At 42.8% G+C, this 59,952-nt stretch overlaps 3 protein-coding genes and 1 long non-coding RNA gene across 5 annotated transcripts in view; 3 read left to right on the top strand and 1 right to left on the bottom strand.

The window, feature by feature from the left end:
• Positions 1 to 9,408: 9,408 nt before the first annotated feature.
• On the top strand, positions 9,409 to 24,688 carry LOC134809964 (uncharacterized). The gene is made up of 2 exons (XR_010156928.1): positions 9,409 to 9,491; positions 23,824 to 24,688. It is a non-coding gene; the product is annotated as an uncharacterized LOC134809964 (long non-coding RNA).
• Positions 24,689 to 29,406: 4,718 nt separating this feature from the next.
• ANXA2R (annexin A2 receptor) lies at positions 29,407 to 30,082 on the bottom strand. Its single transcript, XM_054684393.2, has one exon. It carries the CDS (start codon positions 30,080 to 30,082, stop codon positions 29,501 to 29,503), a length of 582 nt encoding a protein of 193 aa, XP_054540368.1. The 3' UTR covers positions 29,407 to 29,500.
• A 1,631-nt stretch (positions 30,083 to 31,713) lies between these two features.
• On the top strand, positions 31,714 to 36,278 carry LOC134809963 (uncharacterized). Of its 2 annotated transcripts, none has more exons than XM_063810500.1 (2): positions 31,714 to 33,603; positions 35,326 to 36,278. In XM_063810500.1, the coding sequence occupies exon 1, from the start codon at positions 32,352 to 32,354 to the stop codon at positions 32,787 to 32,789; it is 438 nt and encodes a 145-aa protein (XP_063666570.1). In that variant the 5' UTR covers positions 31,714 to 32,351; the 3' UTR covers positions 32,790 to 33,603; positions 35,326 to 36,278. The 2 variants fall into 2 exon arrangements, with proteins under 2 accessions (XP_063666570.1, XP_063666568.1); XM_063810498.1 differs by having other exon boundaries at positions 31,856 to 33,603; positions 35,276 to 36,278.
• Positions 36,279 to 56,227: 19,949 nt separating this feature from the next.
• LOC104006461 (uncharacterized) overlaps positions 56,228 to 59,952 on the top strand; it is a 3,765-nt gene continuing 40 nt past the window's right edge. Inside the window, exons 1-3 of the mRNA XM_063811808.1 lie at positions 56,228 to 56,239; positions 57,037 to 58,503; positions 58,687 to 59,952. The exon at positions 58,687 to 59,952 is cut by the window's right edge and continues 40 nt beyond it. Coding sequence (XP_063667878.1) covers positions 56,228 to 56,239; positions 57,037 to 57,663 — 639 coding nt within the window. The 3' untranslated portion in view covers positions 57,664 to 58,503; positions 58,687 to 59,952. The remainder of the gene's footprint in view (positions 56,240 to 57,036; positions 58,504 to 58,686) is intronic.

Below are 59,952 nucleotides of genomic sequence, written 5' to 3'. Positions count from 1 at the left end.
TGCTTACCATGCTTCAGTCACCTCTATGTTGCAAGAAGTAACCTGCATGGACTGCACTGGAGAGCTACTTTTGCTCCCAGGCTTCTGATTGAGTTTAGGCACTGAAAGACACCAGCTGTTCAGAGATATGGAGTAGACCTTGCTTTGTTCCCCCTGGGCCTCAGTATATTGAATTATTTTACCTGAAGTCAAAATTAGGCTGCACTGCGGCTCCAACAGTTCCAGCAGACACAGGGAGGGCAGCACTGAAAGGGCAACACTTCGTCCTGGACATCTCAAAGTCCAGCCCCCGGTGATCCCGGCAGCCATCCGCCAGACCCTCTGAGGCCACATCTGCCTCACTTCTCTATTGAGCCATCTTCCCAGCATAAACAGCCGCTGCCTCCTCCTCCTCCGCCCTCTCCTCACATCCCCTGTGAATCTGAAGCCTGCACGCAGGAAAAAGCAGCCCTTTTTCCCTCCAACATCCCCACCCTCAACTCTCAGGAGGAGAGTGTGCTTAGTGCGCCCCCAGCCCTGTCAGTTCTTCCGACTCTTATTCCAACTCGGGAGCCCTCACAGGCGCCTATCCTAACTGGACCCTAGGGACCTTGAGTCTGCTGAAGCCAGGAAGCCCACCCCTTGAAAACCTCCAGTGACTTCACAAGGATACCCAGCCCCTAGTCGGGCAAGAGACCATTCTCTGGGGAAAGAAAGTTCTCTGGTGGCTTGTAGGTTCTTCTTTCTTTTCTCTGACCTCTTTTCTCAGTTCTGCTCATTTCACTCCTCTAGTGGGAAGACCTCAACCCTCCTCTCCCTTCCTCTACCCACTGTCAAGGTACACACACACACACACACACACACACACACACACACACACAGAGACACATCCACCTGGGGCTGCTCGACGTTTTCCTCCTCTGTCTTCCCTGGAGTCTTCCCTCGTCTTTCCTGTGCAGCAGAAGGTGGATGGTGATTCTCATCCACCTTCAATGCCCTATACTCCCCACACGGAGGAGACACATTGGTGAAATAGGATTGATTTTTGTCCCCTGGTGGACCAGCAGATGCCCTGGTTTCTGCCTCACACACCAAAGGAAGTGCTTGACTGCTTTTTTCAGCTTGGGTTAACCTGCTGATCCATCAGCATAGCTTGTTACAGATATAATCCAGGTTATCTACGTGTGCTGGAGACAGCCACATGCCACCCTGGAAGTCCCTCACGGCCCTTCCTGGTCTTCTTTTCTCAGCGAGGAGATAGAGGAAAAGCGTCAGTGGGGCTGGGAAATCAATGACTGCCTGAGTTTCCTAACTTCCACATCACTTCTGGAGCCATGCCAGTTAGGGATCTCACCAGTCCTTTAATGTGCCCTGGGGGAGACCATTGTAATAGCACTTGAAATCCCAGAGACAGCAAGGGTCCCACTGAAAGCACCTGGCACAGTATTCTCCGGTAGAATTTGGAATCCAGTTTTCCATTGACTGTTGTCAATTTTGAAAGCCAAAGAAATCAGCACATGTGCTGCTGCTCTTCTGGGAGGTCCAGCAGACATAGGGTCAAATTCTGTAAAATAGTTGATGAGATTTATTGTGAACCAAATGTGAGTGACCACTAGCCCATGAAACAGCCATCAGGAGATCCTGAGAACATGTGCTTCAGGTGGTCAGTGCACAACTTGGTTTATATATATTTTAGGAAGTCGAGATCAATACATTTAAGGTGTTGTACATTGGGTCAGTCCAGAAAGGCAGTATAACTGGAAGCATGATCTTTCAAGTTGGAGAGGTTCAAAAATTTTATGATTGGCAATTTGTTGCAATAACTATTATCTCTAGAAAGGAATGCCTGGGTTGCCATAAGGTGTTCCAGAGACAAAGGTGTCGCAGATGAAGCCTCCAGGTGGAAGACTTCAGAGAGATAGATTGTAAATATTTCTAACCAGACTTAAAGAGTCTGTTCTATCAATAATTTTAAAAGAGAGGAGAATATAATGAGGCATGTCTGACTCCCCCTTCCCAGCATGGCTTGAAACTACTTTTTCAGGCTAACTTTGGAATGCCCTTGGCTGAGAAGAGGGGTCCATTCAGATGTTGGTGGCGGGGGGCTTCAAATTTTATTTTTGGTTTACAATAGCAATGAAGTAATAACCACATTCAAGTTTAGTAAATGAATGAGCCCTCATCTACTCTGGTTATGTTTGTGTCCTGGTCTGAAAACCAATTTTTTTTTAATTGTTTTCTGGAATTATTCCTGGACATGAGGACACTACCTGTCAGAGTTCAGTTAGGAAAAGAAACCAAAGCAGCCCACACTGTGAGAGCCAAGCTAATGTGCTGCCATCCCACTGCCAAGCCATAACCAGAATGACTGTTCATCTTTTTATTGCCTCATGTCCCACTAAGCCTGCCTACCATTGTGACCCTGTTGGTAAGGCAAATTTAGAAATGGAGGTTTTAGGAGTCCAGGCCCACAACTCAAGGGAGGAAACAAAAAGGCATAAATGTGCCTGACCACGAAGAATAAACACAGTAAAATAAAGACTAAATGTGTTTTAAAAGCTACATTTTAAAAATGATTTTTTTGGTGGGGGGAGATGGAGTCTTGCTTTGTTGCCCAGGCTGGGGTGCAGTGGCGGGATCTCAGCTCACTGCAACCTCCGCCTCCCAGGTTCACACCTTTCTCCTGCCTCAGCCTCCCAAGTAGCTGGGACTACAGGCGCCGCCACCACGCCTGGCTAATTTTTTTGTATTTTTAATAGAGATGGGGTTTCACCATGTTGGCCAGGATGGTCTCGATCTCCTGACCTTGTGATCTGCTCACCTCGGCCTCCCAAAGTGCTGGGATTACAGGCGTGAGCCACCGCACCCAGCCTTTTGTTTTTTTTGTTTTTTTTTTGTTTTTTTTTTTTTGAGACAGAGTTTTGCTCTTGTTGCCCAAGCTGGACTGCAGTGGCGCAATTTTGGCTCACTGCAATCGCTGCCTCCCGATTCAAGCGATTCTCCTGCCTCAGCCTCCCGAGTAGCTGGGATTACAGGCATGCGCCACCATGCCTGGCTAATTCAGTAGAGATGGGGTTTCATCATGTTGGTCAGGCTGGTCTTGAACTCCTGACCTCAGGTAATCTGCCTGCCTCGGCCTCCCAAAGTGCTGGGATAACAAATGACTTCTTTTAACACAAAAACCCAATGTACTATCACTGTACTAACTACAAGATTAGACAACAAAAAAACCATTTTATTACATGACACTATGCCATAGGCAATGAGTTCCTCTAATTGAGCACAGTTTAAAAGTTGAGACATGACCATTTTCATTCGCATCCATGAAGCTCTGTGGCTGTATGTATAATCTCAATTGGAGGAAAAATCTAACATCTGCATTTGAGGCTCATGAGTCTGAGGCCTTGCTCGATTGGCCCTCCTGTGGATATCCCCTCACCCCACTGGCCCCAAGCCTACATATCTTATTAGATTTGAGCTTAGTCCTCTGAGTGGGGTCTTGGAACCAGGAGCCTGGCTCTTGGAATATCTCCATTAATGTTTGCTGAGTTTTTAAATATATTTTTTCTTTTTTTTTTTTTTTCTGCGACGGAGTCTCGCTCTGTCGCCCAGGCTGGAGTGCAGTGGCGCGATCTCGGCTCACTACAAGCTCTGCCTCCTGGGTTCACGCCATTCTCCTGCCTCAGCCTCCCGAGTAGCTAGGACTACAGGCGCCCACCACAACGCCCGGCTAATTTTTTGTATTTTTAGTAGAGACGGGGTTTCACCATTTTAGCCAGGATGGTCTCGATCTCCTTACCTCGTGATCCACCCACTTCGGCCTTCCAAAGTGCTGGGATTACAGGCGTGAGCCACCACGCCCAGCCTTAAATACATTTTTTCAAAAGTAGGTATTAGAGGATAGCAGTTAGGGTCTAATGAGAGAAAAGAGATTGGAAATGTGTACAGGGGTTTCCAAATGCTGCTCCACTTATTTTTTAGATATCAGACTCTGCAATCCCCTTCCTACATTTATCCCTGCACGGCAATTTTTACCAAGTGCTTCCATAATATAATCCAACTTACAAATATTTATAATATTCACCTGAATTCAATATTGTGAACTTAAGAGCCATATGTCTTCAATAACCCCTTAATAGCCATCTGATTATGATTCAAATCCAGGAATTCTAAATCATTCTGGAAGCAGATACCTCTCAGATCCAATCTGAGTATACTCAAGTCCCCCACAGCTTTACTCTAAAGGAGGCAAAAGTTATAGCTGCACTAGAAACATCTGAGCCATTCCAGATTCTTCAGCCTAGCAAGGTTAAAGTCAGACCTTGAAAACAATTGAGTTCACTGGAGTCCAGTATCTGGACCTTTTATGCCATATATTCGTATATCCACTTTCCTATTTTGAAATACAAAGCAACACCAAATTCATACAAATCTTTTCTTTCCCCACCTTCAGACAGAGTCTCCCTCTGTGGACCAGGCAGGAGTGCAGTGCCACAAACAGGGCTCACTGCAGTCTTGACATCCTGGACTTAAACAATCCTCTCACCTCAGCCTCCACAGTAGCTGGCAGCAAGGTGCATGCCACCACCTTGGGTTAATATTTTTTATTTTTTTGTAGAGATGGGGTCTCCCCATGTTGCCCAGGGTGGTCTCAGACTCCTGAGCTCAAGCAGTCCTCAACTTCAGCCTCCCAAAGTGCTGGGATTACAGACCTGAGCCACCATGCCCAAATTCACACAAACCTATGTCCCCAGCTCAGACTCTGGTGCTGCAGGCTTGTATTCTTTCTTATTTACTGAATGGCTCTTTTGAAAGCCCCCAGACAATTCTAAATCCAGCCTTACTCAACTTGAAGATTCCTTATCTTGGCTAATGACAGCAAAAATAAATAAATTAATTAAATTAAATAAATAAATATATATATATATAGTTTAGCAAAATTCACAAATTTTATCTTAGAATAAATTTTATCTTTTCTTGCTTCCTTTCTTCCTCTTCTGCCTTTTTTCCTTCCTTCTTCCTTAACCATAACTCTAACTCTAAATCTAACCAGGTGACTGAATCCTTCATGGCATATTACTTGTCACCCTCTACATCAGCATCCCCCCTTCCCAGGAGAAATTGCATCTTCCCTTTCTCTTTCCTTAGCAGAGGATTCCTGGTAACTCCATACAGAAAGATTCTCCTGGTGTTCTTCAGACTTGAGGAAAAGCAGATTCCTCTCACAAGGGTGCTTATTGGTTCAAATTAGCAACATGACATTCATGAATTCCATTATACTGTTAAATCAGAATTCTGCTTTCAGAAGCCCAAATTCACAATATCCTGAAGCACCACTGATTTCCTCCTACAGGAAAGACAAACACACACACATAATTGTTAGTCAAGAGTTTATCGGTCACCAAAATTGGGTAAACTTTTGGAACTTGTCAGTGAATACAGCCCCAAATTACTATAGCAAATGGAACCAGGAAGAAGAAATTCTGTGGAGGAACTAGAAGGAAGAACATGTGTGGAGGTGCATTGGAGTGGTAGTCACAGGGCTCCCCTGCACCTTGCAGGGTCTAGTGGATCCTGCGGTTTATAATCTATCAAACATTTGTAGAGAGTGTTTTACAAAACAAACAGACAAAACAAACAAAAAAACAGACACAAAACCCTCTAAGTTACAGGTAAGCTTAGGACAGGCAGGAAATTGGGAGGGTGAATCTTCAATCCCAGAGACCAACAGCAAATAGTTCATTTTTTGTAGGTGAACCAGAGGCATGGTGGAGCCCTCCGTTGGCACCAAGCAGAATTCTTCACTTTCTTACTCTAGATTACTTACCCTGGGACATTTTTGCCTTTTACTTTCTGTCTAGACTCCTGCATGATCTTTGTTTTTACCTGCTCTACTACAGTTATAACTGTTACCATCTTTTCTGAGCCTAAAATCAAGAACCAATACCTGACAAAGAAGTAGATTGTTAAAACCAAGAGTTTCTCTGTATCAGGAAAGTATTCATATGAATTCCTGCCTCCTAATTTATTAGTTGCCCAGCTTTCTGCAACATACCAACTGACCAGAAGATTCACCTGTACACACCACCTGAGTGTTGGGGACTTTTTCTTTCTTGGCCCTCCCACCTCCCACCGTTTTTCTGTTTTGTGTCACTTTCATTTGGTTAATAATATTCTAACAAGATTTGCCATTATAGTTATCTTAGTTTGATGAGATTTTTCTTCATGAAATTGAACGAAAATATCAGTCTTTGTTAATTCTTTATTATTTATTCTTTCGGATGACACACCAGGAAGGGAAATAGGAAAGGCTCTACATCATTTGTCGTATGTGCTCCACAATTTGCCCTCAAGTTTGAATCCTAGGTCCTACCACCCACACAAAACTGCCATTGCCAGCCTGCTCAATTCTACCCAATCTCTAGCCATTTTCATACTGCAAAGTTCCTATGACCTCCTCCCAAGGAGCTCAATTCTGTACTTTACCTCTTCCTGACCTCCCTGGAATCCACCCCGCCTCCAACCACACTGTAATTAGAATCTGAATTCTGCAACTACCTTGATGTCAGTCTCTGTAGGGGAGCAGCCTGCAGCCTCCTATGGACTCCCATTAAGACAGGATATTCCTTCCGTCTAGGGGGTGCTGAGTGCAACTTTTTTGCTAAGATGAAAAGCTGGAGTCGAGAAGAGAGGAGTTGTGGCAGGTATTTTGTTTTGCAATGGCTCCAGACTGCTCTTCTGTTTGATAAAGTGGCTGTAACTATGTGGGTGGGAACAGTGCAGTTTTTTCTTTATTCTCCCACCCACAAAACCAGGAGGAAATTGGAAGAGCCTCAAATACCAGGGAATGTTTTGGCTAGCTGAAGACGGGGTAAGGTGGGAAGGAGATATTGAGGCAAACATCTTGGGAGAGGGTGAGAATTACAAGGCCAAAATGGATTTCCTTACCAGGCAGGGCATATCTCTGCCTTTGTCCTGGCATGGCCTCTACCTAGGATGCCCCAGGGAAAGGATAGTTTGGTTTGCACAGGAGCAGCAGTGATGAAAATCGGAAATAATGAGTGTGGTTGGAGATACTTGTGGCAGGGTTTGTAGGTCTCTTTGAGGGGGCTCAACTCACAAAGTGCAGATTTTTATTAAAATATAAATGCTTGTGGGAAAGGACATTTTCCTACTGAGCAGTGGCAGTCCCATATTTCTTCTCAGATTAAAAAAAAAAAAAAAGGCCTCAGTCTGAAAAGTGAGGAGATGGAGGATTTGAGCACTTACAAATTCACCTGCATTGCATTTCCCAGAAGATAGAAAGAAATCAATGATGCATTTTGAAGATCATGCTGCTAGAGACAGAGAACCACAACTTGAGCTTTTCTCTGGGTTTAGAGAGGAGGTGTATGTCTCGCTGTCAATTCTACATCCAGCGCTGGAGTCTTTCAGCCCATTTTCCTCCCTGGCTGTTTTTGAACTACTATCCCCAAATATCGAGGATATCTGACACAGTGAACCATCAGAATAAGGAGCGATTGCCACAGAGTTCCATCCAGTAGGGGAGGGACTTGATGTGCGGGGCAAGCCTGATGCCTGGGTCAGGGGACTGTGCCTTTCATTCTCCACGGAGATCTTGAACCTAGAGTTTCCAAGTTCCGAAGAGATGCGGTTGTCGACAGCTCTCCTAGAATCTCTGATGGCTCTGAACGGGGACAAAGGTCTAGGGCAGAGGGATGGTGTGGAAGGATCCAGCCACGGCCATTGGAAGAGCAGTTTCCTGCAATGTAATGCTGTTTGCGACCCGCATAAGCTTTAGCTCTCTCCCAGGACGAGCCACATCCGCCCCATTCACGGTCCTTATTCCAGCTCCTTTCCCTCTGCGAATCCCACTGGGTGGGTCGCTGGGGGCCTCGGTAATTACGGATTATGGCACAGCCAAGAAAAATACAGGTTTTCTTAAGCCTGAAGCCACTGACTTGAGGGGGGAGAGTAGGAGTAATGCCAGCAGCAGTTTTGTATTTGGTTTTTGTTTTTATATTCTAGTCTCTAGGCCACAAGAGAATGTTGCACCCAGTGCCAGTCGATCCGTCACGGCGCCGCAAACTTTCCCTGAACGGAGGGTTTGTGGCTGACATCTCTAGTTTCTCAGAGCCTGGGAGTGATCGCTGGCTGCACCATTGATGGCGCCCAAAAGAACGCGCGTTTGTCTTTGGCAACAGCGCTGGGTTTCGCCTCGTGCCCGCGCCTGAAGGGTCCTAGCGCCGCCAGATTCTCACACCCGCGGGTCCAGCGCCCAGCGCTGCTCCTCCCACCAATCATCGGTTTCTCATACGCACTTCATTGGCAGCACTGGCGAGTCAGTTTTCCGGTGGCGGCGGCGCTAGTTGGTCTGCACGAAACGTTTCCCTTCTCGCTCCGTGTGTCCCATTCTCCATCCCACGTCCTCCAGTGCCGGGGTCATGGTCGCAGCACCCGGCGTTCCCGTTGGCTCTTTTGCCAGCTGCGCGGAGCCGGCGGTTTTTCTGTCACAGCACTTGTACGGAGTTTCTCGGCGGCCGAACGTCTCTTTTTTTCTCAGAGACGGCGGTTTCTTGGTGACAGTACCATTGGTTGCGCCGTAACGAATGTTCTCCTTGACAGCCCCACCAGCTGGCGTCACTCGCAGGCTCCAGACGCCGCCATTTCGCCGAGTCGAGGTCTCTTGGTTGCGGCACTGCTCCTGGCTCGGTGCCTGTATTTTCTCGGTGCCTACAGCGCCCAGGTCGCCGATCTGAGGGCTTCGGAGTACCGGCCGGGCGCGGTGGCTCACGCCTGTAATCCCAGCACTTTGGGAGGCCGAGGCGGGCGGATCAGGAGGTCAGGAGATCGAGACCATCCTGGCTAACACGGTGAAACCCCGTCTCTACTAAAAATACAAAAAAATTAGCCGGGCGTGGTGGCGGGTCCCTGTAGTCCCAGCTCCTCGGGAGGCTGAGGCAGGAGAATGGCGTGAATCCGGGAGGCGGAGCTTGCAGTGAGCCGAGATCGCGCCACTGCACTCCAGCTTGGGCGACAGAGCGAGACTCTAACTCAAAAAAAAAAAAAAAAAAGAAAGAAAAAGAAATCTGGGTACCCGCGAATGCGATTTTTTTTAGGTTTACCGATGATCAGTTTAGCAGTGCCTGGGAGCTCTTATACCAAGTTTGTTTTCGCAATATTGAGTCCCACCTTAGCTAAGCTTGTGTGTATTTTAAACTCCCATGGAAGTCAGGAAATGTCGGCAAACGCGATTTCTGGTTACCAAGCTCCGTTTGGCAATAGCAAGTCCTGCCGAACGCGACTTTTTCCTCTTGTGGACCAAGTCTGAATAGACCAGCTACTGCGATTTTTAAGTCGTAGTCAAAAAGGTTTAACCGTGACTGCTTTTTTTTTGTTGGTGTTGTTTGTTTTTGTTTTTGTTTTCGTAGGAAATGTAGACTTAGGTGTAACATGTACCGGTTTAGATCTGACAGAGATATCACAATTGTAGGATTGCATCTTTTAGCAAGGTTTGTAATTTCTTCTTTCTATGATTGGTTCTCTGTAATTTTTGCTTATTTTTAAATTCTCTCTTTGTCTTTTGCTCTGAGAACGATGTTACCGATGTGTTTGCTTTCCATGTTTACTTGCATTTTAGCCTTTATTTTTTTAATTTTAATTTTATTTAAATGTTATGTATTTTTTTCTACTAATTTTGAGCGTCTCAGCTTCCTGCTTCTTCACTTACCTTCTCTCAGGATCCGGGGAGCCGAGCTCGGTCTCAGTCTCCCTGCTGTCAGGTGCTAGGTTGTGTCTGGTGGCTCTCCTTCGTATGCGGAGCTGATGGTTTTGCATCAGCGCTTTTGCCAGTAGAGCCGACTAGCGTTTTCTCAGTTACGGCACCGTTCTTAGAGCCCAGTGTGACGTTTCCCATTCGCCAGGTCCTTATATTCTCTGTGCTGTCACTTTCTTGGTTCTCGCACAGCTAATATCTGCTAAAGAACTTCCTAAACCATGTTTTACTGTGCAGAACGGTGACTGCACGGAGCCGCTGTACGCACTAGTAATTTCATAGCACCGTTAGCTGGCGCTTTTTCTGTCACAACACATTAAAACGGGTTAAAATACTGTAAGCGGATTAAACACATTAAGAGGATTAAAACATTAAAATGTCTCAACACATTTTTCTGACACAACACATTTAAACAGAGTGGGTTCATTCCTCCGAAGAGGATGTTTAGGCGTGGAAGCACCGCTGTTTCCCAAGAGCACGGTTTCTCTCTGGCAGCACCACTTATGGCACCAAAACAAGTATTTTTTGGCAACACCAGCACTATTCGCTAGCTGCCGGCGCTTGCTGAGTCCCAGCGCCGCCAGTTTCTCTTTCGGTAGTAAGTAGCTCAGAGCCCTAGCGGACAGTTTTCAGGTGGCAGTAATGCTCATTTCCTGGAACAGATGGTTCGTGGCCCTTGAAGCGCTGCGATCTGTAAAGCTAGCTCTCTGCAAGGTTTGCTTAGTGTCTGTTTTATTTCGGTTTCTTTTCTCGCTATGTTTATCTGTCGGAATTAGTTTGTTTTGGTTCTATGTAATCTCTAAAATGTTATCGTTTTTCTTTTGTCTACTAATTTTTGTGCATTCATTACTATTGAGTTTCATAATACCTGGCTTGCCTCCGCCCACGGCCTCCGGAAAGCATAAATATCCAGGCTAATGGGAGTGCTGAAGGCTCTGCCTCGTTGATCAGCACAAACGCTTGTGTCCTGCTCTAAGGCTTAAGCGTGGAGCAACGTTTTCTTGGCTGTGCGAAGGGGGCTTGGGATTCCGCAGAGGTGGCGCCAAAGCCCCAGCCTCCATCTGCTCTGGGTTCAGAAGGTTGTGGGCAGTGGCCTCTCCCTTTTTATCCAGTACTGGGAGAGTACTCATTGGACAGCTGTAATATGGGACTGCTTTCCAGCCCTTGTTGGTGGCTTCAATTAAATACTTTATCAGAAAAATAGAAACTTTAAGCCCAAATGATTTTTCAGGTTCACTTGATTTAAGTAAATCTTTGACAAATAAGCTGCATTTAAAATTATCAGTAAAATAAAATTAGAAATGTCTTCAGAATTGTCAATATACATTATTGTTTAGATTTATTGGTCAGCGGTTTCTGATTTATCTCTGCTAGATATTATAAGGCGTGAAAATTTGGCATGAAGGTTATAAATCTATAAATGCAACCCCAAACAGAATTATCTTTGTTCATGTAATTTTGGTAAATAAGGCATTTAATATCATTGGTTTAAAGAAAACAGCTAAATCCTGGGTTACTGACAGAAGAGAAAAATCCATTTATTTAGCCTTAAGGTTCTTACTTAGGTAAACACCTGATATTCACAGTCTATAATAATGGTTGACAGGGACATAACTGTAACTGGCCCATATGTTCATTTTGCCTGTTGCCCAGATAGAGTTGATTTGTCAAGACAGCGAATTGCAATAAAGAGTTTAATATGTGCAGAGTTGGCTAAATTGGAGACCTGAATTTTATTATTACTCAAATCAGCCTCCCAGAAAATTCAGAAGCCAAGGTTTTTCAAGGATAGTTTGGCAGAAGGGTGCTGCTGCTCAGCTGAGGAACAATCACAGGGGTGTGGAAAACAGTCCTCCTGCACTCAGTCCATTTCTTGAGTGGCGGCCACAGAGGAGTGGCTGATGTTGTTGGGGCCATCAAAGTCTGAAAAGTCATCTCAAAAAGCCAAACCTAGGTTCTAGTAATTAGGGAAGTTGCAAATCTTGTGACCTCTGGAATAATGGCTGGTAATCCTTTAACTATGCCCACATCTTAGCAGAAATCAGGCCCTTCTCATCCTCCTAAACTGGTAGGCTTTCATCAGCTTTACAAAGATGGTTTAGTTTTGGGAAGGGCTATTATCATATAAACTATAAACTAAATTTCTCCCTAAGTTAGGTTGGCCCATGCCCAGATCAAGGGCTGTTTGGAGGTTAAAGGCAAGATGGAGTTCGTTAGGTCAGGTCTCTGTCACTGTCAATATTTTCTCACTGTTAAAATTTTGCAAAGCTGGTTTCATGATTTAAATGATAGCTAGCTTTGTCTAATATCACAGATTTTATAAGTAATCTAGGTAAACTATTTTAAAAAATAAATTAATTAGGTAAATGTAATGGAATAAATGCTTATAAGTAAACATACAATTTAGAATCTTAAAGTTAAATAATAGTCATTAAATGTCCAGGTCATGTCCAATTTTTAAAAAATTGTAGGAAAACATTTTTCCAAAAAAAAGTGTTCTTATTAAAAGGAAAATAGTTTTGTCTAATTCACAGATTATTTGTGAAACAAGATAAAAGAAACCCGAAAAAAGAGAGAGAGATAGGCCAGGTGTGGTGGTCTGCAATCCCAGCATTTTGGGATGCTAAGGGGGGCAGATCACTTGAGATCAGGAGTTCAAGACCAGTCTGGCTAATATGGTGAAACCCCGTCTCTGACAAAAATACAAAAATTAGGCCAGGCACAGTGGCTTACGCCTGTAATCCCAGCACTTTGGGAGGCCGAGCGGATGGATCACGAGATCAGGAGATCGAGACCATTCCAGCTAACATGGTGAAACCCCGTCTCTACTAAAAACACAAAAATTAGCAGGGCGTGGTAGTGGGCACCTGTAGTCCCAGCTACTTGGGAGGCTGAGGCAGGAGAATGGCGTGAACCTGGGAGGTGGAGCTTGCAATGAGCTGATATCGCACCACTGCACTCCAGCCTGGGCAACAGAGCAAGACTCCATCTCAAAAAAAAAATATATATGTTATCTAGTTGGCTATAAATAAAAGGAAATTACAACAGTCTTTCTAGAGATTGGGCTTTGATACAAAAAAATACATTAATACTCAAAAGACTTGGTTAGAACAACATTTTTGTAAAATATTATTTACTCTTAATAAGTTATATTTTAATTTACCCAAATTTTCAACTTTTATTGCATCTCAATGTTTTCAGCTTTCTCTCTATTATTTATTTATTATTATTAATATTATTTTCTGTCTTTTTTTTAAGATGGAGTCTTGCTCTGTCACCATGCTGGAGTGCAGTGGCGAGATCTAGGCTCACTGCAACCTCCACCTCCCAGGTTCAAGCGATTCTCCTGCCTCAGCCTCCCAAGTAGCTGGGACTACAGGTGCACACCACCACGCCCAGCTAATTTTTGTATTTTTAGTAAAGATGGGGTTTCACCATGTTGGTCAGGGTGGTCTCCATCTTTTAACTTCGTGATCTGCCTGCCTCAGCCTCCCAAAGTGCCGGGATTACAGGCTTAAGCCACTGCGCCAGGCCTCTCTCCTTTTTAAGGCCTGAGATAATAACTTTCCCTTCAACTTTTCTGTCAGCTCCTTTAACTTTTTTCCTTAGGTTTTAACTGTTGTGGTCTGATGCTAAAAAACACTTCATCTTTAGGATCAAAACGAAATGTATTCTTCCAATATAACATTCTGTGCTCTTGACTTTTTAAAATATATCTAAATTGTTCTATGAAACCAAAAAACTTCACTTATGTCCTGGGACACACTCTTCCTATGTCTAATTAATTCAAGTGCCCTTTTCATTAGTTTTGACTTGAAGGTTGTCTAAATGGAATCCCATATGGAAAAGCACATCCTTTTATGCCTTTTGGTAGCCAGCCTGAGAATAACATATTTTACATTTTATCAAAATAATTCCTATGTCATTACTAGGTTTTTATTTGCTCAGAAAAACTGAGATTTAAGGAGGCTGAGGCAGGCAGATCACGAGGTCAGGAGTTCAAGACCAGCCTGGCCAACACAGTGAAACCCAGCTCTACTAAAAATACAAAAAATTAGCCAGAAGTGGTGGCGGGTGCCTGTAATCCTAGCTACTAGGGAGGCTGAGGCAAGAATCACTTGAACCTGGGAGGCGAAGGTTGCAGTAAGCCAAGATCGAGCCACTGCATACCAGCCTGGGTGACAGTGTGAGACTCTGTCTCAAAAAAAAAAAAAAAAGAAAAAGAAAAGAAAACTGAGATTTAAAAAAATTAAGGTTAATTAAGGTTATTATATCCATGTAACTTTCTGTATTTCTTTTAAAGTTCTTGTGCTACTAATTTTCAGGGCTTTGACTCCTGAGTCTAAAAAGGTCACTAACTCCCGCTAAATTGAGAGCAATTGAAGCCTCATCTTCAGATCTAGGAGAAGATGAAAATCAGAATAAGCTGCAGTCATGAGACATGGCGCCAGAAATTAAGACTATTCAAACCCTCTAGTCCCAGGGACTATTGAAGAAGAAGTGGGTGTGTAAGCTTGTAAGGACCTATTTTAACAGATAAAATTAGTTCAGTTTCTGTATAATTTATAGATAATTTAATTTAAAGAGTTTTTTTTTTTTTTCCAGATAAGGTCTAGATCTGTCACCCAGGCTGGAGTACAGTGGCATAGTCCTAGCTCACTGCAACCTCCACCTCCCAGGCTCAAGCGATCCTACCACCTCAGCCTCCTAAGTAGCTGGGACTATAGATGTGCACAAACATGCATGGCTAATTTTTGTATTTTTTGTAGACACCGTGTTTCGCCATGTTGCCCAGGCTGGTCTCAAACTCCTGAGCTCAAGCAGTCTGCCTGCCTAGACCGCCCAAAGTGCTGAGTTTACAGGTGCGAGCCACCACAGCCAGCCTATAAAGTAAACGTTAATATCTAAGGAACACTGATGCAAGACCAGCATGTGGGACCCCATGTCAGATTAACAATGTTTTCATGGATCATTAACCCATTCTTATTAAAAAATTATGAAAGATTATGAAAAGGTTTACAAAAGTTGTATCTTATGGTCAAGATGATTAAAATTTATTAGATTTGTCTATAATATCTGAGAAAGATTTGATTGGCTTCATGCTGTCTTTATTAGCTCTTATTGTTTGGGAAAGCAAGTCTCAAAGAGTGAAAGGTTTTGGCTTTTAGTTTTTGAAAACTTTGAGTTACTGCTTAACTAAATGAATGACTTATTTTTTACAATGACCTGTTGTGGGAAGTCAGGTACCCCAAACGGAGGGACCGGCTGAAACCATGAAAGAAGAACGTGGATTATGAAGATTTTATGGACATTTATTAGCTCTCCAAATTAATACTTTTGTAATTTCTTATGCCTGTCTTTACTGCAATCTCTAAACATAAATTGTAAAGATTTCATGGACACTTATCACTTCCCCAATCAATACCCCTGTGATTTCCTATGCCTGTCTTTACTTTAATCTCTTAATCCTGTCAGTTGAGGAGGATGTATATCATCTCAGGACCCTGTAATAATTGCGTTAAGTACACAAATTGTACAGCATGTGTGTTTGAGCAATACGAAATGTGGGCACCCTGAAAAAAGAACAGGGTAACAGCAATTGTTCAGGGAATAAGAGAGATAACCTTAAACTCTGACCGCCGGTGAGCCAGGCAGAACAGAGCCATATTTCTCTTCTTGCAAAAGCAAATGGGAGAAATATCGCTGAATTCCGTCCCTGAGAAAGAGAATGCGCACCTAGGGGTAGGTCTCTGAACTGGCGCCCCCGGGGCGTACCTGTCTCTTATGGTCGAGATTGCAGAGGTGAAATAAACTCCAGTTTCCCATAGTGCTCCCAGGCTTATTAGGAAGAGGAAATTCCCGCCTAATAAACTTTGGTCAGACCAATTGATCTCAAAACCCTGTCTCCTGATAAGATAATATCAGTGACAATGGTGCCAAAACTTCATTAGCAATTTTAATTTCGTTTCGGTCCTGTGGTCCTGTGATCTCGCCCTGCCTCCACTTGCCTTGTGATATTCTATTACCATGTTAAGTATTTGATGTCTGTCACCCACACCTATTCGCACACTCCCTCCCCTTTTGAAAATCCCTAAAAAAACCTGCTGGTTTCGGTGGCTTGTGGGGCATCACAGATCCTACCAATGTGTGATGTCTCCCCAGGACGCCCAGCTTTAAAATTTCTCTCTTTTGTACTCTGTCCTTTTATTTCTCAAGCCAGTCGACGCTTAGGAAAATAGAAAAGAACCTACGTGATTATCGGCGCAGGTCCCCCGATAACCTGTGATCCTGTTTTGTGATATCAAGTGTTTTAAGTCTTTGATGTTTGACAAACTTTCCAAAATCCAATTCTAAATTCAGTCATTTTCATCTCATTAATTTTTTTGACATTGAGTCCCCTGAAATCCAAAGAGACATATTTGGCTTAGTTGGTATAATCACACAAGAAGTATTATCAAATATAAAATGATATGTAACCATCTTTGCATTGTATTTATGTAAATGTGTTATTAGTGTTTTAAAATTGTATGAGATTCTTCTGATTGTGATATGTCTTAGTATATGTTTTCAGAACTAATTATGATTATTATATTCAAATGTTATATATCATAGATATAACCACATTTCTTTGTCAGTTGTGTCTTAAACCATGGCTATCGTAAGACTTTTGTCATCTACAATTATTGTTTTACTTTGATCCTTTCGTAGAGTGGTTTATAATCAGTTATAGAGCTCTGAGACTACCCTTTTTGTTGTTGTTGTTGTTGATGTTTGCTTTTTGAGACAGGGTCTCAATCTGTCACCTATACTGCAGTGTGGTGGCATAATCACTGCTCACTTCAGCCTTAATCTCCTAGACTCAAGCAATCCTCCCACCTAAGCCTACCAAGTAGCTGAGGCTACAGGCATGCACCATACACTCAGAGAATTTTAAAAATTTTGTAGAGATAGAGTCTCCCTCTGCTGCCCAGGCTGATCTCAAACTCTTGGGCTCAAGCAATCCTCCCACCTCAGCCTCCCAAAGTGCTGGGATTACAGGCATAAGCCACCACACCCAAGATTTTAATACATTTATCATGTCTTCATTAACAAATACCAAGTGTCTATATTGTACTACATAGTGAACAAGGTCCCAGAGATAAGTAATCAACAAGCAGACATGGACTTGGCCATAAAGTGTTTGACACCTTCATGGATTGTAAAAAAAAAAAAAAAAAAAAAAAAGCATGACAACAAATCAATAAATAAAACAGTATTTATATGATAAATGTTATCAAGAAACTTAATGCAACTTAGTTGAAAAGGTAACTAGGAGGATGCTATATTAGCTACTATAGTAAGGATAGAATTGTCACAGATACTTCCACTTCGATATGAGTAATGCAATGAACAACACCAAAAAACAAACAAACAAACCTAGGCTGGGTGCAGTGGCTCGCACTTGTACTCCTAGCACTTTGGGAGGCCAAGGCAGGCGGATCACTTGAGGCAAGGAGTTCAAGACCATCCTGGCCAACATGGTGAAATGCCATCTCTACTAAAAATATAAAAAAATTTGCTGGGCGTGGTGGCCAACACCTGTAATCTCAAGTTACTCAGTAGGCTGAGGCGAGAGAATCATTTGTACCCGGGAGGCAGAGCTTGCAGTGAGCTGAGAACACACCACTGTACTCCAGCCTGGGCAACAGAGCAAGACCCTGTCTCAAAAAAAAAAAAAAGGTGGAGTTACCATCATGAGAGAATATAAAGTACAAAGATTCTAAGACTAGAAAACTTTATTATGGGCCGGGCATAGTGGCTCATGCCTGTAATCCCAGCACTATGGGAGGCTGAGGCAGGAGGATCACTTGAGGCCACAAACTCAAAACTAGCCCAGGCAACATAGTAAAATACCATCTCTAGTAAAAAAAAAAAAAAACAAAACAAAAAAAAAAAAAATTAGCTGGATGTGTTGGTGTCTGCTTGTAGTCCCAGCCACACAGGAGGCTGAGGCAACATAATTGTTTGAGCCCAGGAGTTCAAGGCTGAAGTGAGCTGTGATGATACCACTGCATTCTAGCCTGAGCTACAGAGTGAAACCTTGCCTCCAAAATAAAAATAAACGTTTGTTACAGCCATGGACAAAGAGAAAGCAATTAATGGCTTTCAGTGAACTAAATGGGAGGTATCTAGACCAAAAAAATCTTGTAGTCTTCTGCCCAAGATGGCCTGCTGGCCTCTAGGCAAACATGATACATGATTAGATAAAGGTGGAAGTTTTGATTTAGTTTTGATTGAATTGTTAAACTACTGATGATACAGTGCCCACGTATGTGATATTGACTCCATAAATTATCAGGTTGGCCAAAGATGTAGCAAAGGCATTTGTAAGAAAGCTGTAACTGATAACGCTTGATGGTATATTTCTACATTTTCTTCCTAAGTTTATCAGATTAGTTGACCCCTATATCAGCTGAGATCTTTATTCTCTAAGTTATGACACGCTAATTCTTGCAGGATGTAACATAATATAAATAACATGTAAAAGCAAAATACTATAGGCAATCATTTAACCCATTTCCCATTTGTCCTGAGAATACTTGCAAGTGGGGCTTGCAGCTGCAGCATTTACCCTCAGATCACTTGCAGATTTCTTTTTTTTCAGATAATATTATAATTGCAGTTTGTGTAAATCAACATTCCCTGAGAAAGTATCACCTGCCTTAACAGTTTTTGTCTGGGGAAGTTGAAAAGAAATAGTACATTCCTTTGCACATGTTGGAGGGAGAAGCATGTCTGCATAAGAGTCTGGACAGCAGGTCTCTGCCTGTGTGACATGGGTCTCCTTTGGGAATGGTCACTACTCTGTGTGTTATACCCATGCAGAGCACTGCCAACTCTCCACAATGCAAGGTTCCATCCACTGTTCACATCTGGAGAGACACATCCAGGCTACATGCTCAAAGAAATGCTAAAGAGGCCGGCCGCGGTGGCTCACGCCTGTAATCCCAGCACTTTGGGAGGCCGAGGCAGGCGGATCACGAGTTCAGGAGATCGAGACCATCCTGGCTAACACGGTGAAACCCCGTCTCTACTAAAAATACAGAAAATTAGCCGGGTGTAGTGGCGGGTGCCTGTAGTCCCAGCTACTTGGGAGGCTGAGGCAGGAGAATGGCATGAACCCGGGAGGCGGAGCTTGCAGTGAGCCAAGATCGCGCCACTGCACTCCAGCCTGGGCAACAGAGGGAGACTCCGTCTCAAAAAAAAAAAAAAAAAATGCTAAAGCTAGTTTTCTGGGATCACCACTGGTACTTCTCGAGTAATACTGGCATGTAGGAGTTGCTCCTGCTCTCAGGATTCATTCTCCAGACACCTAGAGTCCATAAACCTTTCACCTAACAAGAGCTTTCAATCTTCTGCCTTCTGTATCTATTCTGTCATTCTCATTCTGTTTCATTTTTTTCACTTCCTGTTGTATAGTTGCATATTTTCCTTTTTTCTAGTAAAAAGAAGCATGGCTTTGAAGGGAAGCTTCAATTCAGACCTTTTCTTTCTGGTCTTCAAATCAGCTCCTGGAATAAACACAGAGTTAGCTGTGTTCTGAATGATCTCCTGACAGAGTCTTTATTCTCTCATTAGTAAGAGTTGTGAAAACTGCAGCCAATTCCTCATCTTTGTATTTGTGGCTCCCTTTATAGCCCCTGGAACACAGAAGGGTATCAAAACATGCTTGCTAAATGTTGGGATCAATCAGATTTTACAATAGTAAACAATAATGTTTAATTAGGTAATTCTATAATTGTATCCATTGATGCTTTGCAAATAGCATGTTTAACTCAGACAAATTCCAGTTTCACAGAGGATATGAGAAGGAAAAAAAATCCACAGCAAGAATACAACAAAGAAGGATTCATTTTACATTCGTTCTGATTAAGAATATCTTTCAGTTTATGATAAAATCAACGATAATATTGTTAAAAACTGACCTAATTACTTTCAACCAGATACTGTCCAAACATTAACTTTTTCCATCAAAAGTATCCCTGATAGTTACTTTGTAAAATGAAAGCACATTTGGCTTCCATTTCTGAGGTGGTTAAAATAAAGGCTACCGGGTTGGATAACTTACAGAGGTTCACACATCTAGAATGGCATGTAACCTCTCTGTAACCGAGCCAGTGGGGCCTGAGACTTCTTACTATTACACACAAGCAGAAGTGTTGAAATCTTTTTTCTTTCTTTCTTTTTTTTAGATGGCATTTTGCTCTTGTTGCCCAGGCTGGAGTGCAATGTGGCGATCTCAGCTCACCGCAACCTCGGCCTCCCAGGTTCAAGCAATTCTCCTGCCTCAGCCTCCCGAGTAGCTGGGATTACAGGCATGAGCCACCATGCCCAGCTAATTTTGTATTTTTATTAAAGACGGGGTTTCTCCATGTTGGTCAGGCTGGTCTCGAACTCCTAACCTCAGGTGATCCTCCCTCCTTGGCCTCCAAAAGTGCTGAGATTACAGACGTGAGCCACCGTGCCCAGCCTAAATCTTTTTTCTTTTTGTTTTTTGAGACAGGGTCTCACTCTGTTGCTCAGGCTAGAGTACAGTAAGCTGAATCTCGGCTCACTGCAGCCTCAACTTCCCAAGCTCAGGTGGCTCTCCGGCTCAGTCTTTCAAGTAGCTGGGACTATAGGCATGCACCACCTTGCCCAGTTGATTGTTGTATTTTTTTCGCCATGTTACCCACGATAGTCTTAAACTCCTGGGCTTAAGTGATCCGCCTGCCTCACCTCATAAAGTGCTGGGATTACAGCTCTGAGCCACTGCACCTGGCCAAAATCTTTTTAATACAGCAATTCAGCAGAAGACAAAACTGGGAGAGTGAAAGACCACATTAACAATTGGGCAACTATGCTTACCCAGCTCCTCAATAACACCCCATATCTGCTTTATACATTAACCCCAAGCTTTTCTCCTGGTAGAAAGGATTCTAGTCTCTGCTCTAGGACTAGCAATGTGATTTGGGGGCAATAATGAACTTTCTAAAGCCAGGCACCATAAAAACAGCTTTTCCTCCACAGACATGGTAGTACTTTTTCCTTTCATCTGCAAAACCAATCTGTCCTAATCTAGACAATTTCACCCCAGACGGTAGGATTTTATGTTAATATCATTAATTCTATCTCCTAAGGAAATTTGCTTCTAAGACTGAAGTTATCATCCAGTTTCTTGTTATCTGGTTAGAACCACCCAAGAGAGCAGAAGAGTATAGAAACACAAATGCTGGAGATTTCTAAGTTCCAGATACTCTGTCACCAATTGTGAGATGGATGCCATGAAGCAGCACTTTCCTCCTGGGGTGCAGCAGGGGCAGGACTTTCCTCTGGGGTGCATCAGGCCTGGGATTCAACAGACTAGGCACCAGGACTCCAGAGGCCACCAACCCTGAGCCCAGGGGATTGTGTGCCCTGTCTGCTCCATTGTATATTATTGCACACATACAAACAAATTCTGCAATACTTTAAATTTAGCAATTCAGCAGTAGAAGACAGTACTGGGAGAGTGAAAGACCACATTAAGAACTGGGCAATGACCAGCCTGGGCAACATGGTGAGACCCTATCTTTACAAAAACAACAGTAAAAAAAATGAGCCAGGTATGGTGGCACAAACTTGTATTTCTAGCTACTCTGGAGGCTGAAGGGGGAGGATCACTTGAGCCTGAGAGTTCGAGGCTGCCAAGGCCATGCCAGTGCATTCCCATCTGAGTGAAAGAGCAAGACCCTGTCTCAAAAAAAAAAAAAAAAAAAAAAAGAATTGGTCAAGTAATAGGCAAAGCATCTTAAGCAAAAAAAAAAAAAAAAAGAAGCCTGAGGCATCACATTATCCAACTTCAAACTATTCTGTAAGGATGCCATTACCCCGAGCAAATTAATGCAGAAACACATATTGCATGTTCTTACTTATAAGTGGGAGGTAAACCTGATACACAGGAACATAAAGATGAGAACAGGGCAGGGTGCAGTGGTTCATGCCTGTAATCCCAGCACTTTGGGAGGCCGAGGCAGAGGGGCAGGGAGGGATCATTTGAGGTCAGGAGTTTGAGACCAGCCTGGCCCACATGGTGAAACTCCATCTCTACTGAAAAAAAATATATATATATATATACACATATATATATATAATAATTTGTTATATATATAACAAATTGTATTATATATGATATATATTATAAAATACATTATATATAAATAAATATATATAATATATAATATATAAATATATAATATATATAATATATAATATATAATATATATAATATATAAATATATAATATATAATATATATTATATATAATATATATTATATAAATATATAATATATGTAATATATAATATATATTATAATATATAATATATAAATATATAATATATAAATATATAATATATATTATAATATATACTATATATAAATATATAATATATAAATATATAATATATATTATAATATATACTATATATAAATATATAATATATAAATATATAATATATATTATAATATATTATATATAATTATATAATATATTATAATATATATTATATAATTATATAATATATATTATAATATATTATATAATTATATATAATATATAATAATATATATTATATATAAATATATAATATATAATATATATTATATATAAAAATATAATATATAAATATATAATATATATTATAATATATTATATTATAATATATATTATAATATATTATATTATAATATATATTATATATAAATATATAATATATATTATATTATATTATAATATATATTATATATTAATATATAATATATATTATATTATAATATAATATATATTATATATAAATATATAATATATATTATATTATAATATAATATATATTATATATAAATATATAATATATAAATATATATATTTTAAGATATATATATAAATATATAATATATAAATATATATATTTTAAGTTTTATATATATATATATACAAATATAAATATAAATAGCCTGGCATGGTGGTGGGCGCCTGTAATCCCAGCTACTCGGGAGGCTGAGGCAGGAGAATTGCTTCAACTCAGGAGGTGGAAGTTGTAGTGAGCCAAGATCATGCCACTGCACTCCAGTCTGGGCGACAGAGTGCGACCCTGTCTCAATAAAATAAAATAAGATAAACATGAGAACAACAGGAAACTGAAGGACAACAAAAGGAGGTAAGGAGATAAGGGGGTAGAGGCTGAAAAACTTCCTACTGAGGACTATGTTCCACTGAGGACTACTGAGGACTATGTTCAATACTAGTATTGACAATATCAACAGAAGCCTTAGCATCACACAATAGACCCTTGTAACCTACACATGTACCCCCTGAATCTAAAATTAAAATTTAAAAAGAGGCCACATAACACACAATAGTATTATGAAATACCATAAAAGGCCAGGCGCGATGGCTCACGCCTGTAATCCCAGCACTTTGGAAGGCCGAGGCGGGAGGATCACCTGAGGTCAGGAGTTCAAGACCAGCCTGGGCAACATAGTGAAACCCCGTATTTACTAAAAATACAAAAAATTAGCTGGGCATGGTGGCGGGCGACTGTAATCCCAGCTACTCGGGAGGCTGAGGCAGGGGAATCATTTGAATTCAGGAGGCAGAGATTGCGGTGAGCCGAGATCTTGCCATTGCACTCCAGACTGGGCAACAAGAGCAAAACTCCGTGTCAAAAGAAAGAAACAAACAAACAAAACAAAACAAAACAGGTATTTTTATTTTTAAAATGGGCGACTACCCTGGCCTGCTCCTCAGTAACATTATGACACATCAAGCATCTGACAAGCATTGCTCTGGGGTAGAAAAGGATCCAAGTCTGCTCCAGTACTAGTAATGCATTTGGGGGCAATAATTAATTTTCTAACCAGGGTCCCCCAAAACAGATTTCCCTGCACCAGATAGTATTTTTTCTTTTCAATCCCTAAAGCAAACTATTTAACTAGATAACTTCATCTCAGATGATAGGACTTTATGTAAATCTCATTAATTCCATCTCTTGATGTAATTTTCTCCTAAGATTGTTTCCACCCACCTCCCTGAAATCTGATTTGGACCCCCAGGAGGCCAGAAGAGTATAAAAACGCAAAAGATGTTGACTTCTGAGTCCCACATACCCGGCGTCAGCTGGTGAATGAAAGACACGAAGGAGCTGCTGTGGAGCTGCTGTCTCCCCTCGGAGTTTGGCAGGCCCGGGATTCCGCAAATGAGTTGGCGGGGCCAGATGCCTCCAGCCCTGAGCTCAGTACATTCGGTGTCCTGGATGCTCCCTTCCTTTCCTTATCACTGCGAGCTCTCCTGGGACGGCCTAGATTTTGGGACCTACTTTCTGCTCCCTGCGTGCTTCATTGCTGAAACTGCCGGCGAAAAGATCTCTTTCTCAAGCCTCAGAGCACCTTGAGGCGGGGCGCAGAGTCGCCCGCTCTGGATCCCGCGCCAGAGACCCAGGAGGATCCGCAGGAGCCCTCGGGAGAGCAGGAGGCTGCATAGGGTCTCAACGTACTCCCGTCCCCGCAGCCTCCCTCGCAACTCGCCCCTCGCTCGGTAGGCAGACAACTCCAGCCGGACAGGTCCGTCCGAGGAGACCTTTCAGAGTGTCAGCCTACTGCTGACCTCGGAGCCACCAACCAAAGTTCCAAGACTGCTGGCTGCAGATTGCATGCGCTTGGGGCAGACGCCCTAAGAATGTGTCCACCGAGTCCAATGTGTCTTTGGAGTCCTGAGCCCTGAGATTTCCGCTAAGACCTTCCATTGGACGATCTCTTGTTAACAGATGTTGTTACAGTAACACGTGAGTTCGCTCAAATGCGATGGAATTTTTGCCTTTCGATCATTTTGTGCCTTTGTCTTTCCCCTTCTCAATAAAATCGTACACAAATGTGAAATTCTTGTTGCCTGTGTTCCTGTTGATGTTGGGTAAGGATGAGCCTCAGAGGCGGGGTGGCTGGTTGCTGGTGCCAGGACTATCACGGGGACCCTGAATCCCCTAGATTTGCTGGTTGCAGGGCAAACAAAAAGTACAAGAAGTGTGTGTCTTATGCAGAGATTGGAGGGGAGAATAGGCCAGGGGTCGTGCATGGCTGGTGACTCACAGACTGAGCCTACAGGAAATCCGGTGAACAGGCAGCAGACCTGAGAACTTACTGCAGGAAATTCTCCTGCTCTGAGGCCCTGGAACTTTTTCCCTCTGAAGGTTTGCACCTTTCTATCTTGAGGCCTTGTTAAACTCATAATTTCTGGAAGTTTTCTTCTAGACTCTTTAAGATTTTCTCCATAGGCTCATGTTCTGCATGTATGAATAGTTTCATTTTTTCACTTCCAATGTATATGCTTTCTTACTCCTTTTCTCACCTTATTGCACTGGCGAACAATTCCAGTACCTTGTTGAATAGAAATGGTTGGAGCGACTATCTTGGCCTTGTTCCTGATTTCATGAGAAAAGCATTGAGTCTGTCACTATTACATACAATGTTGCTACAGGTTTTTGTCGACGTTCTTTGCACGGTTGATGAAAATCCCTCTATTCCCACGTTGCTGAGAGTTAGTTTTTAAATTTTAAATCACAAATGCATATAGATTTTCTTAAATGCTTTTTGTGCATCATTTGACAGGATTATACAGTGTTTCTCATTGAGCCTATCAATAGGGTGAAATATGCTGATTGACTTTTGAGTATTAAACCAGCCTTATATATGGAATAAACCTTACTTGGGCATGGTATTGTTCTTTAACATACATTTCTGATTTCTATTTGTTAGTATTTTGGTGAGGATTTCTGCATCTATGTTTAGGTGCAATCTTGGTCAGTAGTTTTCTCTTAGTGTCCTCGGTTTGCCAGGAAAATGCTGATCTCATAAAATAAGTTGGGAAGTATTCCATATTCTTTTATTTTCTAGAATAAATTGTGTAGAATTTGTTATTTATTCTTTGAATATTAGGTAAAATTAGTCAGTGAAATGGTAAGAACCTCTAGGTTTTTTGTTTTTGTTTTTGTTTTTTTTTTTGGAAGATTTTTGACCATGAATTCAATATCTTTAATAATTGCAAAAATTTACAGATTATTTTTCATGAGTTGGGTAGACTGGATCTTGCAGGATTGATGCATTTTATCTAATTTGTTGAAATTATGAGTACAGAGTTGTTGTTAGACCATTTTTAAAAGTTACCATTGTGGTCCAGGTGGGGTAGTTCATGACTGAAATTCTAGCACTTTGGGAGTCCAAGGTGGGCAGATCACTTGAGGCCAGGAGTTGGAGACCAGCCCCACCAACATAGCAAAACCCGGTTTCTACCAAAAATACAAGAAGATTAGCCGGGTGTGGTGGTGCATGCCTGTAATCCCAGCTACTCGGGAGGCTGAGTCACAAGAATTACTTGAACCCAGGAGGCAGAGGTTGCCATGAGCCGAAATCGTGCCAATGCACTCCAGCTTGGGTTTCAATGGGAGATTGTATTAAAAAAAATAAAAAAATTAAAAAGTTACCATTGTGAATAGGTTGATCAACATAAAGACACTGCTAGGTAACAGTCTGCCTCTCTAGATCCGCTTAAGGCTCTTCAGTCAGCACTGCGTTGCAAGAAACAACCTGTATGGACTGCACTGGAGAGCTACTTTTGCTCCCAGGCTTCTGATTGACTTTAGACACTGAAAGACAACAGCTGTTCAGAGATATGGATTAGTAATTTATTACCTTGTTTTGTTTCACCTAGACCTCAGGGTACTGAAATATTTTATCTGAAGTAAAATATAGGCTGGCTGTGGTGATTCACACCTGCAACCACAGCACTTTGGGAGGCCGAGGCAGGAGGATTACTTGAGGCCAGGAGTTCAAAACCATCTTGGGTAATAGAAAGATAAGCCATCTCCACACACACGCATACACACACACACACACACACACAGTAGCCAGGCATGGTGGCACGTACCTGTGGTCCCAGCTACTTATGAGGCTGAGAAGGGAGGATTGCATGACCCAGGATGGTTAAGGCTGCAGTGAGCTATGCTTGTGCCACTGCACTCCAGCCTGAGGGACACAGCCAGACCCTGTCTCAAAAAAAGTGAAAAAAAAAAAAGCCAAAAAATACTGTGGAGTGGCCCTTTCTTCAAGCATCTGCTTGCTTTCTCTAACACCACTCATTCTATTGCCCCTACTGAGCTTGAAATGATAATGCTTTCTTCAGGTGCCAGGTCTGGAGTGCTGGTGCACCTATCTCAAAACGCTGTCTCAAAACTCCAACAGGGAGCACCTAACGGTACTGGGTGCAACATTGCTAGCACGGAGCAAACAGCAGTCCAGTAACCTGGAAACAACAGGCTCTGCGAAACCAAGGATTCTGACAAAGAAAAATTGCCAATTCCAAACATAGCCTGTTTTAGAGAAATGAATGGCGTTGTCATCGAAAAAACACAGACTCGATTGTGACAGAAATACCGCCACAAACGCAGGTACAGGGACAGCCGACACCGAGAACCAAGGGAAGCGGCTGAGAGCTGCGCCTCCACGGAATAACTGCCAGCCGACACAGTGCGCGTGAGAAACCGGCCACTCCATGATACGACCAGTACTGCCACGGAAAAGAATCCGACGTCGCCAACAAGCGGTGCTACCATGAGAAACGGCTGCTTTTGAAGAAAACAGCCAGGAACGCGACTGAAAGACACTTGCTCCCAGGAAGAATTGGCATTTGTTCCAAAACACAGCTGGATAAACAGAGAACCTTCGCAGTGGTTGCACCGAAACGGGGTCACCCAGCACCTCAGCGTCCTGGGCTCTAGCAAGCCTCACAGAAGCAACCGGCAGTGCTAACACCAAGGAGCACCTAGAGCGGCAAAACTAGCAGTAATGCCATCGACGAAAGGCCAGTTAGGCCAAAAGAATAGAATATTTAGTTCCGGGAATTATAGGCCAGCGCAAACCAGACAGCATAAAGCTGAGGGTCAGCAAAACAAAAATTAGGAACAATTTTTTTTTTTAAAGGGCAAGTTAGCTGAAAAACACACGCACACACAATAAAAACAATACATTTGGGAAGATTCATCAAATGAAAATTCAAAACTAAGCAAAACATGGAAAAATGGACTCTACAAAGAAGAAAATGCAAACACTTCTAAACAATGTGGTTTCACAGAGGTAATATCGCTGTCAGGCCTATATCAATATCTGCTCGGTCTCACCAGGACTTCTAACTAAGGGACTGCAGACACTGTTAAACCGCTACTTGCTACTCCTAAAATATCTTCTTCACCTACGTGCCTGGACTTCTATATTTAAAACTCAGGCATAAGTAAAGCAGGGTAAGTTATTATGAAACCGAAAGTTACTGGGACTAAGGAGTCGCAGGCATGGCTATGCTAGTACTGGTTGCGACTAAATATGGACTTGCAAGAGCTAAGAAATCACATTCACAGGGGCACTTAAAATCGAAGCATGCACTTGTTACTCGAAGAAATCCCTAACCCAGGACTCGCTCAGAATATTTCGAACGCAGAATTAAGCATCTTTATCGCAGGCGAAATAAGCCGATACTTATTTCGCTTAAGTCCGAACTTGCTATGCAGAGAAACCACAATCAGGGCTATTCCGAGTGTAGGAGGTTTAAAACTCCCGAAAAGGCAGTCAAAGCAGGCAGGGCCAAGCCGGACCTGCTGTGCCTACCGGAATTGCTAAACCCAGTTGTGGTACCATTAAGTAACTGGTAGTTCTCTTATAAGCCAAGCTAAACTGTTCCAAAGAAAAAGACGCTGGAAACACTGCTAGCCCTGAGACCCATGAATAAGTAGTCTTTTCAATTATTTATTTATTTTGAGACAGGCTCTCGCTCTGCTGGAGGGCGTTGGTGCTATCCGGCTCACTGCAGCCTCGACCTCCTGAGCTCAATCAACTCGCCCACCCCAGCCTCCGAAGCAGCTGGGACTACAGGTGCGCACCATCTCACCGGGCTAATTTTTGCATTTTTTGTAGACACAGGCCTCACCCTGTCGCCCAGGCTTTTCTCAAACTCCTGAGCTCAAGCAATCCGCATGCCTCCGCCGCTGAAAGTGCTGGGATTACTGCCGTGAGCCACGCTGCCCCGCCAGAATAAGTAATATTAAGAACTGGTCATCTGTGAAGTTGTATTAATATAAGTAATTGCGTGGTCCTTCCACGAGAAATAGCAAAGATTGATAAACCTCTCAGTCTTATGATCGTGAATAAAATTCCTGAGTGTAAAACAATGAATCGATATACTCAAAAAAAGAAAGACCGCTGTTAAAAATAAAATTAACAATTAAAATTAAAAAGACGTTATAATAACGTAAAAGACATGATATAAAATTAAATGTAAACAAACAATACATTTAAAAAGCAATAATTAGAAAAATAGTAGGAATAAGATTTAAAAATACAATGGAAAAAAACAAATTTTAAATTTGCCAAAAACTCTTAAGAATTCTACAATCGTAAAATAGATTTCTCAAAGTGAAAACAGATACGAATGAAATATTTAATGAAATAAATACAAATATTTAAAATACAAGAAAACTGAAAGTAATAAGCGACGCGAAACAAGAAAGAAACATCAGGGAAAAAGAGAATTTAAAAACTGACAACCAGCAATGAAAGCACATCTTAATGTATTTTTATTTTCTAGGTGGAGACGTTTGGTAACTGAGAATCTTTTCAAGGAGGAGAATCCAAAAAGCCTTCTGCTGCTATCTAAGGCTGCTTAGCTCCACAGATCCGTGAACAGCACGCCCAGAGTACAGAGAGCGCGGCAAAACCAACGCGAAGAATCCACTCCAGGCAGTCTGAGAAACCCGGGAGGTGGCGCCACGGCTGGAGGGCAGGAGGATGGCGGCGTTCCAAAAGGCACCCGCTGTCACAGACCTCGGTGTCCTGCTGTCTGTCCCAGGGATGGAGAGGACTGCTCCAGGGAAGCTGCTGGAGCCTGAGTCTGTCGGGTTCCTCTGCCTGCCCCACCTCTTCTACGGGTGCCTCTTGCTGCTTCTGTGTCCCCGGCCAACTGAACTCAGTGGGCTTCGCTGTACTTGGTTCCAAGGTGCTCTGGACTCCAGGAAAGAGTCCGTTTTGCCAGTAGACTCCGGGCAGCCGCCAGCAAGGGCTGGAAAGCAGTCCCAAATCACAGCTGTCCAGTGAGTACTCTCCTAGTACAGGATACAAAGGAAGAGGCCACGGCCCACGATCTTCTGAACTCACAATAGGTGGAGGCTGGGGCTCTGGCGCCACCTCTGCGGAATCCCAAGCCCGCTTCACACAGCCAAGAAAATGTTGCTCCATCCCTTAAGCCTCAGACCAACGTTTGCGCTGATCAAGGAGGGAGAGTCTCTGCACTACCATCAGCCTGAGTATTTATGCTCCGCAGAGCCCGTGGGCGGAGGCCAGTCAGATATTAAGAAACTCAGTAGTAACAAATGCACGAAAATTAGTAGACAAATGAAAAACGATAACATTTTAGAGAGTACATAGAACCAAAACGAACCGTAATTCCGACAGAAAAACATAGCGAGAAAAGAAACCGAAATGAAATGACACTAAGCAAATCTTGCAGAGAACTAGCGCTACAGAACGCAAGTATTAAAGAGCGCTGCAAGGGCCAAGAACCACCCGTTTCCGGGAAATGAGCGTTGCTGCCACCGGAAAACTGTCTGCTAGGGCTCTGCCCTAACCACCTTGCAAACGAGAAACTGGCGCGTTGAACTTAGCAAGCGCCGGCACCTAGCGGATAGCGCTGGTATTGCCAAACAAATATCCGTTTCGGCGCCATAAAGGGTGCTGCTAAAGAGAAACAGCATGGTCTTAGAACTAAGAGCGGTGCTTCCACACCTAAACAACCTGTTTGGAGGAATGAACCAACTCTGTTTCAATGTGTTGTACCAGAAAAATGTGTTGCGGCATTTAATTTGTTTTAATCCGTTCAATGTGTTTGATAGGTTTAATATGTTTTAACCCGTTTTAATGGGTTGTGACAGAAAAAGCGCCGGCTAATGGTACCACAGAATTACCAGTGCGAACAGCGGCTCGGTGCAATCACCGTTCTGCACGGCAAAACGGGGTTCAGGAAGTTCCTAGGAGATACTAGCGGTTGTAGGAGCGAGAAAGTGACAGCACTGAGAACCTAAGGACCCCGCGAACGGGAAATGTTACGTTGGGTGCAGCAACTGAGAAAACGCCCAGTGGGCGCCACTGGCAAACGTGCTAATACAAAACCGCCAGCTCCGCATAGGAAGCGGAGCCTCCAGACAGAACTCGGAACCTGATACCAGCGAGGCTAAGACCGAGCTCGGCTCCCCGGCTCCTGAGAGAATGAAAGTCAAGAAGCACGAATCTGAGACGCTCAAAATTAGAAGAAAAAAAAAATACATAATTTAAAATAATGAAAGTCTGAAATGCAAGTAAAAATGAAAAACACATCGGTAACGTTGTCCTCAGAGCAAGACACAAAAATAATTTTAAGGTAAGCAAAAATTACAGAGAACCAACCCTACAAAGAAGAAATTACAAATATGGCTAAGCGATGCAATGCCTACCATTAGAATATTTCTGTCAGATCTAAACCCCTGCAGGTTGCTCCTGTCATAATTTCCTACGAGAAAAAAAAAAACAAAAATAGCCACGGTTAAACGTGTTTAGCTACGTCTAAAAAATCGTAGTAGCTGGTACATCCCGATTTGGTCTACAAGAGGAAGAAGTCTCGATGGGCAGGACTTGCTATTGTCAAAGGGAGCTTGGTAAAACTGAGAAATCGCGATCGCCGGCATTTCCTGACTTCCACGGGAGTTTTAAAAACACACAAGCATAGCTAAGACAGGACTCGATATTGCGAAACCAAACTTGGTATAAGAGCTCCCAACACTGCTAAACTGGTCATCACTAAACCTTTAAAAAAAAAAAAAAAAAAAGGATTCGCTGGTACCCAGATTTCCACAGGAGTTAACCATTTCCTGCGCAGCTAAATCAAGTCTTACCAGTAGGAAACCGGAACTTGCTAGGACTAAGAAACTTGAGGCTAGGCTGACCCCATGGTTGTTATGATTAGAAATCCGAGGCCACTGGAAACCCGGAGCTGCTGACAAACGAGTCACAGAGTAACTTCGCCTTCGCATGGGGAAACGGGTGACTTCCTACGGCCTAGATATCGCAGCCAGGGCTAGACCGGTGTTTGTCTTAAGTCAGGACTTGCTTGGGCTGAGAAAATACATTTTGGCTATTCCCCTACTTGGACAGAGGGTGGAAATCCCAGGCACCGCGAAATCGAAACTTGCTGGGACCAAGAAGCCAACGACGCGCGAAACCGTGGGGTCCTGCGACAGAGACGCCGGCGGCGCCGCCACAGGACTGCGTTCTGGAGGCCGAGCCGGAACCCGTGCGGCGGCGCTGGGAAGAGACTGTGCCCCTGCAGCTCCCCTGTCACCGGCTCCAAGGAGCGTCGGGCTCCCCCCGCCCAGCCCTGCAGCACCCATCCGGCAACGCCAGACTCGGCGCAACGGGGGCAGCTGCGACTTTAAATCTCTCAGATCCGCGGCCTGAGGGCTGCCGCCACCGAGAAATGGAGGCACAGAGCTGTGAACAAGAGACCACGGCTCGCCGAAATGGCGGTGCCAGGAGCCTGAAAGGGAATGCAGCCGGCGGGGTTGTCAAGGACAACATTTGTTTTGGCGCAACCAACGGTGCCGTCACCAAGAAACCGTCGACTCTGAGAAAAAAAGAGAAGTTCGGCTACCGAGAAACTCCGTGCAGCAAGTGCTGTGACAGCAAAACCGCCGGCTCCGCGCCGCTGGCGAAAGAGCCAACGGAAACGCCGGGTGCTGCGATCGCGACGCCGGCACTAGAGGGCCTCGGATGGAGAAAGCCCCGCACCGAGACGAGGAAACACTGCACAGCACGACTAGCAGTTGACACAGACAGAAAAGTGTCTCGTCTGCTCTCTGGGAGAAAGCGTGGATCAAAACCAGCAACTCAGTGGAGGGAACCCCGCAGCCACTGAAGAAGTTGCCCACGTGGCGGTGGGGCCAGAGAAACACCGCGATTTCGACGACAGCCGTAGGGATACGACAGAGAAACATGCGCGGCCACAGAAGTACATCCAGCTCCGCGCAATCAGTGGTTCTGCGATCCAGAAACCGCCAGCTGGGCTAGACTAGAAACTTCTAAAAAACTGTCGTCCCATAGCAGCTTTCCTAACCACGACAGACAGTCGCCTTTAGAGAGCACCTAACGGTGCTGAGACCGGCCTGGGCCAGCAAAAGCGCAGAGCGGTGCCGGTGCCAAGAAACGCCCGACTTGGTGAAACCAACCTTGTGACCACCGATTCCACTGGCTTCGCAGGACGCAACGGGCGAAGGCGCGGCTGAGAAACCGCAGGCTCCCTTCACCGATTATGCTGCGGGCTGGGGATGGTGGGGGGCACCCGCGAAATTGTGAAACCAGCGGCGCTGGGACCCAGCGATCAGCTGCCCGTAGCAAATGTCTGTGCAGTTGCAAAAGATAACTTTTGGCGGAAAGAAGGTTGCCGCCAGAGAGCATCCGATAACGCTGACAAAGGCGTGGCGTTGCTAGTGAGAAACAGCCGGCGCTGGGAAAGGAACGGTGCAGCGACCGACCAACTGCGCGCTCGGTGCCACCAAAGTGCTACTGGCTCTACCCACTCTGTCCCCCACGGGTTTAGGGAAGTCTGATGTCTTTTTCTTTTTTCCTCTGTCGCCTAGGCTGGTGCAGTGATGTCATCTTGGCTCAGTGCAGCCTCGACTTCCTGGGATCCGATCCTCCCGCTTCAGCCTCTAGAGTAGCCGAGACCACAGGTGAGTGCTACCACCCCCGTCTAATTTATATATATTTATATATATAAATATATATTAAAATACATAATATTTTATATTTATATATAATATAAATAAATATATAATATTTTATATTTATATATAATATAAATAAATATATAATATTTTATATTTATATATAATATAAATAAATATATAAATATAAATATATATTTATTTACATATAATATATAAATAAATATATATTTATATTTATATATTTATATATAAAATATATAAATATACAAACATATATATTTATTTATATATTATATAAAATATATAAATAAATATATAAATATAAATATATTTATTTATATATTATATAAAATATATAAATAAATATATAAATATAAATATATATTTATTTATATATTATACAAAATATATATAATATATAAAATATATATTATATAAAATATATATAATATATAAAATATATATTATATAAAATATATATAATATATAAAATATATATTATATAAAATATATATAATATATAAAATATATATTATATAAAATATATATAATATATAAAATATATATTATATAAAATATATATAATATATAAAATATATATTATATAAAATATATATAATATATAAAATATATATTATATAAAATATATAATATATAAAATATATATTATATAAAATATATAATATATAAAATATATATTATATAAAATATATAATATATAAAATATATATTATATAAAATATATAATATATAAAATATATATTATATAAAATATATAATATATAAAATATATTATATAAAATATATAATATATAATATATAATATATATTATATATTATATATAATATATATTATATATTATATATAATATATAATATATAAAATATATTATATAAAATATATATTATATAATATATAATATATAAAATATATATTATATAATATATAAATATTATATAATATATAATATATAAAATATATATTATATAATATATAATATATAATATATAAAATATATATTATATAATATATAATATATAATATATAAAATATATATTATATAATATATAATATATAATATATAAAATATAATATATAAATATATATTATATAATATATAATATATAAAATATAATATATAAAATATATATTATATAATATATAATATATAAAATATAATATATAAAATATATATTATATAATATATAATATATAAAATATAATATATAAAATATATATTATATAATATATAATATATAAAATATATTATATAAAATACATATTATATATAATATATAAAATATATAATATATAATATAATATATAATATATAAAATATATAATATATAATATATTATATATAAAAATATATTATATATAAAATATATATTATATATAAAATATATATATAAATATATATATATTAGTGACGGCGGTCTCGCTATGTTGCCCAGGCTGGTCTCGAACTCCTGAGCTCAAGCGATTCGCCCGCCTGGGCCTCCCAAAGTGCTGGGATCACAGGCGTGGGCCACCGAGGCCCGCAGGAAGTCTGTATTGTTCTTGCATTCCACCCAGTGCATTACGCAGGGGGAGAGTAGTGGGCTTATGCGCCGAGAACCAAGCAGATCCTGTTGGTCCCAGGAACAAAGTATAAACCATTCTGGTCGCCAACAGCTTCCTACGCAGGAAACAGCCATCCACCCTCTGTGACTGGGCTTTTCCAGGTCACCCCTCGCTGCCAGGCTCTCTTCCCGGTCCAGAGCCCACAGGATCCTACAGGAGGGGCCAACAACTGCTTGCCTTTGAAACTTGAAATTCTCGGTCTAAGGTTCCTTAGGAGCGTAAAAGGCACAGCGTTTTCTGATCGCAGCTTCAGGTCTCCCCCGCCTGTCCCGGTACCTCTCCTGCAGGACGGAACTCTGTGGGAACCGCTCGTTGATTCTGATGGTTAACTGTCAGATATCCTTGATATTGGGCATAGGATTTGCAAGAGGGCAGGAGAGAAAAATGAACTGCAAGACTCCAGCACAAGAGGTGGGATTGCTGGCAGATGTCTGCTCCCTCTCCAAACCTAATGAACATCTCAAAGTGCCATCCACTTTCCTATACCCTTGATCTGTGAAATGGATCACTGACGCTTTCTCTGTCTTTCCGGAAATGCAAAACAGGTGAATTTTCAAGCGCTTGAATTGTCTCTCACACTTTTCAGTCAAGAGTGGGGCTATAAACTCCTTCCTCATAGGAAATAATGAACTGCCACTGCTTGGAAGTAAAACGTATTTTTCCCATAAGCTTTCACATTTCCCCCAAAAAATTATACATCCAGATGTAATCCCCCCAAGAGGCTTACAGACCCTACCAGGAGCGTTCCCACGCGAACGCATCATCTCCCAATCGGATCCTGAAAACACCATGCAACCAATTCCATCCTTTTCTGGATCAACCTGGGCAGAGGACAGGTGCAGAGGAGCCCAGAGAAGGGCCTTGACAAGTCAGGAGACCCAATTTGGGGTCGCAATTGTCACTCACTCCCCAGGCGTTTGCTTTGATCTTCCCCTCCCACCATACTACTTCTTCTGCTACCTGGTTTCTCCCTGGTGTTTGAGGATCCTCCAATTGCCTTCTGGTCTTACAGACGGGAGAATAAAGGAAAAATGGCATCGTTTCCACCTTAAAAGTTACAAGCACTTCACCAGATGGTACAGCCTAGGTAGAGCCTTTGTAAAACAAATGCCCGCCCACTGCTTCACCCTCCTCATTTCCACCTCAGCAAAGCATTTTAGCAGAAAAGCTGACCCAGAGCAGTAGCTCCCTGCTGTAATCCCAGCACCTTGGGAGGCTGAGTCAGGAGGATCTCTTTAGCCCAGAAGTTCAAGACCACCCTAAGCACAAAGTGAGATCCCGCCTCTACCAAAAAAAGAAAAAAAAAAATTGAAAAATTAGTCGGATTTGGTCTCGAGTGCCTGTAGTCCCAGCTACTCGGGAAGCCGAAGTGGGAGGATCTCTTGAGCCCTAGAGATGCAGGCTGCAGTGAATGGTGATCTGGGACCGCACCACTGCAGTTCAGTCTGGGTGACAGAGGGAGACGTTGTCTCAGAAAATAAAATAAAATAAAAAATAACATAACTGGGATTACAACCTCTGTAAGAAGGGGTCACCTGAGACATAATTACATATACCATTAACAGAGGAAAATGCTGCAAATTATACTGTGTCCCAATGGTAAGAGGCCACCCATTTAAAAATATATACATATTTCAGAGATACTAAAGGAGAAAAATGTTTACCCTAGAACTGATTAAATTCAGGTATCCACTCCTTTATTTTCAATCTTTAGTGCCATTTTTTAGTTTGTTTATGTCTTGAAAATAGCATAGAGATTAGAGTTGTAATTTTTTATTTTTTAAATTATTTTTATTTTGTTCACTTATTTATTTATTTTTGAGACAGAATCTTGTTCTGTCACCCAGGCTGGAATGCAGTGGCACGATCTCAGTTCACTGTAACCTCTGCTTCCGAGGTTCAAGCCATTCTTGTGCCTCAGCCTCCAGAGTAGCTGGGACCACTGGCTCCTGCCACAACACCCGGGTAATTTTTGTATTTTTAGAAGAAACGGGGTTTCACCATGTTGGCCAGGCTAGCCTCGAACTCCTGATCTCATGTGATCCACCCACCTCGGCCTCCCAAAGTGCCAGGATTACAGGCATGAGCCACCATGCCAAGCCAAGTTGTAATTTTTTGAAACCTATTTTTTGATTGTATTTGTTTTTTTCACAGTGTAGCTCAATACACTGAAATGGTTGGGTAAGTGGGAAAATCATCTTCCCCACTCCTCCAGTATCTGTAAGGTGCAATTTCTCATAAACACTTTCAGCTTCTTGCCTCCCCTTTTAGTTCTCCTCACATATTGTGTGATGAAAATCATTATTTGTGACAGACACCATACCAACTATATTTTGTGCTTTATCTTGTTTCATTCTCAACCGAAAAATGTGGTGAGCACATGCTTTGTGCTGGGCTTGCTTCTTAGTTCTCTCCATTTTGTAGATGCACAGCCTCACTTAGGGAAGTTGGAGTGCATATAGCTCTGTCTGTGGCTGAATAGATGAATGTAATTTTAGCATTCAGTGTTAAGAAATCAACTCTTGGTGCAAATTTAAGGCTCATCTTCTAATGTAGTGTGTGTGTGTGTGTGTGTGTGTGTGTGTGTGTGTGTGATTTTACTGTGTCCCTTCTCCCTAACACTCCAGTTCAAGATAGCAACCTACGTTCTGAGTTGATTATTCTGGACACACTCTCTCAAAATATGACTGTTGGACACCAGAATACACCACCCCAATATACCAATATACCTCTGGCATATTGATTATTTCAGGCCTAGCATGGTAGCTCACACCTGTAATCCTAGTGCTTCGGGAGCCCAGGAGTTCATGAGCAGGCTGGGCACATAAGGAGTCCCATCTCTACAAAAGTATTTTTTAAAAATTAGCTGGGTGTGGTGGCATGAGCCTATAGTCCTGGTTACTAGGGAAGCCAAGGCAGGAGGATGGCTTGAGTCCAGAAGTTTAAAGTTACAGAGAACTATAATCATGCCACTGCATTTCAGCCTGGGTGAAAGAGTAAGACCCTGTCTCTAAAACAAAAACAAAATAGGGCTGGGAACTGGTGGCTCACGCCTGTAATCCCAGCACGTTGGGAGGGCGAAGTGGGCAGATCACTTGAAGCCAGGAGTTTGAGGCCTGGCCAACAGTCTCTACTAAAAATATAAAAATTAGCTGGGTGTGGTGGTGCATGCCTATAATCCCAGCTACACAGAGGTTGAGGCACGAGAATTGTTTCAACCCAGGAGGCAGAGGTTGCAGTGAGCCCAGATCATGCCACTGCACCCCACCCTGGGCGATAGCGCAAGAAGACTCTGTCTAAAAAAAACCAAAACAAATTAAAAAAAAAACAAAACAAGATGAGAGAAAACCTTCATCTGTACTGTACTGCTATACTCCTTACTCCTCTTTATGACAGAATACAGAAAGATAAAGACAAAGAAAAGACTATTCTGGGAGGAAAGGGGATGAAACAACATGATTCATACTACAAAGTACCAAAAAGTACACCAGAGTCGATACACCAGCACTAGTCACACAAATCCTTTTCTCCCATCAGTCAATATTTTGGACAGGAAAAATAGAGAGTGATTTTTACTGTCTACTTCACCAGATTCCACAGAGTGGGGCCTGGAATCTGGCTGGTAAAAATTCTTTATCCTTATGCTGGCTGATCAGCTCCTGGTTTCCCTCAACTGTGGGCTTCCAAAAGAGCCAAACTTTGGGTTCCTGCTCACAGCACCAAATTTTCAGGGGCCAAGGGAAATCTTTCTCTGCGCACTCTGAAAGTTTGCTCTAAAATCGACTCACAGAGGCAGATTAATAGGAGAAAACACATACAAAATGTATGATTGCTCAGCCCCTCAGTGAGGTGCAGGAGGTTATATACCATCTTGAGGTTACACAAAAAAGTGCATCATGCCAAAACAGGTTATAGGAGAGAGAAAACTTGTAAGGGTTCAGACTCTGTTAATCCTTCCTAGATCCAGACAAGAGAAGGCCCGTATGAATCAATGCAGATTTTCTACAGATGCAAATTTTTCCCACAAACAACAGCATTGCAGGGCTACTTATTTTGCTGGTTCTCTGGCAGCCATCTGAAAATATTTCAAATAAATATATTTTGGGGTTAAACATTTTTATTTCTTTCAAGGTGGAATATTAACTGTGTATGTCTCTTATAGATATAGTTTTAAATAAATAAGGGAGTCCACTTTTTCTAATTTGTTAAGATATGTTTTGTTTTAATAATGACAAGGGGTTAAATTTTTAAAAGATTTTCTGCATCTACTGATATTATCACATGGTTTACTTCCTTTTTAATGTTAATGTGTTGACTAATATTAACTGATTTTCAAGTGCTAAACCAATATTGAGTTCATGGAATAAATCCCACTGGATCATGATGTATTTTTTAAAACATATATTGCTGGATTCAATATGCTAATACATTATAATTTTTATCACCTGTGATCATGAGAGCTCTTGGCTAACCAAAAAATTGGGGGATTGACAAGAGTGATATACAAAATAGGCATATAAATATTCATACTTGCTTGATATTTAAAAGGGCCTTTTAATTTTTCTGCCCTGCTCAGGCAGACTTATTAAATACTGGCATCATGTCTCATTCGGGGCCATTCAAAGGTCAATAGTGACCTGAATCATTCTATTTTTGTAGGCATCCTCATAATCTTTTCAATACAGATTGAATTATTTAGGATTCAGTCTGCAGAAGAAAAAAGTCAAAGCATATAAGGTAAACAGAGAGGCATATTTTATTGGCCTGGCTTCCACAGGAAGCATTAGCTAAAGTGAAAACTTATGTGCCACTTTTTAATTCAAAAGTGGTTTTTTTAAGAGAGCGGGAGTTAAAAGACAGGGTAATTAGAATAGGAAGGAGTAAGAGACAATTCAATGGTGTGCTACTGAGGCAGAAAATTTAAAAATAAATACGCATTCATTCACTCCAAGAAAAGTAACAGGCAGGGCAAGGGTTAAAAAGAAAGGAACAAGTTCTCCTCTGCCTAGCAAGCTCACTTCAAGGACAGTTATAAGATACCCCTGTCCGGAAAGCCAAGTCCAAAGGAATGGGCTCCAGACACCCGCCCCTGCTCCAGAGCAAGGTTGAATGAAAAAAAAAAGAAAGAAAGACAAATTCTTTTACTGTTACTCCTCTCCCAGGCTTCTTAAGCGAGATTATGTTTTACAAATGTCTGTATTTAGCCAGTTCTTGTTTTTCTTTCAATGCAGGCACAAGACCACCGGCTATGCAAGGCCACAAGTTATGCTATGCTATAGATTATGTGACCTATCATATGATTAGCTGCTTTTGTTTTACTTTTGTAAGCCAGCTTATAAAAACCCCACTCTGTCTTTGTTCTAGGCTCAGCTTTTTGGATGCAAATCCACTGAGCTGGTGCGTACCTAAAATAAACAATCCTCCTGTTCTCCATATCAGTCTCTCTGGTCCTCAGTTTCCTGCAACACTACCTCATTGGCCCACACTGGGTATCACGCAGGGTCAGAGGCGAATTTACCATGCAGCTAAGGAAGCTTAGCTTTTAGGATCCATTTGAACAGGTCTGTAATTTTGTACTCAAAATTTTTATTCTTTTTCTTAAAGAGAATCCCCCACTACTTTTATGAACATTGGGTTCTATTAACTGAACCTACCCTGAACACAACAGTTTGCTTGATCACATGGAACCATCTTCTAGGAAGCCCTATCTATGATAGCTTCTAAGAATAATCCACTTAGGATGAAAGAAAGGGGAAGAATATATCCACTGTGGGAGAAATAAAACAATCCTGACACAAAAAGACCCCTGTGTACCCAACAGAAGAGAGACAGAACACTAGTATTGAATTAGCCTTAACAGATTTACATGCATGTAAGGTAGCATGACAATAACTATAAAGCTGGCTCATATCTCATATGCTTTGAACAAAGAATGGGGAAGAATGAGAACTGCTTTTACTGCTTCAAAAGAAAAGAGGGTACACCTTGTGACAGTTTCCCCTATACTGAGAAACCCTCAGCTCGTCCTTGGAGGTGCTGTTAAAAAACATCTGGATGTTATTTTCCTATGGCCCGGGTACATTCTGGAGACCGGGCTTAATCCCTAGAGATATTATATTTCCACTGTTAGAACAAAGATTCAGAGTTGTTACCACGTTGAATGTAATATCACTGTTTTCTTTCTTTTGTGGTTTTTAGGAACAGAAACAACACACTCAGACTTGAGAAACTGGTCTGGTTTAAAAGGGTTCCTGGCCTTACAGGTGAGTAAGAAATGTCACTTCCTGGCAGGCTGAGGAACATCAGGATATTTGGAGGACCTTGACAAGGGAAGAATTCACCGAAATCTATAGGTATTCCAGGCAAAGTGTGACAGCAAGATCCTGGTATGGTTTCCTAGCCTTGAGAGGCTTTTAAAAGTCTAATTTGAGATTCCTTATTAAAAGATCCAGAAAAGCCAACCTAAAGAGAGCTTGTGTGGTAAAACACTATTCCTGCTGCACTTGTGTAAATATCAGGCCAACTTTAAAGACACTAAATTTATTTTGCAAGCAAATTACTCTTACTAATACTTTGATGATGTCTGATAAAAAGGGAGTAAGTATAGAGAAAAAACTTTCAGAGAAAAAAATATAGTGCACCTGTTATTAGACTCTAGCTCATTGTTTTTGAGGTTTTTTCGTCTACCTGAAATCTAGACTGGATCTTGAATTTTTTGTTTCCTGTAATATCTGGCAATGGGCTGGGTGTCAGAGCTCGCACCTGCAATCCCAGCACTTTGGGAGGTCGAGGTGGGAGGATTGCTGAAGCCCAAGACTTCGAGACCAGCCTGGGCAAAAGGCGAAACACCGTCTCTACAAAAAGTTCAAAAATTTGCTGGGCATGGAGGCATGCGCCTGTGGTTGCAGCTGCTTGGAAGGTGGAGGTGGAAGGATTGCTTGAGCCAAGGAGGTTGAGGCTGCAGTAAGCCTTGTTTGTGCCACTGCACTCCAGCCTCAATTACAAAGCAAGGACCCCATCTCAAAAAAAAAAAAAAAAAAAAAGGGCTGGATGCATTGGCTCATGCCTGTAATCCCAGCACTTTGGCAGGTTGAGGCAGGTGGATCACTTGAGGCTAGGAGTTCGAGGCCAGCCTGGCCAACATGGTGAAAACCCATCTCTACAAAAAATACAAAAATTAGCTGGGTGTGGTGGTGTGCGCCTGTAATTCTAGCTACTCGGGAGGCAGGGGCAGGAGAATTGCTTGAACACAGAGGTGAATGTTGCAGTGAGTGGAGATGGTGACACTGTACTCCAGCCTGGGCGACAGAGCAAGACTTCACCTAAAAAAAAAAAAAGTCTAGCTATGGCTCTTAAAACTAATATTTCTGATTTTTCTTCTACCCTTCTGGCTTTGAACTGCTGAAATTAAACTGCACTTTTCCTGAAGTCTTGTCAGCTGAAGCTGGATGGGTTAATATAGACTGCAGAGAAATCACCACCACTCATACATGGACTACTCAGAAATTTCACCAGAACACCTCATGCAAACTGCAAACCAGGAAATTCTGTCAGATTGCCACTGCCTACCCCCATTCAAACTGAAGATACTTCAAGCTTAACATCTAAAAATTTCTGACTGGCTGCCCTCTGGACTAAAAAAACTGAGTTTATAGTCAGTTCCAATCATTAACCTTTGTTTTTCTCGTTTCAATGAAAATATCTTTTTTTTTTTTTTTTTTTTTTTTGAGACAGAGTTTTGCTGTTGTTGCCCAGGCTGGAGTGCAATGGTACAATCTCAGCTCATTGCAACCTCCACCTTCTGGGTTCAAGTGATTCTCCTGCCTCAGCCTCCTGAGTAGCTGCGATTATAGGAATGTGCCACCACACCTGGCTAATTTTGTATTTTTAGTAGAGACAGGGTTTCTCCATGTTGGTCAGGCTGGTCTCAAACTCCCTAGGTGATCCGCCCGCCTCGGCCTCCCAAAGTGCTGGGATTACAGGCATGAGCCACCACACCTGGCTGGAAATATCTCTTATTAAATGAATGATCGCTTAGGCCTAACTTTGGTGGATGCCATTCTGCAATCCCACCACCTGACTCGAGACAGTCCTGTTAACTGTTTAACTGGACTGACCTACTCTCAGGACTGAGAGACTGGTATAATGACTAGATAATATAGTGACCCAGTTCCTGAACCGAGAAACTTTATAAGGAGGTTTCATGGTACCTTGGCAATTGAGAAAACCACAGAAGCAAGAAGGTTGGTATTACCACAATCACTATGCCTTTCTGTGTGGCAGCTGGCCGTAAAGGAATGCTCTGACCTACCTCCCCTGAAAGTAGAGCATAAAGCCCTTATTCCAGAGGAGTACTTCTTTACCCAGAGGCCAAAAGAATCTGAACAGACAGCCATTTCTGGGCTCCCCAGTGCCCATTTATTAGCACTAGATAATACACTTATTGTCCAATCATACTTCTACTTGACTTGTCCATAGAATCCAAGCCTAAAAATACATACTTTTTGTTGGGTCTTTGGTCCTCATTTCTGAGGGCTCCCTTGTCATGGAAAACTTTGTTAAATAATTTTTTAATGGTTTCTCTTGTTAATCTGTTTTGTTGTAAGATTGCAAGCCATAACCCTGGCAATGGGTGACAAAAAACTATTAACTTCTTGTCTCCTACAATAGACACTGTTAGTAACTGGACTCTACCCTCCCATGGAATTTCCCTCACTTCTTTTCTTGCCTGATTCAATCATAACAACCCTGCTGACTTTCAATTGTGCCTACAATTTTCACCTTAATCCTACCAGGTCCTGAAGAAATTTTTCCAGATGAATTAGTGATCATCTCCCAACTATTTGGACTTTGGTGTCTGCCATTCTGTATATGACAGAACATACTATAAAAGCACAGTCTGTACTGGACAGAATCATTTACTCCCTTTCCTAGACCAGCCACGTAGCTTGGCCTGATCTGGAGGCTAAAATATGGAGCCCCATTCATCATCTTTGGAAGAGCTGTCTTGAAGGCAGCATGTCCAGAGCCCCACATGCCACCTGACTTAAGCCTAAAGTAAGCTGGGATTGGGCACTGGACAACTTCACTGCACTGAGCCACCACTGCCAATGTCCCCAGTTCTGTGCACATATGAAGTGCAGTGCATTCAGGCTGCCATGCTGGGCTTACATAGGCTAGAGTCATTTCTGAAGTTTAAAGGGGACAAAAATGTTGTTGAGACCCACACTCTGGGGCCAATGGCTGAAACCACAGAAGAGCTACACTCACTTGAAAAATAAGTGTATGCTGAGATCGTTCGAAGATGGCCGAATAGGAACAGCTCCAGTCTAAAGCTCCCAGCGTGAGCAACACAGAAGACGGGTGATTTCTGCATTTCCAACCGAGCTTTGAAGAGAGCAGTTGTTCTCCCAGCATGGAGTTTGAGATCTGAGAACGGACAGACTGCCTCCTTAAGTGGGTCCCTGGCCCCCGAGTAGCCTAACTGGGAGACACCTCCCAGTAGGGGCCAACTGACACCTCATACAGCCGGGTTCCCCTCTGAGACGAAGCTTCCAGAGGAAGGATCAGGAAGCAACATTTGCTATTCTGCAATATTTGCTTTCTGCAGCCTCCACTGGTGATACCCAGGCAAATAAGGTCTGGAGTGGACCTCCAGCAAACTCCAACAGACCTGCAGCTGAGGGTTCTGACTGTTAGAAGGAAAACTAACAAACAGAAAGGAATAGTATCAACACCAACAAAAAGGACATCCACACCAAACCCCATCTGTAGGTCACCATCATCAAAGACCAAAGGTAGATAAAACCACAAAGATGGGGAGAAACCAGAGCAGAAAAGCTGAAAATTCTAAAAATCAGAGCATTTCTTCTCCTCCAAAGAATCACAGCTCCTCGCCATCAACGGAACAAAGCTGGACAGAGAATAACTTTGACGAGGTGACAGAAGTAGGCTTCAGAAGATCGGTAATAACAAACTTCTCCGAGCTAAAGGAGGATGTTCAAACTCATCGCAAAGAAGCTAAAAACCTTGAAAAAAGATTAGACAAATGGCTAACTGGAATAAACAGCATAGAGAAGACCTTAAATGACCTGATGGAGCTGAAAACCATGGCACAAGTACTACGTGATGCATGCACAAGCTTCAGTAGCTGATTTGATCAAGTGGAAGAAAGCGTATCAGTGATTGAAGATCAAAAGAATGAAATGAAGTGAGAAGTTAGAGGAAAAAAGAGTAAAAAGAAATGAACAAAGCCTCCAAGAAATATGGGACTATGTGAAAAGGCCAAATCTACATTTGATTGGTGTACCTGAAAGTGACAGGGAGAATGGAACCAAGCTGGAAAACACTCTTCAGGATATTATCCAGGAGAACTTCCCCAACCTAGCAAGGCAGGTCAACATTCAAATTTAGGAAATGCAGAGAATGCCACAAAGATACTCCTCGAGAAGAGCAACCCCAAGACACATAATCGTCAGATTCACCAAGGTTGAAATGAAGGAAAAAAAGGTTAAGGGCAGCCAGAGAGAGGTCAGGTTACCCACAAAAGGAAGCCCATCAGACTAACAGTGGCTCTCTCAGCAGAAACTCTACAAGCCAGAAGAGAGTGGGGGCCAATATTCAACATTCTTAAAGAATTTAAGAATTAAAGAATTTTCAACCCAGAATTTCATATCCAGCCAAACTAAGCTTCATAAGTGAAGGAGACATAAAATCCTTTACAGACAAGCAAATGCTCAGAGATTTTGTCACCACCAGGCCTGCCTTACAAGAGCTCCTGAAGGAAGCACTAAAGGAACAACCGGTACCAGCCACTGCAAAACATGCCAAATTGTAAAGACCATTGGTGCTAGGAAGAAACTGCATCAACTAACAAGCAAAATAACCAGCTAACATCATAATGACAAGATCAAGTTCACACGTAACAATACTAACCTTAAATGTAAATGGGCTAAATGCCCCAATTAAAAGACACAGACTGGCAAATTGGATAAAGAGTCAAGACCCATCAGTGTGCTGTATTCAGGAGACCCATCTCACCTGCAGAGACACACATAGGCTCAAAATAAAGAGATGGAGGAAGATCTACCAAGCAAATGGAGAACAAAAAAAGCAGGGGTTGCAAACCTACTCTCTGATAAAACAGATTTTAAACCAACAAAGATCAAAAGAGACAAAAGAGACAAAGAAGGCCATTACATAATGGTAAAGGGATCAATTCAACAAGAAGAGCTAACTATCTTAAATATATATGCACCCAATACAGGAGCACCCAGATTCATAAAGCAAGCCCTTAGAGACCTACAAAGAGACTTAGACTCCCACACAATAATAATGGGAGACTTTAACACTCCACTGTCAACATTAGACAGATCAACAAGACAGAAAGTTAACAAGGATATCCAGGACTTGAACTCAGCTCTGCACCAAGTGGACCTAATAGACATCTACAGAACTCTCCACCCCAAATCAACAGAATATACATTCTTCTCAGCACCACATTGCACTTATTCCAAAATTGACCACATAGTTGGAAGTAAAGCACTCCTCAGCAAACGTAAAAGAACAGAAATTATAACAAACTGTCTCTCAGACCATAGTGCAATCAAATTAGAACTCAGGATTAAGAAACTCACTCAAAACCGCAAAACTACATGGAAATTGAATAACCTGCTCCTGAATGACTACTGGGTACATAACTAAATGAAGGCAGAAATAAAGATGTTCTTTGAAACCAATGAGAACAAAGACACAACATACCAGAAACTCTGGGACACATTTAAAGCAGTGTGTAGAGGGAAATTTATAGCACTAAATGCCCACAAGAGAAAGCAGGAAAGACCTAAAACTGACACGCTAACATCACAATTAAAAGAACTAGAGAAGCAAGAGCAAACACATTCAAAAGCTAGCAGAAGGCAAGAAATAACTAAGATCAGAGCAGAACTAAAGGAGACAGAGACACAAAAAACCCTTCAAAAAATCAATGGAATCCAGGAGCTGGTTTTTGGAAAAGATCAACAAAATTGATAGACCACTAGCAAGACTAATAAAGAAGAAAAGAGAGAAGAATCAATAGACGCAATAAAAAATGATAAAGGGGATATCACCACCGATCCCACGGAAATACAAACTACCATAAGAGAATACTATAAACACCTCTATGTAAATAAACTAGAAAATCTAAAAGAAATGGATAAATTCCTGGACACATCCACCCTCCCAAGACTAAACCAGGAAGAAGTTGAATCCCTGAATAGACCAATAACAGGCTCTGAAATTGAGGCAATAATTAATAGCCTACCAACCAAAAAAAGTCCAGGACCAGATGGACTCACAGCCAAATTCTGTCAGCGGTACGAAGAGGAGCTGGTACCATTCCTTCTGAAATTATTCCAATCAGTAGAAAAAGATGGAATCCTCCCTAACTCATTTTATGAGGACAGCATCATCCTCATACCAAAGCCTGGCAGAGACACAACAAAAAAAGAGAATTTTAGACCAATATCCCTGATGAACATCGATGCAAATATCCTCAATAAAATACTGGCAAACTGAATCCAGCAGCACATCAAAAAGCTTATCCACCATGATCCCTAGGGTGCAAGGCTTCATCCCTAGGGTGCAAGGCTCATTCAACATACACAAATCAATAAACCTAATCCATCATATAAACAGAACCAAAGACAAAAACCACATGATTATCTCAATAGATGCAGAAAAGACCTTCAACAAAATTCAACAACGCTTCATGCTAAAAACTCTCAATAAACTAGGTATTGATGGGACTTATCTCAAAATAATAAGAGCTATTTATGACAAACCCACAGCCAATATCATACTGAATGGGCAAAAACTGGAAGCATTCCCTTTGAAAACTGGCACAAGACAGGGATGCCCTCTCTCACCACTCCTATTCAACATAGTGTTGGAAGTTCTGGCCAGGGCAATCAGGCAGGGGAAAGAAATAAAGGGTATTCATTTAGGAAAAGAGGAAGTCAAATCCTCCCTGTTTGCAGATAACATGATTGTATATCTAGAAAACCCCATTGTCTCAGCCCAAAATCTCCTTAAGCTGATAAGCAACTTCAGCAAAGTCTCAGGATACAAAATCAATGTGCAAAAATCACAAGCATTCCTATACAACAATAACAAACAGAGAGCCAAATAATGACTGAACTCCCATTCACAATTGCTTCAAAGAGAATAAAATACCTAGGAATCCAACTTACAAGGGATGTGAAGGACCTCTTCAAGGAGAACTACAAACCACTGCTCAATGAAATAAAAGAGGACACAAACAAATGGAAGAACATTCCATGCTCATCAATAGGAAGAATCAGTATTGTGAAAATGGGCATACTGCCCAAGGTAATTTATAGATTTTTTTTTTTTTATTTTTTGAGACGGAGTCTCGCTCTGTTGCCCAGGCTAGAGTGCAGTGGCTTGATCTTGGCTCACTGCAAGCTCCACCTCCCGGGTTCATGCCAGTCTCCTGCCTCAGCCTCCCAAGTGGCTAGGACTACAGGCACCCACCACAATGCCCGGCTAATTTTTTGTATTTTTTTAGTAGAGACAGGGTTTCACCATGTTAACCAGGATGGTCTGGATCTCCTGACCTCGTGATCCGCCCGCCTCAGCCTCCCAAAGTGCTGGGATTACAGGCATGAGCCACCGCGCCCGGCCGGTAATTTATAGATTTAATGCCATCCCCATCAAGCTGCCAATGACTGTCTTCACAGAATTGGAAAAAGCTACTTTAAAGTTCACACGGAACCAAAAAAGAGCCCACATTGCCAAGACTGTGGGGGAAAGAAAGAGAGATCAGGCTGTTACTGTGTCTATGCAGAAAGAAGAAGACATAAGAAACTCCATTTTGTTCTGTACTAAGAAAAATTCTTCTGCCTTGAGATGCTATTAATCTGTAACGCTAGCCCCAACCCTGTGGTCACAGAAATATTTGCTGTGTTGACTCAAGGTTTAATGGATATAGGGCTGTGCAGGATGTGCTTTGTTAAAAATGTGTTTGCACGCAGTATGCTTGGTAAAAGTCATCGCCCTTCTCTGGTCTCAAGTACCCAGGGACACAATGCACTGTGGAAGGCCGCAGGGACCTCTGCCCAAGAACGCCTGGGTATTGTCCAAGGTTTCTCCTCACTGAGACAGCCTGAGACATGGCCTCGTGGGAAGGGAAAGACCTTACCGTCCCCCAGCCCGATACCCATAAAGGGTCTGTGCTGAGGAGGATTAGTGAAAGAGGAAGGCCTCTTTGCAGTTGAGATAAGAGGAAGGCATCTGTCTCCTGCTCGTCCCTGGGAATGGAATGTCTTGGTGTAAAACCCGAACGTACATTCTATTTACTGAGATGGGAGAAAACTGCCTTATGGCTGGAGGTGAGACATGCTGGCGACAATACTGCTCTTTACTGCACTGAGATGTTTGTGTAAAGTCAAACATAAATCTGGCCTACAAGCACATCGAGGCACAGCACCTTTCCTTAAACTTATTTATGACACAGAGTCCTTTGTTCACGTGTTTTCCTGCTGACCCTCTCCCCACCCTGCCACATCCCCCTCACCAAGATAGTAGAGATAGTGATCAATAAATACTGAGGGAACTCAGAGACCAGAGCCGGTGCGGGTCCTCCATATGCTGAGCGCTGGTCCTCTGGGCCCACTGTTCTTTCTCTATACTTTGTCTCTGTGTCTTATTTCTTTTCTCAGTCTCTCATCACACCTGATGAGAAATACCCACAGGTGTGGAGGGGCTGGCCCCCTTCAAAGACAATCCTAAGCAAAAAGAACAAAACTGGAGGCATCATGCTACCTGACTTCAAAGGATACTACAAGGCTACAGTAACCAAAACAGGATGGTACTGGTACCAAAACAGAGAGATAAACCAATGGAAGAGAACAGAGCCCTCAGAAATAATACCATACATCTACAACCATCTGATCTTTGACAAACCTGACAAAAACAAGAAATGGGGAAAGGATTCCCTATTTAATAAATAGTGCTGGGAAAACTGGCTAGCCATATGTAGAAAGCTAAAACTGGATCCTTTCCTTACACCTTATATAAAAATTAATTCAAGATGGATTAAAGACTTAAATATTAGACCTAAAAACCATAAAAACCCTAGAAGAAAACCTAGGCAATACCATTCAGGACACAAGCATGGGCAATGACTTCATGACTAAAACACCAAAAGCAATGGCAACAGAAGCCAAAATTGACAAATGGGATCTAATTAAACTAAAGAGCTTCTGCACGCAAAAGAAACCACCATCAGAGTGAAGAGGCAACCTACAGAATGGGAGAAAATTTTTGCAATCTACCCATCTGACAAAGGGCTAATATGCAGAATCTACAAAGAACTTAAACAAGTTTACAAGAAAAAATCAAACAACCCCATCAAAAAGTGGGCAAAGGATATGAACAGACACTTCTCAAAAGAAGACATTTATGCAGCCAACAGACACATGAAGAAATGCTCATCATCACTGGTCATCAGAGAAATGCAAATCAAAACCACAATGAGATACCATCTCACACCTGTTAGAATGACGATCATTAAAAAGTCATGAAACAACAGATGCTGGAGAGGATGTGGAGAAACAGGAACACTCTTACACTGTTGATGGGAGTGTAAATTGGTTCAACCATTGCGGAAGACAGTGTGGCGATTCCTCAAGGATCTGGAACTAGAAATACCATTTGATCCAGCCATCCCATTACGGGGTATATACCCAAAGGATTATAAATCATGTTACTATAAAGACACATGCACATGTATGTTTACTGCAGCACTATTTACAATAGCAAAGACTTGTAACCAACCCAAATGTCCATCAATGATAGACTGGATTAAGGAAATGTGGCACATATACACCATGGAATACTATGCAGCCATAAAAAAGGATGAGTTCATGTCCTTTGCAGGGACATGGATGAAACTGGAAACCATCATTCTGAGCAAACTACCACAAGGACAGAAAACCAAACACTACACGTTCTCACTCATAGGTGGGAATTGAACAATGAGAACACTTGGACACAGGGTAGGGAATATCACACACCCAGGCCTGTCGTGGGGTGGGGGGAGGGAGGAGGGATAACATTGGGAGGAATACCTAATGTAAATGATGAGTTAATGGGTGCAGCACACCAACTTGGCACATGTATATGTATGTAATAAACCTGCACATTGTGCACGTGTACACTCGAACTTAAAAGTATAATAAAAAAATTTTAAAAAGAAAGTAGCATTTTAGAAAACAACTTCTCAATAAATAGCCTATAAACAAAAAAAAAGTAAAAAGAAAAATAAGTGCATCCTATAGACAACACAACACAATGGGCCATGACCCAGCCAGGAGATGCCAACCTGCGAAGCTGGACAGATAGATGCCTAGAGCAGAGCCCAGGCTGCCCACAAGAAATTGCTGAAAACTAAGGCTTAGGACAGACTGGAACCCAGAAAAGAAAGGAACCCCAGTCTTGGTCATGGCTCATGGCACCACTCCTTTATAACAATGCCCTGGAAGAAGCCCATGCACCTCAGTGGGAGCACTCATGCTGTTCTTGGGGAACCTTCATAGGACTGTGCCCTGCCTTGAGCTGGAAGTCTCTGCAGTAGACATCCTTCCATATTTTGTTCTTCATCTTCTGAACGCCTTCAAGGTTTTTCAATTGGAAAAATTCTATCTGCATAATCAACAATGTGCTAAGGAACTCTACTTTTAGATCTTCTTAGAATTCATAGTTCTTTGTACATGAGGATTAAAGCATTCTTCTGTATTCTCCACCTGTGAAATAGATTTGAGGTTGGTGGAGTCAGGATTGGAAACACATACAGGTGGGCAGGGGCATGAAAGGGACTGGGACCCAGATCAGAGCTGGAGGCTGAACTCCAGGGAGCCTTTGAATAGCTATGGATATCACCAGGGTGGGAAGGGACAGTGGTCCACTGTCCTGGGATTCTCTTGAAACTGAGCTTGGCCTCCCTGCTGAGAGCAGAGAACAACCATCAATAAATATTCCTTCAATGGTCTGAAGTTTACGTTTACAGGGTGGAGGTGGAAATTAAATTTAGGGAGCCATGAGGAAGACCCCCAGCCCTGTGCCTTTTGAATTGACAACCATGGCATTTCAGGGCATCAGCTCCAGGTCAGGCATTCTCAGGCAGTTGCATAATTCTGCCAATGTGGGGCCCGCCCACCTCAAAAATCCACATGGATTGGATCCAGCAAAACCAAATATTCAGCAAAACTTCAAGATCTAGCAACACTGAAGGCTCAAGTACATCACCGGTGCATACTTGGCCCAAGGAGGCTATTCTCTCACAATCTCTACCCAGCTCCGGGCCTGCAGCATCTGAGACTCACTCCTTCAAGCTGCAGATATCCCAGGAAAAAGATTTATGCATCCTCATAGCTTCAACATGCAGTGTGTCAGGCACAGAAAAATGGTTGTCTTCAGAAAGTGATAAAAAAAAACATGCAGTAGCAATCACCCTTTGGACTTTGAAACTTTTCTGTCACCTTAGATGTCAGAAACTAAAACCCAGAAACTTGGTGTTGGCATTAATTTGGTCTAGCTATGAAGACTTTTTTTTTTTTTTTCACACAGTGACAGTTCTGAATTTGAATATAAAGGAGCTTAGGTGCTATAATCTGAATGGAACGTGGGAATAAAACTGTCTTTGCCTTGTACTTCTTGTTAGATTAATTAAATACCAATTATCAGTATAAGAAAATGGCAATAAATTGTCAAAGTGGAATTGGAAAGTGTTTTTAGGATTTGGATATGAAGCAGGCTTCCCATGTGACCATTCTCACTTCTTATTCTGAAGTCTAACACTGTGCTTTTCTTTCTCTCCCTCTCTTCATTGATTCTTCTAGTGGCTGGTGTTTGGGTATTGTGGGAACTGAGCTTTCATCCCCTATGTTAGCCATAGAGATGAGGGCTTTGAGGGCACCATGGAATCCGATTGCTGGAAATAAATCAATCTTAAAGGAAAGGAAAATTTAAAAATCAGGTGCAACAAAAGCAAAATGAGAAAACTGCTAAACTCTACAATTCTATAAAGAAGAATTGCATAAAAAGGAAATAACAGGAAAAGGTAAGAAAATTTAAAAGGATATCAGAAAATATAGCATACAGGGTCAGAAAGATTTGAGAATATGACGAGATGGTTTTAGAAGGCAGGATGGGGCCGGGCACGGTGGCTCATGCCTATAATCCCAGCACTTTGGGAGGCTGAGGCAGACGGATCACAAGGTCAGGAGATCGAGACCATCCTGGCTAACACGGTGAAACCCTGTCTCTACTAAAAATACAAAAAAAAAAAAAAAAAAAAAAATTAGCCGGGCGTGGTGGCGGGCACCTGTAGTCCCAGCTACTCGGGAGGCTGAGGCAGGAGATTGGCGTGAACACGGGAGGCAGAGCTTGCAGTGAGCGGAGATCACGCCACTGCACTCCAGCCTGGGAAACAGTGAGACTCTGGCTCAAAAAAAAAAAAAAGGCAGGATGGGCTGGGCGCGGTGGTTCACGCCTGTAATCCCAGCACTTTGGGAGGCCGAGGCGGGCCGATCGCCTCAGGTCAGGAGTTCGAGACCAGCCTGACCAACATGGAGAAACCCCGTCTCTACTAAAAATACAAAACTAGCCGGGCATGGTGGCCCGCGTCTGTAGTCCCAGGCAGGAGAATTGCTTGAACCCGGGGAGGGGGTGGGGCGGAGGTTGCAGTGAGCCGAGATCTCGCCATTGCACTCCAGCCTGGACAACAGGAGTAAAACTCCGTCTCAAAAAAAAAAAAGAAAGAAAGAAAGAAAAGAAAGGTGGCAGGATGGAATTTGGAAAAAATTAACATTTTAAAAATAGAAATGTAAAGGCGGATGGAAGGAGAGAAATTGAACAACAGGAAATGGATACCATGCATCTCTGAAATAATAACTGTTGAAAATTAGCGTGTCAATTTTAGGGTTTAATGCATTATTATAAACAAGTGGATAAACAAATATAAGTGCATATACCAGTTATGAAAACATGTCTTAAGGACTATGATTAGGACTTATCTATTACTCAGTGTCATGCTTCTAATGGCCAGTTGTGTTTTTTTTTAAAGAAAGAAAAGCCCCTATAAATGTGGCTCCTAAATATCCAGCCCTCGAGGTTGTTCCTTTGCAGGAGTCTGTTCCTTTTGGCCGGCTGCTGAACCTAGGGAGGCAGCGTGGGATGGAGTTGGCAAACATGCTGCAAGTCCACGACCCATGAAGAGCCGCTATGGTACCACTAGCAGTGTTAGGACCCAGAAACTAGCGAAACTGTTTAGGAGAAGCTGCGGGCTGGACCCACCAGCGGTACTGCCACGGAGGTCAATCCTGCTTTGACAAGTGAGCGGTGCTGCAACTGAGAAAGTTCCAGTCTGAGGAACCAGGGGTACTGGGACACAGGAAAAGGAGTCAGCCAGCTTGCTTTAGGCACACAGTAAGGGAAGGGTCCCCAGAGAACCTCCGGAATAAAAGAACTTGCACAGGCGCCTGGCCTAAATGTGCCCTTGCTGACTAAGGGCCCGCATATGCACTGGGGCAATGGGGGTGGAGCCACCAGGAATTTGCGCCTTATACAAACAGGGAACCTAGCCCCATCAGCTTTTAAATAAAAGCCCTTGTATTTAAATATTAAGGGGGCAACCAGAAACCTGTTCTCAGGACCCCTCTTTTTGCTGTGAGCTTTCCTTTTCGCTTAGTAAATTCTACTGCACTCACTCTTCGATATCTGCGTGCCCATTTCTTCATGATGGTGAAACAAAAACCTGAACTTAGCCGGGCGCGATGGCTCACGCCTGTAATCCCAGCACTTTGGGAGGCCGAGGTGGGTGGATTACCTGAGGTCAGGAGTTCAAGACCAGCGTGGCCAACATAGTGAAACCCTGTCTCTACGAAAAATACAAAAATTAGGTGGCAGTGGTGGCGTGTGCCTGTAATCCCAGCTACTCAGGAAGCTGAGACAGGAGAATCGCTTGAACCTGAGAGGCGGAGGCTGCAGTGAGCAGTGATGGCGCCATTGCACTCCAGCCTGGGCGACAGAGCGAGACTCCGTCTCCAAACAACAACAACAACAACAACAACCTGGACTTAGCTGAGCTGAGGAGCCAAAATCCTGCATCAATATCAAGTGTCACACTGAATAGCGGTGTGTCCTGCGGCAAACTTTATTTTTGGCGCAGTTAAGGCATTGCTACTAAGAAACTCGTCTCTGAGAAATATCGGTGGTTGGAAGGTTGTAGGGTGCTTCCACCGAGAAAGCGCCTACCCAGTGAAATACGCCTGTGACAGAAAAACCGAGGCCAAGCCCTGCCAGCAGTCTTGCCCAATCACGGTGCTGAGACAGTGAGACAGCCAGCCCGGGGAAAGTAGCCGTGCTAGGACACAGGAAGCGATACCACAAAGAACGTCTGAGTCTTGTGAACAAGGAATGTTGTTTTGTTCAGCGCTACCAAGAGCGCGGCAACCGAGAAAACACGGAGTCGCCCCTAGTGGCGAAAGTGCGGATGCGAAACCGCTGGCTCGGCGTAAGAACAGAGCCGCGGAAGAGAACCCTAGCGGCGGGGAACTAGCTCGCCTTCAGTGCTCACGGGAGAAGGCAAGTTAGAAAGAACCTGAGACGTGACACTGAAAATCAGTAGAAGAAATACGCCACATTTATTCTACCGGAGAAGACAGTGGGTAAGAAAAAAATACCGTAACATTTAAATTAAAAAATAATTAAAATTTTAAAAGCAAATAGAAATTAAAATACACTGATAACCTCGCTGCCAGAACAAGATACACCAAAAAAAAAATTTTTTTTGAGTATACAAAACATACAAAGCATCCTACAAACAGAAAGAAATTGCAAACAGGGTCGAATGGTGAGATCCTACCATTATATTTGTCAGCACTAAACCCGTGCCTCTTGCGCCTATCCGAAGTTTCCTCGGATTAAGAAGAAACAGCCATGGTTAAACCGGTATTTGCGACACCAACAATTATCTGTAGCCTACGTACCCCAACTTCTACATGAGTGAAAAATCGCCAGCATAGCCAGGGCGAGACTATTGCGAATTCTAACTTGGTATGATTTAAAAATTCCAGACACTGCTAAATTTTTTTAAATTGCATTCTTCAGTACCTAGATTAATAATAAACCGCACGCATGGCTATAATGGGGGCTCCTATTACGGAACAGGAATTTGCTACTACTAAAATTATGTAGGCATGGTTAAAGCCAGAATTGTTACAACTAGAAATCGCAAACTGGAATAACTCCCAACTTGCTACGGTAAGAAATAACTAAACTCTGACTTGGTCAGACTAAGAAATCAGGAGTTTGAGACCAGCCCAGGCAACAAGGCGAAATCCTGTCTCTAGGAAGGATACAAAAAATTACCCGGGCGTGGTGGCGCGTGCCTGTGGTCCCAGCTACCCCGGAGGCTGGGGTGGGAGGATCGCTTCAGCCCGGGAGGCGGAGGTTGCAGTGAGCCGAGATCGCGGCACTGCACTCCAGCCTGGGCGACAGAGCCGGACCCCGTATCAAGAAAGAAAGAGAAAAGAAAAAGAACCAAAGAAAAAGAAAAGTCACCATCGCACGGTTAAGTCTGCCTTGCTACAGCTAAACAGTGACTTCCTAGGACCAAGAAATCGCAGCCAGGGCTAGACCGATGTTTGCCCTAAATTGGGACTTGCTTAGGCTGAGAAATCACATTTTGGCTAGTTATTTGGACAAGAGGTAGAAATAGCGGGCACCGCGAAATCGAAACTTGCTAGGACCAAGAAGCCAACGACGCGCGAAACCGCAGGGGCCTGCGACAGAGACGCCAGCGGCGCCGCCCGGGGACTGGGTTCTGGAGGCCGAGCAGGAACCCGTGCGTCGGCGCTTGCGGCGCTGTGAAGAGACGGCGTCCGCGCAGCTCCTCTGCCTCTGGCTCGGAGGAGCGGCGGGCTCCCCCGCCCAGCGCCGGCGTCGCCCGGGAACCCCAGACTCTGCGCAACTGGCTGCGATTCCAAATCCCTCAGATCGGCTACCAGAGCGCTGCCGCCACCGAGAAAATGGAGGCACCGAGGAACAAGCTGTGCCGCGACCAAGAGAACTCGGCTTGGCGAAATGGCGGTGCCGGGACCCTAAGAGTGACGCCAGCCGGAGGAGTTCCCAAGGACAACATCCATTTTGGCGCAACCAACGGTGTTGTCACGCAGAAAATGTCGACCCTCGGAAAAGAGAGGTTCTGCGACCGAGAAATTCGGTGCAACAAGTGCTGTGACAGAAAACCCCCCGCTCGGCGCTGCTGGCGAAAGAGCCAACAAAACGCTGGGTGCTGCCACCGTGACACCGACTTTAGGACCCCGGCCTCAGATGGAGAAAGGAGGGCACGGAGCCACCACATAACTCCCTAATGTCTTCAAATAGCGAAAGTGCTAGCCGGAAACTGCCGGCTGGGTTTACCTATTGGTGCTCGTGTGTGACCAGCAGATTCGAGAAACCAGCGGGACTGGAACCTAGTACACTTCGGCAGTTGAGAAATGACTTACCAGGACAAATACTGCTTCTGGCTCGATGGTGCTGCCCATGAACATCCGCCGGCTCTGAGAAACGAGCTGCACTGTCAGTGAGAAACCGTGGGCACTGAGAAACGAGCGGACTGCAACTGATAACTGCCCACCCAGTGCCACTACGACAAAGTGCTGCTGGCACTACTCCCACCCTCCGTCCTCAAATCAGTCCCCTCTCGCCTAAGAAGACCTTTATTTTTCATAGCGAAGTCATACTGAGGGCCCCATCAACCGATCCCTTGCGATGCGCATGGGAAAAGGAGGCAGTATAGGGACCGAGAATCGGGCGGATTGGGCTGGCCCTGGTAACAAAGTAAAAGCCATCCGGGTCGCCAACCGTCTTCCACTGCAAGAAACAAACCTTCCAGTGGCTGGGCTCCGCCCTTCTCCTTGGTCAGAGCCCTCCAGGCTCCTCGGGGCGAAGCCGACACCTCAGCCATTTGGAACTTGAAGTTCTCAGTCCAAGACCTCCGTGAAGAGTGAAAGACTCAATGCCTCCTGACCGAGGCTTCAGGCCTGCCCCGGCAGCTAGGTACCTCTCCAGGGGATGGAACTCTGTGGGAACTGCTATTTAATTCTGATGGTTAACTCTGTCAGATGGCCTTGATATATGGGAATAATCGTTGCAGGAGGGTAGGGGAAATAAGAATCGCAAGACTCTAGCACAGGACGTGTGGATTGATGGTGAGGCCTTTGCTCCCTCTCCCCTTGAAATCCTCAAAGGGCAGTTCCCGATTTCTATCACCTTTGAAATTCATCCCTGATATCTTCTCCATCTTTGGGAAGTGCAATGCAATTTCAAGCTCTTGAATCTTCCCTCTCCCACATTTGTCAAATATACTGACGCTACAAACTCCTTTCTTACAGGAAACCTGAAACTGCCATTGAGCAGAAGGAAAACATCCCTTTCCAGAACCTTTCTCGTTTTTCTAAAAATCTGCACTTTTGGAAGTGATCCCCCAAAGAGACCTCCAGACTCTACCATGAGTGTCTCCAGCTGAACTCATCGTGTCTAATCCTCACCCTAGCTTATCCTGTTCAAATCATTTCCATCTTTTTCTGGATGAACCTGGGCGGATGTCAGACCAGAGAAGAGCACAGAATGTACCAGAGAGGTAAGAAGACCCATTTTGGGCTCTCACTTCTCACCCACTCCCAAGATGGCCACCTCCAGTCTTCCCCCCTATACCTTACCCTTTCTTCAGCTAGCCAAAACCTGCCCTGGTACTTGAGGCTTCTTCAATTGCCTTCTTTTGCAGGCAGTAGAATAAAGGAAAGAGGGCAGTGTCAATAGAAGAAAAGTTACAGCCACTTTATCTAATTGAAGATACTGTGCAGAGCCTTTGAAAAAACAAAATATCTCACCCACCATTCCTCTCCCCGTTTCCACCCTAGCTTCCTATTTTAGCAAAAATGGTGGGATCAGCACCTCTGGAGGGAAGGGGTCACTCTTCCAGGTTAGGAATGTGGACAGGAGTTATGGAGCTTACTTCCCTAAAGGAGGAGGCATTCTAGTTCCGGCATTCAGATTCTGTCTGATTCCAATATGGTGTTTGTGTGGGGTGGTCAGAGAAAGGGCAAGTCGGGAACTGTATATTCCTCAGCAAGAGACTATAAGACATTTGCATTTGGAAAATCAGGAGAGATGCTGATATAGTTTGGCTCCGTGTCCCCACCCAAATCTCACCTTGAATTGTAATAATCCCCATGTGTCAAGGGTGAGACCAGGTGGAGATAATTGAATCATGGGGTTGGTTTTCCCCATGCTGTTCTCGTGTTAGTGAGTGGGTCTCACGAGATCTGATAGTTTTATAATTGCCTGGCATTTTCCCCTGCTGGCACACATTCTCCTGCGGCCCTCTGAAGAGGTGCCTTCCACCACGATTGTAAGTTTCCTGAGGCCTCCCCAGCCATGCAGAGCTTTGAGTCAATTAAAACTTCTTTCTTTATAAATTACCCAGTCTTGGATATTTCTTCATAGCAGTGTGGGAACAGACTAATACAGATGTGGTAGAGTTGGGTGCTGGGTGGCAATGCTAAGTGTATGCAGGTTCTAGGCACCAGATCAAATCTGGAATGCAAACTGTGGGACACAAACCACAAATGATGCCCAGCCTTTAATACTTTCTTTCA

Source organism: Pan troglodytes, chromosome 4, assembly GCF_028858775.2.
Source record: "Pan troglodytes isolate AG18354 chromosome 4, NHGRI_mPanTro3-v2.0_pri, whole genome shotgun sequence".
Classification (NCBI taxonomy): Eukaryota; Metazoa; Chordata; class Mammalia; order Primates; family Hominidae; genus Pan; species Pan troglodytes.
This window is presented reverse-complemented; position numbering and strand designations above follow the sequence as displayed.

What these genes read in the sequence shown, in the direction of transcription:
- LOC134809963 (XM_063810500.1), top strand. Translation starts at nt 32,352, where the DNA reads ATGGAGGCACAGAGCTGTGAACAAGAGACCACGGCTCGCCGAAATGGC.
- ANXA2R (XM_054684393.2), bottom strand. Translation starts at nt 30,082, where the DNA reads ATGGAGCAACATTTTCTTGGCTGTGTGAAGCGGGCTTGGGATTCCGCA.